The sequence below is a fragment of the Equus quagga genome, chromosome 13, assembly GCF_021613505.1.
Source record: "Equus quagga isolate Etosha38 chromosome 13, UCLA_HA_Equagga_1.0, whole genome shotgun sequence".
NCBI classification, from domain to species: domain Eukaryota; kingdom Metazoa; phylum Chordata; class Mammalia; order Perissodactyla; family Equidae; genus Equus; species Equus quagga.
The window spans coordinates 3,383,631-3,455,537 of NC_060279.1; the positions used below are offsets into that span (position 1 = coordinate 3,383,631).

The following is a 71,907-nucleotide window of genomic DNA, read 5'->3' on the forward strand; positions in this document are numbered from 1 at the left end:
AAAGGACTGTACAAATGAAAACTTCTATAGGCAGAAGGAGGCAGGACCAGGAAGTTATTCTAGCAAAGTGCTAATTGTTTCAGGCAAAGTCACCTTCCTTTGGGGGATGGCAGGGGTCTCTTGGGTGGATTAGCTCACTAGTGCTGATCGGATAATTCTAGATGGACTGGTCAAGATCACATTCCTGAGAGAGGCTGAAACTGCAATTAGGTTAGGTAGCAAGTCTTGGTTTGGTGATGTGGGCTTAGCACAAGTGACTCTGCAGGGGAGGAAGACATTTTCTCTACCCGCTCTGGGTCCTTCTGGCCAGACAATGAATTAAATTCACATGAGACAGAATAACAGGAGAAAATTAAACAAAGCTTTATAATATGTCTACATGGGAGAGGCTCAGGCAAACTGAGCAACTCTGCCAACTGACTGAGGCTACCTGTTTAAGTATCTCCAGCTACAGACAAGGAAGACATTTGGGGTAGTGGTTTGGGTCTTCAAAGTGGAGGAAGGCAACTCACATGGAAATGGAAAAGCAAATGTTTGGTAAATAGAATTTTGATAAGAGTGAGCTTAGCAAGGATCCTCCCAGTCTACCAGAACCCAAAGTTATCTATGGTGATGGCCTGCCCTGGGGACAGGCCTTTATTTTAAATTTCTTTTAGGCAGTTAGTGGGGAACGGTTGAACGTTCTTGCTGAGTCTGAGCCTCTATTATCCTCAGCTAGAAATAGTCTGCATACCAGAGTGGCGCATCTTGGGGCGGCCTGCCCTGAACCCCATCAACTCCATTTTGGGCCTGTCGTCTCTTCTTTCCTGTGGGAAGCAGCAGATCTAGTGGAGCCTAGCCTCAAAAAGGGTAACGCCCTTCACCACGCATCCAGCCTGCTTTCAGAGAACAGCTTGTTTATCCCCTGGGTTTTCCTTATTAGTGACCTGCTTGCCTTATTGTTTACATCCAGTTTTCACTTCCTAGGCTTTCTCCTCTTTCATCAGTTTCCCTTTTAAAATTTATGGATGGGATGGGAAATAGTATCAGAGTACAATTTAGTAAAGTCTATTCAATGTTTTTTCTGAATTTAAATTCCTAGGTCATTTTACTCAATTGCTAGTTGACCCTTATTTTCTGCATTCATCAAGAGTTTCAGATTAGAGTTGGTTTCAGTTGAAGATGTCAGCATACCCGAAACAACTGCACCTTATATATGACAGAAAGTTACTCTCACCTACAATGAAGTGTGGAGATGAGCAGTTTAGGACTGGAATGGAGCTTCCTCAATCATCAAGGACTCAGATCCTTCTGTCATATTAACTCATCATCCTCCAAATATGTTATATTCTACCTCATAATACAATATAGTTGCTCAAGTACAAGAATCATGTCTACATTCCAGTCAGAATGATGGAGCAGAGAGGGGATATCAACTTCTTTTAAGGATATTTTCTAGATCTTGCGCTTATGCTCAGATGCCACTTGCCAAAACTTAGTCCTATGGGCTATATATAGCTGCAAGGCAGTCTGGAAATGTACGGGGTTTTTTTTAAGGAAGATTGGCCCTGAGCTAGTATCTGTACCAATCTTCCTCCATTTTGTATGTGGGATGCCGCCACAGCACAGCTGGATGAATAGTGCATAAGTCTGTGCCTGGAATCCGAACCCGCGAACCCCAGGCCACCAAAACGGAACACATGAACTTAACCACTATGCCACTGGGCTGGCCCCTGGAAATACGTATTTTTAAATTCGAGGTGACCTTGTGCCAGCTATAATTGGGATTTAATTACTAAAGAAGAAGGATAGAATGGCTATTGTGAATGAACAGCAGTCTGCGTCAGTAGGTAATACGGACTTCATGGCAAGGCCGAAGGGCTCTAACAAGGCAAGCAGTAGTCTTCGTAAAGTTATATGGCCATCGCTTAGAGAGAGTGTTCTTCATCACGTCGGATCTTGCCATGGTGCGTGTCTGTGTTGACTCACAATCAAAGCTCATTCTACAAGGTTTCACGACAATTTCACCTTTTAAAAATGTATATTACTTTTATTCTCATGTAATCTGCATGAAGCCTCCTTTTCTGGCCCTGTTTTTTCTTGGTGAGGTAGTCGAGAAACATCAACTCAATATGTAAAAAATAATTGAAGAAACAATTTAAATCTTTTCTGAATTATCTTGACAAAGATCAAAGAAAATCTGCTCCTAACATCTGTAGAACTCTTTGAAATCATCTTTCCCAATTCTCCTAAAATCTTGCAACCACACAACACTGTGTGCGCCCTTTTCAACTCCCCACAGCTCTTCCCCCAGCCTAGGCTGCTGACTTTGGTATTTCCACCCTCCTCCCTCATCTCGTGGTCTCTTCCATTAGTAACTGTCTGCCCATTCTTTCATGAAGCAATCAAACCAGTCTGAGTACAACTTGTGTACCTGACCTACTACCCCAGTTCTCCAAAACGCAATCGGCATTAGAGCAAATCGTCCTTCATGTTCAAAGGTCCAGAAGAACGTGTGATTTTATTATTTTATTATTATTTATTAATTTATCCAAACTTGGACACTCATAATAAAATATATAGTCCTATAATCCTTTATATGTAATTCCAAAATACAAAAAGCTTTGAAAACAAAGTTTTCTTCTAATTTATTTGACGGCAAAATCTGACCTGAGCTTTGTGAGGATTTTTATAGTCTCTATATAACACACTTAGTGTGAATGTTTTTGCATTTAATGGAGAAATATTAGTAAAACAATATTATAATCGATATAGTAACTTTCCAAAGTCCTAACAATTCTGAATCTGAAATAAGCCACTGAGACGAAGAATTATTTACAATTATTTCCTGTAATAATGTTGTATTTTATGCCCATGTTTGTGTAGGAGTAAACAAAATTGTCTTCCACTTTTTAAATTATTTATTGTACAACCATTATACACACTGATCCTGAGGAACATGTGTTATTGCTCAAAACGTGGAACTGGGAGAGATCACTGGGGAAATTTTTCGGTGAATTATTGAGTATTGTCTAGCAAACCCTCTCTGGGGAGTATTGATTCCCTCGGGGTGTGAAATTTCGAATGACTCTCTGTTAATTCTGCTTGTTTACAACTCTGTAAAAGTAGAAGTTAATTTGTAGAAAAGGGTGGGAATGCAAATGATTCTTTTCTGAGAACAATGCAGATGATTCCTGATCATAGCAAAACAAATGAGTTTTGTCCAGCAAAGACTCAATTAATTTCCATCAGTTAGAAAAGCTGATTCCAAATATTAGAGTTTGTTGCCCTGTATGATATTAAGCAGTTTCGCATCATTAGGAACGTCGTTTCAGAATGCCTTTAGCAGACTGACTATATAAATCTCTGTTGCTCAAATCCTTTGAATTAGTTGTGGCATCTTAATGGTTCCCTCATTAATTAGTGAGTTGAGTAAAATCTTTGACACATTCATCTTATATTTACATGAGTGTCACGTTATTAACTTTTTGAAAATTACACTTTAAAAGGTGCTTGCACTATATGGGCTCAATTATTAGTTGAGCAAAGACAAGATATGGAAAAACCATAAACAGAGTGTACCATAAGTGATAAATTGTCAGTATGGCTTTGAGAGGCTGTGGTAGTTTCTGGGTGACTGTGTTCTTCTCATTTACCCTACGTTGCTTTTATTCATTTGGCATACAATTCTGCTTTGCATTATGGAGTGCAGAGGAAGGGAGTACAAACCCGAGTGAGATACAATCGCCGAAATAGAGCTGTTAACAGGCTAGTGTGGGAGAAAGACATGAACAATCCTTACGAAGTAATGATAATGGGTGGGGAAGAGAATAACATTTGAGATCTTACTGTGTCCTTATCCTTTATATATATATATAAATATATATATATAAATATATATATATATATTTTTTAAGGATTGGCACCTGGGCTAACAACTGTTGCCAATCTTTTCTTTTTTTCTGCTTTATCTCCCCAAACCCCCCCTGTATACAGTTGTATATCTTAGTTACAGGTCCTTCTAGTTGTGGGATGTGGGACGCTGCCTCAGCGTGGCCTGATGAGAGGTGCCATGTCCGTGCCCAGGATCCGAACCCTGGGCTGCCACAGTGGAGCGCGCAAACTTAACCACTCAGCCACAGAGCCGGCCCCTGCTTTATATTTTTTATGATGCTGTATATTTGTTATTTTATTAACACCTACAATTTTGTAGGAATTTTGCCCCCATTTTATAACTGGAGCACGGACAACCAGCTAACCGCTGTAATAGTCATGAACAAGAAGCTATGGGAGCCCAGAAGCAATTTCTTATGCTTTAATTTCTGAGATCAAAGCATTTCTCTCATCTCCCTCTTAGCTCATTTGGTTGACTCTGGACTCGGGCCAAATCCTGCTGCGGAAGGCCCACGGAACGGCAAGCCCGTTGCAGGCCTGGCTGGTGAGGACGGTGTCGCCGCAGAACGGTGGAGTTCTTCTGAGGTTTGGAGTCAGTCAGGACCAGCTCCTTGCTGAGAAGCCAGAAATCTGGAAGGTCAGAGACAGGTAAGGTTAGCTTACCTCTTAAGCTTTCAGTCTTGAGAGCCGCTTGCAGCCCTCAGATATCCGATATCTGAGAAGGGGGAGGAGGTGGCACCCAGAGTGGCGTGTTACTTGGGAGAGTGCCAGGGTTTGGCACCGCCTCCTCCACCCACAGTGCTAGAGAGAGTTGCGGAAGGTGGACTGTAAACGCTGGCAAATATTGACAGAAGTGAAGGCCACGCAAGACCATTTGGCGTAAGTCTGTTGCGGAAGGATAAGCCTGCAGTTCAAACGGACTGGTCAGCTGGAGTTGCATGAACAGAACCTGGGCAATTTCTAAAACTGAGTTTTAAAACTGGCAGCTCTTTTACCAGCCCTGTGGGCTTTTGTGAAGTCCCTCCCTGTCCCAACTTCTTACAGCTGTTCTTGTTTCCTGTGGTAGGATTTTTTTCATTCCTTTCAGAGAAGGGAAATCAATATAACCCCTTCTCTAGGAGGAAAGTCGTTAGTCTGATCTTAAGCAGTGTTAGAAGATATATTTTGATCCAAACCAGGTATCTGGGCTGGGTTAATTCCAGCCTGGGACAAGGGATCGCTCACAAGATGTTTTTCCGGTTTGTATGCTATCTCGTGGTTGTGTGGCTGATTCCTGCCTCAGATGGTACGTATGCTTTTTTTCAAGCTCAGCTGACAAGACTCTTGATAGCAGTTTGTGGGTTATGAGGAATTCTATCTAGGATTGTAATGAAATTTAAATTAATGAAATTATTTCCTTTTTTGAAAAATCTCAAACTACTTAGCCTAATGCTCTGTACTCAATAGGGGCTTAGTAAATATTTAATGATGATTCTGCCCTGTGAAGTGAGTGGTCACCTGTTTACTTTCCCCTTCTGTTCTGGGAGCAAAAAAAGTACCCATTTTGGAATCTTGAGAGGTGTTGTCTGTTACAAACGCCAGGACTGCTATTTTGAAATCTTGAGAGGTGTTATCTGTTACAAACGCCAGGACTGCTATTTGGAAAGGGGAATGTTTCTTCAGGAATGGAAACTGATGGCTGAATTTGAGTGAAATTCCTCTTATCGTTTTGAAAACAAAACTTTGGGAATCCTTGGGGAGGGAGGGATACGGAAGCACACAGGCCTGGAAGAGTACAAGGAATCAGAATCAGTAATCCAACAAAATGCACTGGATGGGGAATCCTATAAGGGCTTCCTCACAGCGCATGGTGTGCCGAGTGACTCTGCGTTCTTTTTCCTTCCAGCAGAGAGCTGTCTGTACAGATGGAGAATAACTAGTCCTTGTCTTTTTTGTTGTTGTTGAGGAAGATTATCCCTGAGCTAACATCTACTGCCAGCCCTCCTCTTTTTGCTGAGGAAGATTGGCCCTGAGCTAACATCTGTGCCCATCTTCCTCTATTTTATATGTGGGACACCGCCACAGCATGGCTTGATAAGTGATGTGTATGTCTGCGCCCAGGATCCGAACTGGCGAACCCTGGGCCGCCAAAGCAGAGCATGCAAACTTAACCACTGCGCCACCAGGCTGGCCTCAGTCCATATCTTTATTATTAGTATTTTTAGGAATAGCTGGATTAGTTCTCTTTTATACCCAGAGTACAGAACACTAATATGTTTATTTTTTATTCATATGACCAAATTCACATCTTTTTGCATTCTCTCCTCTTTTTCCACCTGGGAAAAACAAAACAAAACAAAGTAAAAAATGACGAGTAATATGTATATTTGGCAGGATGAAAGGGAAGAAAATATCTGCCTCAAACACAGGCTCAAGAATTTTGAGCAATGCTTAACATAACAGGATGATGAGCATGCTCTTGGTAATTTCCAGTCATGCTTAATTATCTTTAGTAAGTTCAAGTGCCAGTTGTCACTCTTGTGCATGACCAAGACCTTTTCTGCCACACTTAGGCCAAACCAGTGTTTTCTCATCCTGCCCTGATGTGGTTTGGTACCAGGTACCAGTCCCCATTAAAAACTGCATTTGTAGCTCTAATTTCCTGTTTTCTCAATGAAGCCTGACAAAGTGTAACCATTGCTGTGGTGGGCTTCAGCCTAGCCCTTTCAGATCACTGCCTGTTTTCTTCTTCAGCGGGCCACTGTCCTGACCCTGTGCTGGTGAATGGTGAATTCAGTTCCTTGGGGCCTGTGAATGTGAATGACAAAATCACGTTTAAGTGCAATGAGGACTACATCCTCAAGGGCAGCAATTGGAGCCAGTGCCTAGAGGACCACACCTGGATGCCTCCGTTTCCCATCTGCAAAAGCAGTAAGTGTAAGAGAAACAAGCACAAATCCCAAAGATACTGATCAGCAGTGACAGCCTGGGCATTCGCCACATCCTTGTGATGCTTTCCTCTTTTCCACATCCGGGAAGGGTTTAGGATCTAGCACACAACCAGGAAACAAGTGGAGCTCACAGAGCCAAGCCTCAACTCAAATGATGTATTCCAGTGAAATGAATAGCACCTTTTTCTTTTCTCAAGTAGGAGTCCTGTCCTAATTATGTCCTAGGTCCGACATAGGGCAGTTTGGGGCATGTGACTATTTTTTTTTTAATTTCAAGATAGTGACCTAAAGTTTTTATTTGAGAAATACACAAAAAAGGGGGTAACCCAACAACTCATCCATTACAAGATTATATGAAATAAGAGTTGAAATACCTCTTTCTATCACTACAATTCACAGCTCTCACAGGTAGTTATATGTGTTTATTTCATGACTTTTTTTATGTTTATGCAGACGTTTTAAATAAACAAATGCACACACACACACACCTGCACACATATATACCTACTAAAATGAGACTTTGTTATATATATTTTGTGTGTGTGTGGATGTGAGGAAGATTGGCCTTGAGCTAACATCTGTGCCGATCTTCCTCTGTTTTATGTGGAATGCCGCCAGAGCATGGCTTGACAAGTGGTGCTATGTCCGCACCCAGGATCCAAACCTGTGAACCCTGGGTCACCGAAGCAGAGCACATGAACTTAACCACTATGCCACTGGGCCAGCCATCCATACCACATTATCTTGATTACTGTAGCTTTCTAGTAAGTCTTGAAGTTGGGCAGTGTTAGTCCTCCAACTTTGTTCTTCTCCTTCAATGCTCTGTTGGCTCTTCTGGGTCTCTTGCCTCTCCATATAAACTTCTTTGTAGACATCCATAAAATAACTTGCTGGGATTTTGATTGGGATTACATTGGAGATTCAATAGCGATAAAAATGAAAAGAGCTGAATCTTGACAATATTGTCTTCTTATCCATGAACATGGAATACCTCTCTGTTTATTTAGTTTTTGTTTGATTTTGTTCATCAGAGTTTTAGAGTTTTCCTCATGTGGATCTTGTATGTATTTTGTTATATTTATACTTAAGTATTTAATTTTTCTTGGGTGCTAATGTAGATGGTATTATATTTTTAATTTCAAACTCCATTTGTTCATTGTTGGCAAAAGCAATTGACATCTGTATATTAATCTTGTATGCTGCAACCTTGCTATGATCACTTATTACTTTCAGGAGCTATTTTTGTTGATTCTTTTGGATTTTATACATAGACAATCATGTCATCTGTGAAGAAAGACAGTTTTATGTCTTCCTTTCCAATATATATACATTTTATTACCCCTTCTTGCCTTATTTCATTAGCAAGAACATTCAGAACTATGTTGAAAGGAGTAGTGAAAGGGGACACCCTGCAAATATATTTTTTGGAAACTGATGAGTAATGTCTATATTTGGCTGGATCAAAGGGGAAGAAACATTTTGTCAGAAAGTAAAATGTACAGCAAAGTTACTTTAAGTGAGACAGCATTAAAATGGTAAATTATAGTTATTGCAATTAGTATACCATTAAAATAGCTAAGTACTGACACAGAAAAGTAAAACCGTTTATTTTAAACTAGTGGGAAAAGTCTGTATTCAATGGTAAAGGGATTATTATCTAATTAGAAAAAAACAAAGTTAGGACTCTACTCACACCTTACCAAAAATAAATTCTGAATGGATTTAAATATATAAATGTAAAAAGCAAAATTACTACATTATTAAAGAAAATATAAAAGAATATGTTTATTATCTTGGAATGGGGAAAGTCTTCCTAAGCAATAACATAAAGCCCAAAGGAAACCAAGAAAATGGGCAGATTTAACTAGATTTTAAAAATCAAGCTTCTATATATTAAAAGACATCATAAAAACTAAAAGACGTAATAGACTTGAAGAAAATATTTGCAATATATTTGATGGTAAAAGAGTTAATATTTCTAATGTACAAAGACCACCTAAAATCAGTAAGGAATAGACAACCCAATAGAAAAATGGTAAATCTTAAGCGTAGACAACTCCAAAATTAACCCCAAACAGCATTTACAAAAGGATATTGAATGTTACTAATAGTTATGGAAATGTATATTAAAATTAGATACAAATTCTTTGCTGATCAAATTAGCAAAGATTAAAAAATCTATTTCATCTCTTATCTTTCAGGATATGAGGGGCTATGAGAGCCACTTCTGTCAGTGACAGAAAGTGACATAACTCTTTGGAAGTATTTTGGCCGTAGCGTTAAAATAATAAATGGACGTGCAGTTTAAAAGCACCAACCATATATGCTTATTTAGGGACTTTGGGGTTACTTAAAACATATGTATATACTCAGTGCACATATACCAAATGCGCATCTGTATAAACTACAAGCATCTATCATTTGCATCATTAGCTCAACACAGGTTTAAAGTGCTTATTTCTTCCAGGCCTTTTCTGTTTTACTCTCCTTTAATTCCGTAGTTCCTACTCTAGCTCCCAAATGAAGGATCTCTGTCTTTTTGTGTTAGTTCATTGCTCAATTCTAGGGGAAGCTCCCTAGGTTCCTAAATAAAGCAGATTCTTTTCTGTTTAGACCCAAGATCCATGTCATCTCCTTCAGTTCAAAACTACACTCCTAAAAGCCACGAGAAGAACCGGGTCTAACTGGAATTCTTTAATCAACTCGTTAAAGTTCGTTTTTCGTTTCCTCTATACAACTTTTGAACTCAGTTTTTGATCTTTTAAAAATTACTTATTAAATGCTTAAGTAATCATCTCTGTTGTAGAAAAATACAGAAAGTAAAAGAAAAAAACATTTAATTACCTACAAACCTACCACCCGGGGATAACAGACTGCTGTGAAATATAATTTTCAGGCTTTTTTTTCTGTTCATATATAGTTTGTATGCCTATGTTTTACAAAAATAGTGTTATATTATACATACTCTTTTATGCTTTGCTGTTTTTACTAGACTATTTGTTTTCAAGAGCTTTATGTTTCAATAAATCTACATTTACATAATTATTCTTAATTTAGCCTTTAATCTTGATCAACATCTTTGGGCTCAAACAGTCTCAGAGCTGAAAGGGAACTTAGGGATAATATTATCTAAGCTGCTTGTCTTATAGGTTGGGAAGGAAGCCAAGGAGGAGGAAATGGCTACTTTAGCGCCACGTGGTCAGTGGAAGAGGCAGAACCGACACTCACAACATCTAGAATGTCGTCCAAGCCTTTCCTGCAGTTTTACAGACTCCCAGTTCTGTTCTCCTTTTTTCCGCAGCTGTCATATTGCACAACTGTGTCCCACAGGGGATGTCAACATGCATCTGAGCTCACGCTATTGATCTCCTGTCTCAGGGAGTTAGTCCTTCCACCACTACCTATGGTCTAATTTTTCTTTATTTGTACACTGACAATTAGCATCTCTACAACTTAAATTTCCTTTCCTCAAGCTCCAGCCTATCAGAAAGTACTCTTTAATTGCTAGCGACTCAGAGGGTAAGCCGGGGGAGGGGGCCTGTCCTGACCGGACAGAAGGAAATGAGTGGAGAGCACGTCCTCAGGTCCCGCCTGTGCTGCTGTGACGAGGCCGGTGCTGGCATGGACGGCTGCACTTGGACTGCACAACTCTCACACCTACATTCATTCCTGTCTCTCAGGACACTGTGGCCATCCCGGGTATCCAGCTCATGGCTGTTTTAAAGGAGAAGACTTCACCTCAGGATCTACCATAACTTACTACTGTCAAGAGAAGTAGGTGTACGCAGCCTTTCAAATGCAGGATCTCGCCCACTGACGGGGAGCATTGTTTTTGGGAATGACCCAGTTTGTCTCAAATTAGTCCCCTGATTGCCTCCTGCTTCAGGATTCTGAGCTCATTCTGATTTCGAAAACTGCTTTAGCCCACTGCCAGCTCTCCCCAGTCCCTAGAAGACAGACTGGTCCTCCTATTTATCCTAATTACAGTACCGTTTTTTTTCCCTCTTAGTTAAGACAAGATAAAATATTAAAAATGTGTGTTTTTCAAAAAAATCTCAGAACAAAAAATTCAAAGAAATACAGAACATGCGGAAGTGCAGAAATAGAAGAATTTAAAGTAGAGATCATTTTTTTAAAAAAATTTTGTTTTTCCTTTTTCTCCCCAAAGCCCCCTGGTAACAGCTGTATATTTTTTTAGTTGTGGGTCCTTCTAGTTGTGGCATGTGGGACGCCTCCTCAGCATGGCCCAATGAAGAGTGCCATGTCCGCGCCCAGGATCCGAACCTTCGAAACCTCGGGCCGCCAGAGTGGAGCGCGGGAACCCAACCACTCGGCCACGGACAGGGCAGGCACCCTAAAGTAGAGATCTTTAAAACATCCTGTTTAAAGTCCAACCTTCGTTTAGAGTGCCTGGTCACCCACCTTACAGATCTCCTAGTATTTTTTTTCTCTTGCCTCAATCTTATTAACTCAAAGTCATGTGGCCTCACTGGCATTTCAATCTTATTATCTACTTCCAAGGACTTTGCCGTCAACTCTCAGGTTTTTCTGATTAAAATCTGCAGCTCCTTTTTAGCCAGTTCTCTAAGATTTATTTGAGGGCTGTCTCTAGCTTTCTACTCCTTTTTAGAGCATAGATGACAGATGCTGTTTTTAAGTTATTGAATGATGAAGTTCTTCTTCCCTCACCCTCCCCACCCAAAAACTGTTCGCATAAACACACATATTTAGAATTTCTCACTTCTCCATGTTTTACGGGCTGACTCATCATTTGGGTCCTCTCCACCCTGAAGGAGAGCAGTTTTGCTTTATTACTGTATTGCAATCCTGAGACAACTTAGGCATGCCTTCAGGTTCCAGGGCAGGGAGGATCCTGTCGCAGTATGAGATACTGAAACACACTACACAAAACCAGCCTTGGTTGCCCAGTTTAGGAGTGGGAAAGGCAAAGTGTTCCTGCGATTCTAATTTCTGTTCAGGTACCACTTAGTGGGCACACGGGACCAACAGTGCGTTGACGGGGAGTGGAGCAGCCCGCTTCCAGTCTGTGAGTTGATCCAAGAAGCTTCCAAACCAGCTCCACAGACCGAGTGCGAGAAGGCACTTGTAAGTAGAAGGCTCTTGGTGGTGTTCACAGCCGTATCTCCAGGGCCCGGGTCGCTCCTGGCACACTCTCAGTAGACATCTGTTCAGTTTGGGATGTCTTTGAGCACCTTGGCCTGATTGCAGAATGTGGCTCATAAACTGTTAACTCCTACTTTTATATTTGGAAGCTCCCGTTCTCCACCATCAGCACAATTACCTCATGAGGCCCTGTTGGCGGGCGTTGTTGTCTCGTGTACTTTATACCACAAGGTGCATAAACTCATGTCTTAGACTTAAAAATATTCCTGTGAAACGTCTCTAAAATTCTTCTGGACTTCAAAAGGCACTGAACAGATCAATTTTTGTTGAGACTGCTCCTTTAGTTTATATTAATTACTGGGATAATAATAACTACATTTAAGCCAGAAAATTTAAGTGACTTATCATGTTGAAGACCCAGGTGTCTGCTTGAGCCAGCCCGGCTTGAGCCCCGGTCAGGGACCGAAGCACTATCTCCCGCCCTCAGAGTGGATAGCTAGGTCTCAGTTCTTAAGTTGTAACTTAAAAAATTTCTTCTTTCTGCCGCTTGACTTTCAGGAGAGTGAGGAATTTTGTAAAGCCATAAAGAGCTATATGCAAAGATTACAGGAAAACGGCTTAACAATGGAGGATCTAAAATATTCTCTGGAAATGAAGAAAGCTGAGTTGAAGGCAAAAATGTTGCCCTGACATTGTAGCTAAACCGACTGGGTAATTGAAATACACCTTTGAATAAATTTTTCTCTTGGTTCTGAAACTGGTTTCAGATTTGTCTCTCATTGGACTGAAATGCAACTTCTTAGTAACCAACTGCAGTTGCATAATGCACTGTGTGTGTGTCTTTGCACTGTTTGTGTGTCTCTGCACGTGTGTTGTGCTCAGAATGTGGAAATGCCCAGTGTGGTGGTTGTTTGTGTTTAAGACCAGAATTAGCAGCACATTAATGGGGAGTGAAGGGTTTAATTTCTTGTCTATAAGGAGAATAGGAAGCTCAAGTTACAGCTAAGGGTGTGCCTGGTATTTTAATATGAGACATGCATGATGAGGCAAAAATTAACCTCAAATTAACCAAAACTTATGAGGCAAAAATTAACCTCTGGTTTTGTGAAAATAGACTCGTAGCAGTTACATTCTTAAAATGACCTATTGAGACAAAAGTAGAATTAGCACCCAAACTCTTTCCTGGATGTCCCCTACATCCTGTTTATGAAGCCAGGTTTCCAAATATCCTGCAGTAATGTTGCTTACTGTCTTTTGAGTGAAACCCAGCCCTGCGTGGTAAATGTGAGATGGTGCAACTTAAGCGAATCTATTTTCTTCTCCTTTTTAGAGGGCAGAAGAAACAAGAATCCTAAGGTTTTCCTGTCAAGATGTCATAGTGAGCCAATATGACAAGCTGCTCCCATCTCTCACTGTGACCTCTACTGAAAGCACATAGGAAATCTGGGTAAAAAACAAACAAAATACATAGAAGAGCTTGAAATGATGGAAAAATCTCTAGGTGGAGTTATGAAGGAGAATAAGAAATGGACTCTCAAATAGCCCAGTCTCTCAGTAGATGCAGATATGTATGTAGACATCATTAATTCAAGGTGGTTAGAATGAAATAAACACCTTTCACTGAACGTCATGCTATTTGGGAGCTCAGATGTGAAGAGGATGACTTCCATCTGGGAGGAGGAGGAGGCAGGGAAACTGTCAAGGAAGGAGTCCCAGCTATTTGCGCCTTTAAAAGTGAGCAGGATTTAGAGACAAAGATTAGGGAGGAGGACATTCCAAGTGGAAAGATTTGAGAAATGTAGTAAGAGAGTCACAAGCTTTTAAACCATGTAAATCCACTCCTACGATTAATCTAATAGGAGCAAAATGATTTTTGATTTGAAGCTGTTCATTACATACTAGCAAGACCTTGTGAAATATTCAATCTTAGGAAAATTTTTAATAAATTATGGTACAGCATATGCAAAGCAGCCTTTTACAGTGGTAATTATGAACAGAAACGTCTTAAAATATAAACTTAAGTAAAAATAGAATAGGGAATAACAAGTACTTACGATTTCTATATAACCTTTATTCTTGTAGAAAAGGACTGGGTAATATTAGGCAGAGAAGAAAACGGTTATCTTAGAGTGATGAAGTTACAGGTCTTTATTCTCTTAAAATTCTTTAATGTTTTAAATTGCTTTTAATCGTTTTTTTTAGAGGCATTGCACAGAAGCAGGGAAGATTGGGCATATCTAGGGCATAGCACATGGCCTGGATTGGCCTGGATAAAGCACGGGAATGATGAGAAGGAAGGCTGCAAAGATACATTAAAGCCAGCTTGTAGTGGGTTTTAAAGGGCGTGTTAGAGAGCTTAAACTTTATTTGGTAGGCAGTGAGTAGAGATGGGAGAATTTCAAGCAAGGAAGTGATAAGAACAGAACACGGAAAATTTCTCTCACCCCAATATGCAGTACAGGTGGAAGCAGGAAGAGACAGGACCCAGGATGGCCTGAACTGGTTTGGTGGCAGCAGAAATAGAAAAGAAACAGCAGACAGGAGAGACATTGCAAGATCAAATAAAAACAACTTGTCAACTGGTTGAACACTGGAGGATGAGGGAGGGGAAGTGTTTAAAGAAGAGTCCAAAATTCCATTCCTGGGAGCCTAGATTAACATCGGGGTCGGAAGGTGGCCTGGGCAGGAAAGGAGTAGTTCTCCTTGGGATGTGCTGTATGTAAGGCGCTTGTAACCCAAAACGTAAGTCTGAGATGAGGAAGGCAATCAGAGATAAAGATGTCGTTATGAGGCAGTTCTCTCATAGGGGATAATTAAAGCCATGAGGGCAGGCAAGAGAATTAAAGATGCGAAGAGAAAAATTTTAAAAAAGAAGAACCTGAGATGCATCTATACTTAAGGATGAACAGGAGGAAGAGGTGGTGACAAGAACTAAGAAAGAGCATTAGTAAGAGAGGGGAATCGGGGAGGTTTAGGGTAGTGGAAGTCAGAGGAGGGGAGAGTTTCAGAAAGGAAATGATCAGCAGTTTTAGCAGCTGCGGAGAAATCGTAAGAGATGAGTTAAAGAAATTTTGAATTTGGAAATAAGGGCGTGCCTCAAAGGGGAGGTCAATAGGGCAGGAAGGAGCCAGACTGGGCACAACAACAGGAGGGGCAAGGAGCGACTGATGAGAAGGAGTCTTTGGAGAAACTCAGCATCTTGTTACAGAAGAAAAATGGATGTTGAGATTTTAGCAAGATTGAAGGAACATTTCAGAATGAAAGACACATGGAAAATAAGGAAGGACAAGAGCAAATCTCTTCTGAAACAGAAGTGAATAAGGAGAGAAAATTTGAGGTGGATAGAAGATAATGTAGAATGATTTTTTAGCAAAATAGGAAGCAAGATCGTCTGCTGAGAGTGAGTAAGACAATGTGGCGACCTGGAGAGAAAAATTTGGAACAGTCACTGTGGAAAGTAAAGAACAGGGCTCCAGTAGATTGGGAAATGGTATTCTGAAGACCCAATTTTAGTCGTGGTTTTGCTATTTCCTCCAGTTTAGGTCTTGTATGGTATTTCCTCCAACCTAGCTCTCAAGACTCTGCACAGTCTGGAATCCTCCTCTACGCCCATTCTTGTCACATTAACCAATCAATCTCATCTTTGTGACTTGGCCCATCTCTCTTTATCTCTACTATCTTTCTCATTTTCATCTAATAATTTCCACTCTTCAACTCTCATCTGTCAAAACTTCAGCTGTGGTTCAGCTCCTTCTTTTCTGAAAACTTTATGGGACTTTTGGTCTTTATTACAGAAAAAGTGCAGTTGTCAGGAAGAATTGCTCTTTAATAGCAATCTCCTGAGCACATAAACCTTAATCCTGAGGATTAATAGCTTAATTGGGTAATGTCAGGGTTTCAGATCCTTCCTAGATCTATGTGATAACAAACATGGCCAGTCCATCATTGCGTTCTCCTGAGTAGCACTCAATGATAGACCAACTTCTGGAGGTCATTTCGTGCCCAGCCGTCAGTAGTAGGGGTGGTGGTGGTAGTTAACATTATATGTTCCAGGCAACTCAGCAAATGTGTTAAACTCCTCGCCTTTTATACTTGCTTAGGGTGGGATGGAGACCAGCACAGGGTGAGGTCATCAGTCCCTCAGCCCCAGGAAAGCCTGCTTTACCTAACATCACGGAAAGTGGATCATTTTTGTGGACCTAGTTTGAACCCTGCAGTATCCAAGGTTTCCGGGCTAGCTGGATTGCATCTTGTATAACCCTCTTGTGTTTATAAAAAGAAAAAAGAATTCTGGCATCAAATTCATATTACCTTTTCACTTAGGGGAAATGGTTGGCAGAGGAGAAAATCAACTATTGCGACATGTTATAAAGAATGAGGGCTAGTGAAGAGAAAGGAGATTGAGTAAACACTGGTGCTTTATTTCTTCTGTTAATTATTCATTGCACCAGTAGAGTCTCTGCCCATCCACTTCCGTCCAGCCAACCACAGGGGCGGAAGGTAGGACTTTTTGGTGGAGCAATTACTAGTAATCTTCAGGGTATTCCGGTAAGCTCTGATCTGGGGAGGAACTAGGACCATCAGAAATCAAGGCTGTTTTCTTCCTTGGGAAACTAACCAAGGCAGCTTGATAGAGTCTGCTACTTCTTCCTCAGCTGCCTGCAGGTCAGTGGACTACTTGGGGTACACTGGGGAAAAGGCTGGCAGTTTGGCCCTTTGAGGAGTGCAAGATTAGAAGGATAAGACAGAGACAAAAACTTGGGGACGTTTTCAGCAGACATCTTTGCAGAAGTTCTGCAGTGAGAGGTAGTGTGACTTGAAAAGTACTTTTAACCCCTTCTGGGCCTCAATTTTTTGTTATAAATGGGGAAATAATAACGCATACTAATAAAATAAACTGAAGCAGGAAAGAAGTAAGACATTGCTCTCATTATTCTATCTAAAAGGTGAGTGTATTGGTCCATTGGTCCTTTACCACCTCTCCACATAGGGGAGCTGCGGCAGGAGGGAAGCCAGCCTTCCCAAGGGGCTCACAGGGACCTACTGTTCATAGTCTACCTTCTGAAAATTGGTGCAGTTTCCTTTGGAGATTTGATTAACCCCTCCACATCTCCTCCGCCATGGGCAGCAAAGACCTTTAGATTTGATGACAAGAAGGGTGTTGATCAGCCTCTAGTTAGTTTCTGAAGCTGGCAGCCTTTGCTGTCTTCACCTCCTTGCTCTCCCTCACTCTCTGAATCTGGCTACGCTGATTACTCTTCCTTCTTGAAACTCCCTTCTCCCTTGGTTGAGCAGGACATAGTACGATTCTGGTCCTCGCTTCAATTCTTCAACTTCTCTTCTCTTTGCTAACCCCTGGTCTGTCCCTAAATATAGCAGCACAAGGAGAATGAAAAGGAGAGTGTCCAGAAGAGGAGGAAGCATCAACGAAGGTTTGCGTTAAGTGTAGAGATGCATTTCAATATAATATGAGCACAGAAGGAAGGAGCTGATAGAGAGAGAAAGACATTCTAGGAAGGGAGGGGAAAGTGTGGAAGCGAGTTCCTCCCGAAGTCTGAAAGCAATGTGGTTGAGAGTGCAGGTGTAAGCAAGGAGACAAGCCACCTGAGGCTGAAGAGAAATATCCTTTCCAGAGGTATCTGAATTTTCGAAGGAGGAGTTTAGACAAATAAATACACTAACTTAAAAGTAATCTCTAATCGAAGGAGAAATTTGGGGGCTGAGGATTTTCCCAGTGCCTCTCAAAGTGTACTGCATAGCCAATGCCAAGGACTTTTCACAAGAGACCCTCCATGTTGACTATAGTTCTTGACCTGATTTTATTTCTATAGGAATTTAGAAGGTGGTGAGGTTATTGAAATAGGAGGGCATTTGCTAGGGAAGTCTTAGCTTTTCAGTGGCAGTTACTGAATTCCGGACTTTGTAGGAAATAGAAAGATGATCTAAGTTTAATGTCATTGTTTTAGAGATGACAAACTGAGATCCAAGGAGCTGATGTAGCTTCTTCAGGATCACAGAATTGGATTGCAGTATTGCTGGGACTCAAACTCAGGTCTCCTCAAATGACAAGTCCTAGCCTCCATCTCTAGGCTGTGTGGTCTGCCGAGTCCTGTGAAGGTTCTGCTGCAGGACCACGGGAGTAGCGGTGGTGAACTGCAAATGCTACACCTGGCCCACTGAACCACCACACATCCTGAGAACCAGTAAGGGGAGTCGAATCACTGTATCACCTCTTCGAAGTTGACAAGGCACTTCACACACTTTACTTCATTTGGTCCTTAGTAAGACAGGTAGTCATTCTTACTCTGAAGATAAACTGAATTGAATTTCATTTATTCCACATTATTGGATAACTAGTATATGCCAGTTACAATACAAAGTTAGAATTAGAAATTTGAATAAATAACTTCTTTGTCTTCAGGGGACCTATGATGTATTTCAGGAGGCAAAAGTGAACAGATAGTTACAGATGCTGTTACAATTAAGGTATCATCAAAGTCTAGGAGAGCATAGAAGAGACTGATGTTTCGTGGTGGGGTTGAGCAATCCTTCACCAAAGAGGTGACATTTGATCTGGATAGTGCGTCAAGGGGAGGTTGGAACTAAGAGCACTCATACACAAGAGACATTACATGCAAATGCTTGCAGGTGTTTAAAAAAGTTCCAGGATGCATTTTGGGAAAGGTAAGCACCTTCCTAAGGTTGAAGCACAGTGTTTTAAGTAAGCAGAAGCAGTGGGAGAGTGGAGAGAGGTTTGGGCACCACGGTTGTTTTTAAGTAAATTCCTTTTTAGGAATATAACAGCATCAGTGTGGAAGAGGCCTTGCAAAATGTTTGGAGGCTTTTGCAGTGGTCTAGGGTGGGGTGAAGGGAATTATGAGAACCTAAAGCTGGACTACAGAAGTGGGGTGTAGGAGAGTGACAGATTCTAGTACTGCGATGGCCAATGTGACGGGACCTGTTGACTGAATATGGAAAGGCGGCAAGAGAATAGGTTAGGATGACTCGGGTTTCTATTCTAGGAGGCTGGATGGGGATTATTAGCTTAGCTGAGACGAAACAGAGGCCAAGCAGTGTTGGAAGGTGGATAGTACGTTCAGTTTGGGGTGTGTTGGATTCAAAGTGCCTGAGAGATAGAAATGAAGCAGTAGGAAAGACTGATCTGGGATTAAGTTATAACAGGAATTATGACTTCAATTTTTTTAAAAAGGGTTTTTTGCTTACATAAGAACTCTAACAAGTGGTTTCCAGGGGCAGGGGTGGGAGCTGGGGCGGTGGTGAGAGAAGTCAGGAAAGGTTGGCAAAAGGGTACGAACTTTCAGCTATAAGGTGAACAAGGTTTGCGGGTCTAACGTAAGACGTGGTGACTATAGTTAACACCATACTGAATAATTGAAATTTGCTAAGAGAGTAGAACTGAAATAATCCTGCCCAAAAAAGGATAAATATGCGACGTGATGGCTATGTTAATTAACTAGATAGTGAGGGGAAGTCTTTCCACACTGTGTTCTTGGGTCAAATCACCATGATGGACACTTTAAATATCTTACAATTTAGTCATACCCCAATAAGGCTGAAAATTTTTAAAAAAAGAAATCTAACAGAGCCAAAGTTTCAGTTTACTTTCAGGATTGCAAGCGAAGGAGAAAGTGTAATAATTTATTTCAGGATTTGCAAAGAAAACTCGCAAGTGTCTAGAACTTTCAAAAACAGAAATGTTAGTTTAAATGTTATCCCAAACGAAAAACAATTTGCTAAGATAACCAGTCAGAAATATAGACTTTTCCAGGGTTAAAGGTTACATTCAAGCGACAAAGCAACAATCTCTAAAGTGCGGGAACGACTCCTTCGTTAGAAATAACATCTGTACGATCAGTCTCATGATGAAGACGTCTGCTCTGCTGCAGCTGCAGGAGAGAAGAGAGGAGTTCCTCCTGATTTTGCTGAGATTTCTTTCAGCAACTTTTAGACAGGCCCACAGTTTTAAGGTGAGCACTGGAATTCCGCCAGTTAGCAACAAGAGTAAAGGAGACAGGCCTGACTGACTCAAAATTTACATGTGGGAGGGAATAGGGCAGAATAAGATTTTTATTAACGGTTGAGTTTATGGAACACGGAAGTTTCGCTCCTGCAGGGGATAACTGGGCCCAGATGTCTGTGAGTGAGTCATGGATGATGGCCAAAGTCATGGGCGGAGATGAGCTCCTCTCAGGAAGACACTGAAGGTTGAGGGAGGACAAAGCCCCAGGACAGCACCCCTTGGGCACCAGAGTCTGCTCTGAGTGTGAGCTGGGTCTCACTATTACCAGGGGCCACAGTGAACACCCGACCAAGGGCTCCTGGCCCAAGTCCAGGGGGCTTTCCTCTGCACCCGGGCTTCACTAAAGTCCCTTGGCGATGCAATCATTGTCATTTTACATAATTACTATGATGATGTTTTGACTCTAGGAGTTCTAGTCCTGTCAGAGTCACATTCCAACACCAATTCTGTCACTCTCTTCCCTAACATTTCTTTTGAAGACTTCAGATATCAGTCGTAAGCCAAACCAGAATCAGAGTTGTAACACTACACTGTAACGGGGATATGGAAATTGACCTGGAGGATGGGAGAGGGCGTTGGAGAAGGGACTGGCAGAATGAGCAGGATTGAAGAGGGAAGGGCAAGAGGGCAGATGATATGGGCAGGGGTGGGAGCTGGAAAGGGTTTGGAGCTGTCAGGGATGCAGGTCCAGCTGGAGCACAGGGCTCAGACCTAATGCTGAAAACCTCGTCACCAGCAGCCGATTCCTGAAGGATCAGTTCACTGCAATCAATTTGCTGAATTTATCAAATTGTCAATTGACCGAACATTGCTTTAAGAAATATTCATTTTGAATATATTCAAAGGTTATGAATATATTCTTTTTGAACATAGCTCATGAATATGTTCTCTGTTTCAGCATTTAAAGTATTTTTGTTTAATTTCTTAAAAGTAAGGACTTAATCTTATGGCTGTATTTTTATAAATATATTCATGAATATTTTCCTGCGTATATTCAATGTATGTATTCTTTTTGTGACTATCGTAACAACTGAGACAATTCACATGGGAAATGTGCACTTTACACTACTATCCTCTTGATTTTTTATAGTCAAATTCTATTTTGCCAAAATATTGGTATTTTAAACTCTCTTTCTTCAATTTCACTGAAATTCAATAAATATACCAATCTAGAGTCTTAACAAAAATTAAACTCATTCCTATAGTTTTTATATTCATAACAGTTTTTATTAGGTGGGAGAAATTGATCATATTTGGTACATTTCAGTGATGATTTCTTGGACTGGTTTTCTTCATGTGGAACTTGCCTTACCCCCAGCTGTCTCCAGTCTCATCAGATTGTTAGAGTAGAAGGAGAGACTAGAGACTGAAAGGGAGGTCCTAGGGAAAGAGAGAGGGGGAAACAAAAATGAAAGGGGATGTGTAAAGGCCCAAAACACTGGTCCTGGCTCCTCCTAACCTCTTTAGACCACTTCAATTCATTTAGTACAAATTCTCTAAACACATTCTTAGGAAATGAACACATTTGATAAGTTGTTCATTAGCTTGAATTTATTTTTTGGTAGAATTGTCCTAGCAGACATGATAAGATGTGCATGGGATGGAGTTGCTCACAACTGACAGCAGGTGGAGGAATGGCTTCATCAGAGCTGAATTTTGGAGAGATAAGATTACATCAGTTATTTCTCAATGAAGAAGTTACGTCCCTTCACATAGCATGAAAGGCAACTATAAATTTTTTCCCCCTATAACGTGGGACAGAAACATCTTTGACGAAAATATTGAGGAGACTCCCTTTATCTAAATGGATATGTGCTTCGTATGAATTATGGACATGGGGGGAGTGTAGAATCATCTGGAGCTAACAGAGATATCAGAATGAAAGATCAATTCAATGTTTCATTGGGGGTTAACTTCATGTACTCCTTTGAGGACAAGGTCTATTTCTAATGTGAATTTAAGATATATTGCTTTTTCCAAAGGGAACGGGAATGGTGGTGAAGAGAAAAATGTCCCTCATGATTTTGCTTTAAGTAAATCTTTAAATAGTCTGATTAAATAATGAAGGCACATTTGTCATGTGTATTTCTCTCTTTCTTTATATATTTGTATGTATCGACATATATAGATGCTTATATATCTCTATATACAAAACCATTTTTTCAAAACTGCAAATTATGCAATTAGATGGTTGATTGCTTTGGTTGACAGTTGCCATGAGGGACTCCCAAAACTATTTATAGGGATCCAACTCCTTTCCTCTAACTCATCACCTTCCTGCCTTTTGGTTTGTTTTGTTTTACGTTTCTTCCCTCTTCTCTAACTCCTCTGCCATTTCCTTGGCCCGTCATCTCTGCGGCTCACCTGGCCAACTGCAATAGTCTTCTTAATCAGCCTCCCTGTTTCTTCTCTCTGTTCGCTTCATTCTTTCATGTACACATCTGCCAAGGCGTTCTTCCTAAAGCACAATAATGTGTCACTCCTTAGCTTAAAAACAAAAACTGACAAATAAAATCCAAAACAAAAAAATAATGGCTCTTTACTCCCCAAAGAGTAGCATCTGTAAATTCCTAAACTTTACCCTGACATCCCATTTAGACACATAAACTGCCCCCTCCGTAACAACTATCTCTCCATCTCAGATACCTTACTTTCCAGCCAAGTTGAAGTACTATCTACTGTTCCTCCAATTTGCCCTGCATCCATTCTCTAACTTTTACAGCTTGCATAACTCAGCTACAGCCACCTCCCTTCTCTCCACCTGGAATTAAACTCTCCCTGAACAGAGTGCTTCCACAGAGGCTAAAACTCACTGTCTTGTGTTGTAACATCTGTGCTCACATCTTTTCTTCCCCTCTAGGCTGTAATGTCCCTGAAGACATGGATCCCATAGCATTTATCCTAGTGCTTTGTGACAAGTAGGAATTCAATGACTTTATTAAATTGAGTTCTTTCAGCAGAAGAATGTGGGAGAAGCATCAGGCCATGCATCCCCCAAGAGCTCCAAACGGGACCCTTCATAGAAAGTGGAAAACGGCAGCCTGGCCCTTCTCTAGGCTGTGGAGACTCTCTGATCCAACTCTGTTCCAAGTGACCTTGGTCATTGCTCTGTTGGCTACTGTTCTTGGTGAGTAATGGGGAGATAAAGTCAGATGGGCAAGAAACATCAAAGATCATTCACTCATTCACTTTTAAGACTAACAGGGAGATGATTAAGCTTTCAACAGAGATCCAGCTTCCGTGACAAAGAGTTTATTTGAACTTGGGATTTATTAATTTGGAATTTAAGGGGATTTGGAATTATTTGGAATTTAGGGGGATTTGCTTTACCCATAAAAGAGGCAGTTTCTTAGACACTTCCCTCTAGAGTTCCTTCTCCAGGAATTTCCAAAACAATCTGTCTCCCAACCACGACTTGAACAAATCCATGTTATCTGTCAGTCTGACTGAACAATTTTTACTGCCTGTGGGCTTACCCAGAATGGAGAGGGGAAGCGCATACTTCTACTGGGGCTCCTAAAAGGTAAATTGGTCCTGTATTTTGTTCTTACAAGGAAAGTAGAATTAAGATTTTTACATTTCAAGAGCTCCACGCTTCTCCCCTCATATCATTCAAAATCCAAAAGGTGCAAAAAAGTACAAATTAAAAATGTTATTCTTGTCTATCTCCCAGCCACTCAGTTTCCCTTTCATGAGGCAACAAATACATAATATTATTATCAATGAAATAATATGTTTCTGTTGAAGAAAACTGTAGGGACTTCTGGCTTTGCCTGGATGCATCTGACTCAGCAGATATGGAGAATCTAATAGGCCAATGAAATCATGTCTTCTATCCTTTTAAGATAGGTAATCTCATATAACAGAAGAGGAGAACAACTTCCGCCTTTGATCATTATCGTTGTCATTACCACTTATCAACAAACATGGATTACTGATCACTCACTGGATTCTTTGAACAATGAGGTTAATAGGAGTTATTATTTTTCTTGATTAGAGGAGAAAAGAACAGTTCCTGCTCTAAAAATCACGCTACTGAAACATTAAGATGCTGAGTGCCAACCTATAACTTTTGGTGCTCTTTGTCATTTCGGTGTCCAGGTGATTGTGGTCCCCCACCGAATCTATTGTTTGCTTCTCCAATAAATGAGTTGAATGAGACAGACTACAAAGCTGGAACTATTCTAAAATACAACTGCCGCCCTGGCTACAGTAAGATCAGTTCAAAAAATTCGCTTACCTGTCAACACGGAGGTGTTTGGAAATATATTCCCTTCTGTACCAGTAAGTAGGAACATTTATTTTTCTTATTTGAGATTTTTCTTTCTTTGCCACATTGTCTCAGAAACTGAGCTTTCTGAATGCAAATGAGAGTTTTTGGTCATTAAGAAATCATCTAGTTTGTCCGTTAGTGATTTCAATGTACGCCTGTGTGCCACTTTTTGAAAAACAGAAACAAACACACAAATAAATAAAGAGAAAAATTAGGAACTACCTAATTGTATTGAAAAATAAGTCTATCCTTTGCATAATTCAGCAAACATTTCCTTCAGAAATGAACTACAAATTCAGTTTTAATACATTGAAAACCAGATTCACTCTCTACAAAATTATAAAGTTATGTGGCTAGGAAGTGGTAATACAGTTTCCGAAGAAACGTCACCCCAAATAACCACCGTGTTGGAAGAAGATGCTGTGTTTCACTCTCAGTCGAGAATACATTCTATGATGTTTTTCCAGTTGTAAGGTATCAATATATAATCTTTTTTTGTTCCTCTTGTGACCAAGAACATGCATTTTTGAGTGGTCTAAGTTCAAAGTACATGCCACAGACATAGAACGGAGTGTGGCTTCCTGGTCAACGTGTTAAGTCCTGGACTAAAGATTCCGTTACCACAGTGATTTAACTGAGCATTTTTCTCTAATGGTAAAAGGTACTAGAAAAAAATGAGGTCAAATTTTGTATTCATTTTTCCTCCAAAATAAAAGTTCAGCGAGTCAATATCAGAGATAAGTTTGGATCTGAGCCTCTGGGTCTTTCTGGGAGCAGAGGGCGAAGCAAATCCATCAGTCTTCTTTTCTGATGCCGTAGCTCTGAGTCCTCGGAATCACTAATCATCATTTTAATTTTTCTCTCAGAGAAACGATGCAGAAACCCAGGAGAATTACATAATGGGCAAATAAGTAAGACAGATCTCTCTTTTGGATCACGAATAGAATTCAGCTGTTCAGACGGGTGAGTGTGAGGCAATCTAGAAACAACACTTCCTGAAAATTAATTTTAAAAAATAGCTAATGTGTTCATATATTTCTAAAGCAAAAATGAGGTGAAAAGTATACACTGACAATTCTCACCTCCCCTCTATCGCCATCCACCCCATTCCTTCCTGTCCTTAAACAGGGATCCGCTTTTATTGGTTTCTTATGTATCCTTCTAGTGTTTACTTTTACAAATACAAGCTAAGAAATTAGTATATATTTTTATTTTGCACCTTTCCAATAGCAAATGTAGTTTTGAATCTTGCTTTAATTTTTACTTATCAATATATACCGAGTATGTTTACATACTTGTGCATAGAGTTTCCTCATTAATTTCCTTGTATAACTGGGTAGCCTATTATTGTGTGATGTACCATGGATTAATAATCTCTTTGCTGGATCCATGGATATTTCCTATCTTTTGCTATTCTGAACAGTGCTCTGATGTATTACCTTGAACATTAGCATTTTGTCCACGTGTACTTATATCTGTAAGTTCCCAGAGTGAGATTTCTGGATCAAAGAGTACATATATTTGAAAATTTGAATGATATTGCCAAATTGCTTTCCCTAGGGGTTACATGGATTTGCAGAGTACGCAAATGTCTCTTTCTGTAAACTTTCCAACTAAGTATGTTGTCAAACTTTTGAAAACTTGTCAAATTTTTGAAATTTTTCCAATCTAAGAGGTAAAAATGAAATCTCACTATAGTTTCAACATATTTTTCTCTTATTGTGAATGAAGTTGAGCATATTTTTACATATTCAAGAGATATTCATTTGTGAACTGTTTGGCATGTCCTTTGATGATTTTTTTCTATTAACTTATTGAACTTCTTATTCTTAATTTCTAGGATATATGGACATAAAGACACATACACGAGCCTAGGCATATTAGGGTTTAGCCTTTGCTTCTAATATGAGCTGCAAATTTTTCCCCAAGTATATTATTTTTCTTTTGACTTGGCTATTGGTATGTTTTTTCCTCTCAAGGAGAAATTGTTTTTTATGCTGTCAAATTTATCAATCTCCTTTTTAAAAATGGCTTTTACATTTTAGGTCTTAATTTGAAAGGTCTTCCCCAGTATAAGATTTTAAACCATGTATTTGCCTAGATTTCTTCTAATTTTATGTTTTCATATTGTTTAATGGTCAAAGCTTTGATCCATTTGGAGTCAATATGTACAGTGTGCAGTATGAGGTACATGGTGGTGTAGTGGTTAAGATGCTGCGCTCTCACTGCCGGGGCAGGGGGCTCCTTTCCACTCGTCTGTCAGTTGTCATAGTGTGGCAGCTGCATATCGCTGTGATGCTGAAAGTTATGCAACTGGTATTTCAAACACCAGCAGGGTCACCCATACTGGACAGGTTTCAACAGAGCGTCCAGACTAAGACAGACTAGGAAGAAGGACCCGGCCAGTCACCCCCAAAAAGTGGAATAGCAGTGGAGTATTGTCTGATACAGCACCCGGAGGGTGAGAGGATGGCACAGAAAGACCAGGCAGGGTTCCGCTCTGCGGTCCGCAGGGCCTCTAGGAGTCAGGATGGACTCAAGGTACTGAAAACAACAAATGAAGGACATATCCTAGTCTATATTTTCCATATGGCTTTCCTGTTATCCAATATCACTTATTTAAAAATCCATCTTCAATCTACTAAATACACATCGGGGTCTATTTTTGGGTTTTCTATGCAATGCCGTTGTTTTACCCATATATTCACACGCGCATTCATGGTCATCCACTTATTGAGGCTTTATAATATGTTTTAATAGCCAATGTGGGCAGATCTACATTATTGTTCTTCTTTTTTGGAATTTTCCTGACAATATTTATCTGTTTATTTTTCTATATGAACTTTAAAGTTAGGCATATTTTTGAGACAGTTTTGGATTAGTTTTTAACTTAATTTTAGAAGAATCGTTTTGGTTTTTTGTTGTTTTTTAGTCTCCCTAGGCAAGAATCTATTACTGTAGGGGAGGCAAAACTTTTCCTCTACCCTCTTAGGGTCTCCGGTTGGGCCCGAGAATTAAGTTGACATAAGGCAAATTGACAGGAGAAAAGCATAGAAATTTTATTTTTACGTGTACCTGGGAGCCTTAACAGGAAAATGAAGGCCCAAAAAGCAGTTAGGCCTAAGTGCTTATATATTAGATTGAACAAAGAGTAGTAACTGTGAAAAAGTAGTAAGTAAAATATATGGAGAGGCCAAAGGAAGATAAGGACTGTTTTTAACGAGGCCTGTTGGTCCAGATTTCCCTTGGTCTCAACTCCCCCTCTCTGGTGATGAGTGTCTCTCCTTCAGATCTAAGGAAGGGCATCTTTCACATGGGAGTTCGAACTACTGCTTTCAGTAAGGAAAGGAGGGGTCAGAGCGCCCTTCTTGCATCTGCTGTTTTTCAAGTGCATTTACCTTGAAATAATCCTTATACCCAAGTGGCACATTTTGCCATGGCATATTCTGTGCCATTTGTTTTAGTCTTTTTCTCTTGTTTCTTCAGGAGTGTTTCAAAGTTTTCTTCACATAGATTTTGCATTTCTTGAAGTGTTTAAACCTAGGCATTTCATTTTTGCTATTTAAAATGTATCTTTTCTTCCATTATATGTTCTGATATATATATATAATTGATTTCTGCTTGTTAATTTGATATCTCAGCTAACTTCTTGAATTCTTTTATTATTTATAATAGTCTTTCAGTTGAATTCTCTTGGGATTACCCAGTTTGCAATCATATCATCTGTAAATAGTGGTTGTTTTACCTCCTACTTTCTAATTTTTATATTCCTAATTTCTTTTTCTTTCTATGTCAGTTGTATTGGTCAGGATTCACTCTGAGCAACTATATTTATATATATAGTATATGTGTGTATCTATATGTATATAGTATATATATATATATACGTGTGTGTGTGTGTGTGTATATATATATATATACTATATATATGATAAAGGATTTATTATAGGGATCTGACTTGATACAGTTGTGGGAGCTGGTTGAACAGTGTACAGGAGGCTGTTTCTTCTTTGTCTGGTGCTGTGGCCTGAAATCAGCAGGATAGGCAGCCAAAAAGGGAAGATGGGGGCCAGCCCAGTGGTGTAGTGGTTAAGTTCCTGTGCTCTGCTTCAGCAGACTAGGGTTTGCAGGTTTGGATCCCAGGCACAGACCTAGCACTGCTAGTCGAGCCATGCTGTGGTGGCATCCCACATAAAATAGAGGAAGTTAGGCACAGACATTAGCCCAGTGACAATCTTCCTTAAGCAGAAAAAAAAAAAGGAAGGATGGCAACAAGTGCTAGCTCAGGGCCAATCTTCCTCAGGAAAAAAAAAAGGTTTGTTGTTTACCTGAAATTCATGTTTAACTAGGCACCCTGGTCATTTATCCTAGGTATTTTAATTTGCTAAATTTGGCAACTTTAGTTTAATGGAACTCTTTTTGTACCCCATGTGCCACATAATGACATTTCAGCCAGTGGTGGACGGCATTTATGACAGGGATCCCATGAGATTAGTACCATGCAGCCTAGGTGTGTAGTAGACTACACCATCAAGGTGTGTGTAAGCGCATTCTATGATGCTTGCCCTATGATGAAATCACCTCATGTATGTATCCCCATTGTTAAGCAATGCATACATAAGCACATACGTGTATGTGCATATATGTGCTATTTATATATATATTTTATATTTAGAAATATTCAAACTTTGGTTCTAGTGGTTACCTTTATACATTTACATTTATATAATATCATTATTCCCCATTATCGCTAGTCAGTTTAAATTTGTTCCTTGTTATGAGCAACAGGAAACTTATCTTGTACCCTCTCTTCTCCTTCCCACCTCCTCTGTCTTTTCTATGAGTAAATTTATGTCATTTGTGTAATCTCAGTGTTTACTTTGTATTTAACATTAAACGCTCACATGTGTCTATAGCTTGAGTCCACTCCCAACCCTTGCAATGTGGGAGTGGGAGAGTTTGTTTTCCTGTCCACTCTCGATCTCATCTCCTATTTTTTGCTAGTTATTTCATTTCAGCACTGTCAGAGCAGTGCCAAACATCTATATTTTTATTTCATTAACATTTGTATTTCCTTCAGCCACTCTTAGCCCCACCTTTCTTTTTGTCTTAGATCGCCACATTCAATGCCCACCACCACTTTTTTGTTTTTTAGGTTTTTGTTTTTGCTAAAGTTTTCCTGTCATTGCTTGGTTGGCTGTAATTTGTCCTCTGGTAATTTCTTAAAAAAAAAAACCTCCAAGTGAAAATTATTCCTTGAGTTCTTGCAGGTTCAAATAATATCCAAGACCTTGATACTTAAAAAATAATGTGGCTGGATAGAAAGTCCTTGGCTCATCTTTTCTCTTCCAGATCATCTCGTTGACAGTGCTGCACACCTTTGGTTGGTAGGTGTTGCTGTGCAGAACTCTGGCACCAGCCAGGAGTTTTTGTCCCTAGATGGGACTTGGTCTTTGTTTGGCTGTCCAAAGATATTATTCTTTATCTTTGAAATCTAGTAATCCTACTCTTAGCTGTTTTGATGTGGACCATTTTGGTTCAATTTTTTGCTGCTATGTGATGTGCAATTTTAAAGTGTAGATTAAAGTAGTATTTTATTTCTGTAACAGTTACTTAAAATACATTTAAAATAGCTATTTTATTCTGTTTTGTGTTCCTTCTTCAGGTTCTCCAATTATGTGTTGATTCTCCTTTGCTTAGCATTTATATCTGGCATTTTTCTCTAATCTTTCTTCTTCTTGTTTCATTTTGTTTGATTTTTTCATGTTTATCTTGTTTTCCGTATTGTGTGTGGTTTCTGAGAGGGAAAGTGAGAAGATTCAGAACTAAGGTGCTGTTGGAACACCAAGGTGTTCCTATCGGAATAACCAAAAACAATACTTTTCATTTATTTTCTTGGCTAGGTTAAAAAATTAAATTTTTAAGAAATTTCAAAATTAAAAAAACGCTTAATTCTCTCTGTATTTTATCTTATTAAATGATTCATTTTCTTTAAGTTATTAAATAAATTTCTGGGGCTCTTAAATCGCTGAAGGGCGTGTTTGCCTTAGTGCTCAATCACACGGTAGGGTCATTCCTCGGGGACAGTACAATTTGACATCATATTAACAATGCCATTTGTTTTCTCTGTTACCATAATACATAGAGTGCAGTAAGACAAACTAAAGAAAGCTTAGGATTTGTCAAGAGCAATAAAAGTGAGGGTCGTGAACAGGCAGTTAATGGTGTACAGAAGACAAGCATCTGGAAGTCAGAAAGAGGCTGAAAACCAGAGGGCATGAGGTTTGGGGGCCAATAATCTAGCTGGTGCTTATCCAAAAAACCTGCAGCACACACTCAAACGAGTCTTTTCCCCTACATTGTCCTGCTTGAGCTCTGAATGAACGCCACGCCTGATCTAGCAGATGCTCCATAATAGATAATAGAGTAAAAGCATAGATGTGCAAACACACATCTCATTGCAGTGATGACATTTTACTGAATGGAGTCCTCAATGGAAAGCGGTATCCGAGAAAACATTATTGCTTCATTTTTAATATTGACTTGCAATTACATTTGTTCAGATCCTTTTATCCAATTTAATTTAGGATAGGAAGAATTCCATTAAAGTCTTTGATCCTAAAAAGCTTAATATTGTGGTTTAAATGAATAAAGGAAAAAATAAACAAATTAGACTTTCTCCTTGATGTGATGAGGTTTAACTCCAAATTGGCCCAAATGGTAATTAACAATCAAGAGAGCACTTTTTCATTTTTAAATGTTGAACAAAAATTCCATTTGTCCAAACCTCTTTGGCAATTTATGTTTAGAGTAAGATGAATTCCACTAAAATCTCTGACTTATCTTATCCAGATATATCTTAATTGGCTCAACCACTAGTTATTGTGACATCCAAGATAAGGGAGTTGACTGGAGTGATCCTCTCCCAGTATGTGTAAGTAAGTAAAGATTTTTTCTGACTTGACTATAAACCTAAACCATGTTAGGTAATAAAACTCCTGTGAATTTTTGCTGCTTCTTGAGCCCTCCATTAGAATTTGCCTCATGAATGTTAGATTTGCAAGGATGCCTTCCCTGACCATTTCTTTCTCTTCACTCACTCATCCCAGTTGCCAAGTGTGAGGCCCCTCCAACCATCAGCAATGGGAAGCACAGTGGTGGAGATGAAGACAGCTACACGTATGGCTCTTCTGTCACCTACAGCTGTGACCCTCACTTCTCAATGATAGGCAAAGCCTCCATTTCCTGCACAGTGGAGAATAAAACGATAGGTGTCTGGAGCCCAAGCCCTCCGACTTGTAAACGTAAGTCACAGTGATGAATTCTGGTTTGAGTTGTTTGTTTAAAAGAAAAAGGAAGGTGAGTTTACTGGGGGAAATGGAATGATTCAAAGACAAACTAATTATTGCAATGGTATGGTCATTTATTTTGTTAACTGATACTTATAACGCTATACCAGTATATAGTAACAAGCAGCACTAATAGCTCACTGGCTTTCCCAAGTAAAAGTTGACTCTAATACATACTGAGTCTGCTGCATGTCCAGGAGACTCTCTGGGGAAGCTGTAGTCTGGCGTTAGTTTAGCAACCGGCTCAGCAGTTCAGGTTGCTTTGATCCTGTGGCACATCTGTATCAAAATGTGCTTTCACAGTCTCTTCAGTAGAGGAATAGAGGAAAGCAAACCATGCCCTGGCTTTTAAAAGCTTTGGCCTGGAAGTGACCACATATCACTTTATATTGCAGCCTTTTGTCCAAGACCAGTAGTGTGGAGACCCCACCTACTCTAAGGGAAGTGGGGAATATCATCTTTTGTCTGTTCAGGAAGCAGAACTGGAAATATTGGTTAGCACTTATAACAATCAACCACACATTGCCCAGAAGGCAAGCAGAACCAGCTAAACATCAGAAGGTCAACAGGATGAAGCAAATAGTAATTAAGCCAGAAGGTATATTGCGATATTGTTAGTTTGCCAATCTAAAGCATCTTCCTTCACTACTAAGTGCCTACTCAGTATCATTCACTATTCTGATTCATCACAGCACACAATCTAACCAGGAGTTGAGAGAGCATTGATACTGCAAGCAGTTCCAAATGCCTGGAGTCTAGACTGCAAGAGGTAGAAACGGCAGAGACTGAGGCTGGAAAGTTAGCAGAGCCAGCTTATGAAGGGCCTTGTGTGTCAGTCTCAGCAGTTCAGAGCAAATGTGAGGGTGGACATCGAAAGGCTTTAATCAGGGAAGTAAATGTCCTGCATTTTAGAAAGAGAGTTCTGGCTGCAGAGTGGACAAGAATTTGAGGTGGGAAAAAACTTACTCCATAGACACCTGTTGCAACCATCCAGCCAGGCAGTGAAGTGGCTTCCACTGTAGTCATGGCAGTAGGCCTGCAGAGAAGTCGACAGAGTGAAACAGAATTAAAGAGCAGGACTCATCGGGCTTGAGGACTGACTGCCAGGGGAGGGGCAGTTTGTTCTTGTCTGCTCTTTGCTTGTGAGGGCGCAGATCTCTGGTGACTTGGCTGCCTTTTCATCATGACCGCCATATTACCATTGGCCACTGACCCACCACTCAAATCATCTGGGAAAGTAGACCCTTATAAGGGAATGATTTGGAGGCTTTGAGATTCGGGCTTTGGGGGTTAGATATTGTTAGAATTTTTTAAACTGAGACATAATTGACATATAACATTATATTAGTTTCAGGTGCACAACATAATGATTCGATATTTGTATATATTGCAAAATGAGCACCACAATAAGTCTAGTTAACATCAATCACCATACATAGTTACAAATTTGTTTTCTTGTGATAAGAACCTTTAAGATCTACTCTTTTAGCAACTTTCAAATATACAGTACAATGTTGTTAACTATAGTCACCATGCTGTACTTTATATCCCCATGACTTATTTATTTTATAAATGGAATTTTCTACCTTTTTACCACCTTCACCCATTTCCGCCACCCCCACCCCCACCTCTGGCAACCACCAATCTCTGTATCTATGTTGCTAGGGACTTTTTGATAAGAAAGTTGTAGGACTTTATCCACAATGACTAACATGATGAGACCTCACATTGCTGAGGTTCCTAGGAACTGAAAGGATATATATATAAAGCTTTAAAATGTTTTCTTTGTATCTATTTGTATATACTTGTATCAGGTCTTCCTTGGAACCATACCAACAATAGTCACATCCTTATTGTCATTTCTCTTTTATAACTGAGATGTCCTTTCTTATGCTTCTTTAGATGTTGTCTGTCATAAGCCACAGGTTCCAAATGGAGTCTTTGTCTCTGGATTTGGACCCCTCTATACTTACAAAGACGCTATTGTGTTGGACTGCAAGAAGGGTTATGTCCTCACAGGCAGCAGTTTAATCCATTGTGAAGCTGATAACAACTGGGACCCTCCTCCTCCTGTTTGTGAGCTCAGTGAGTATGGACTGAAGGAGTTTCAAGATACCCAGAAATGTTGGTGGGGGCATACTTGTATGCCTAAGCCCACTTGAATCATAGTAAAAACTTAAATTTAAATCAGTAATTTCCCTTATTTTTTTCCTTGGAAAAAAGAATAATTATGGTATGCTGTGCAAAGTCACATAACATCATGAAAGTCTGCTCCATACAGTTGTGCAAATTGTGCGCACTCCAACCCGAAGAGGAGACATTAACATTGTAGACATTTTGGATTAGTATATTTATGTCAACGATGTTCCTATAGTTGATAGAAAATTGTTTTGTTCTAACAGAATCATTATATTATGATAATTATTTTGAAAGATAAATAGTAAAATGTCCTGAGGGAAAAAAAGTCTTTTTCTAACTTGTGCAAAAGCATTGTATGGAGTAACTGTGATTCTAATACTCTGAAATTATAAACCCACACAGATCATTAAAAATAATGCTAATAGTAGCAATGATAGCTTGGTGCTAGTGCAGGTACATAACAAGGATTAACTCAATGAATCCTTCCAGCAATTGTGGGCACTATTATTATCCTCAATTTACAGATGAAGAACCCATCACAGAGGTTAAGTGACTCGCCCAAGGTCACACAACTGGAAATGGGAGGAAGCCGCTAATGACTTTGCTCTCACTTTTACCTTCATGAAATGTCAAGAACCTTACCCGGGGGGACTTCTGGAATAGTGGTGCAAAAAGCTTGGGGAAACTTCTCTCCTAGAGAGGCATCTATTAAACTTGTCAAGATTAGCAAAGAAAACCATGCAAAGTCTCTGGATTGATCAAGGGTCTTACAAGAAATTGATAAGCATTTATTAAAAAAAAAATCTATGGAGACTTGGAACAAACAATGGGAAGCCATTACATTAGAGCTAGGATTTGTACTCGGCTCCCAACAGCCTTATGGGAGAACTGTTTCAGTAGGCTCACAAGTGGCAATTCCCATCTCTCCCAGCTCCCTGGAGTGGAAGAGCTATTTGGAGTGGATTTGGCAGCCAGTCAAAATCTTGCGATGGCATTTTGCATAGCTCCATGCTGCAGGTGACATCAGCCAGATATTAGTGTCTGCTCCTCCACCCCAACTCCCATTATACAAGGAAGATCCGAGTGGGGCATCTGGTGAAGAATTCAGTCCTTTCCTGCACAGCCCTCTGTTGCAGTAGGGCTGCTCCAGTAGGCTCAGCAGCCAAGTGGCATCTCCCATCTTCCCCAGCCTCCTAGAGAGGAAGAACTATTATGCGTAGATTTGACAGCCAGGAAATATTGGCAAATCTCATTTGCCTAAGCTCTGGGCTGTGAAATATCTGTTTTGGTGGTGGGCACAGCCAGGTGGCAGTACCAGTTCCTACCTCCACTCTCTTCTCTCCTTCCCACAGCTCCGATACCATAGGAGGATTCTGGTGGGGCAGCTGGTGAAGAATTAGTTCCCCAATTTCCCCCAGCTCCTGATCCATGGCAAAAGGTTCTGTCAGGGGAGATTTGAAGTAAGCCTCAAAGACTATCGAGGCCCTGCCCTGCCAAGGGACCTGACTTTAATTGGATCAGGTTGTGAAGCAATTTATGCCCCAGGGAGTTGTCAAAAATAACAGAGCAATCAGCTAACAATTAGTGGAGGCTAACAGCTGTATGTAACAACAATAGAGGCAGACCTGCCGAAAGCTTAACGCTTAACGGGAAAGAGACAAAGAGAAAACCATAGTCATCCCTGGTGGTAGAAAGACTGTGTGCATGCCCAAGGCTGTGCTCTCTTGGAAGCACCATTAGAGGCTGCGCAATTTTGGGGAAATAAACTTAACTGCACTAGTTCAGTCAAGTCACTAAACAAACAAACAAGGAAACAACAACAACAACAGACCCTGGAGTGAGGAGGGGGAATCAACATCCTAAGTTACTACAAGATATTATCTAACATGTCCAGCTTTCAACAAAAAGTTATCAGACATGCAGAGAAACAGGAAGGAAAGACCCATACAAAAAGGAAAATCTGACAATAGAAATTGCCTTTTGAGGGGCTGGCCCCGTGGCCCAGTGGTTAAGTCCTCTTTGGCAGCCCAGGCTTTCACTGGTTCAGATCCTGGGTGTGGACACAGCCCAGCTCATCAGGCCACGCTGAGGCGGTGTCTCATATAGCACAACCAGAGGCACTCACAACTAGAATATACAACTATGTACTGGGGGGCTCTGGGGAGAAAAAGAAGAAGATTGGCAACAGTTGTTAGCTCAGGTGCCAATCTTTAAAAAAAGAAAGAAAGAAATTGCCTTTTGAAGGGGCCCAGATGTTGAACTTAGCAGAAAATAAGTTCAAAGCAGCTTATAAATATGTTTAAAGAACTAAAGAAAATGTATTTAAAGAATTAAAGAATGATATTATGACAATGCTTCATCAAATAGAGAATAAATAAAGATAGGAATTACATACAAAAAAGTGGAAATTCTGGAGTTGAAAAGTACAATAACTGAAAGAAAAATTCACAAGAGGAGCTCAACGGTAGATTTGATCTGGCAGAATAAAGAATTGGTGAATTTGAAGATATATTGATTAAATTATGCAATCTGAAGTATAAAGAGAAAAAAGAATGAAGAAAAATGAATAGAGCCTCAGAGAAATGTGGGACACTATTAGACGCCTCAGTATAGACAACAGAAGAAAGTATCAGCAAAAACATTCAAAGAAATAATGGATGAAAACTTCCCAAATTTGACCAAAAAACACATTAATTTACACATCCAAGAAGGTCACTAAACTCTAAGTTGGATAAATACAAAAATATCCACACCAGGAGACATCATAGTCAAAATGTTGAAAGCCAGGGATAGAGAGAAAATGTTGAAAGCAGCAAGAGAAAAGCAACACTATCATGTACAACGAAAACCCAGTAAGATTAACATCTTACTTCTCATCAGAAACAACGGAGGCAAGAAGGCAGTGAGATGACATAATCAAAGTGCAGAAAGAAAAAGCAGTCAGCCAAGAATCCAGCAAAACATTTCACATTTATATGTGTCACAAACCCAACAATAAATTGTTATAACTATTGTTTTATATGATTTTACATTTCACGTCTTTTAAAGTAGCTGAGAGAAGAAAAGAGAGCAAGTATATATGTATAGAGTTTATTATATTAATCTTCTTTTTACTGTTCCTGGTTCTCTTCATTTCTTCCTGTGCATTCCATACCCCAATACCCCAATACAGCTTTGCTCCCACCCACCTCCTTTGTGCTGTTATTGTCAAATATATCACATTTTTATGTGTTATAGGCTTAATAATGCAAATATATACATATTGTTTTATGCAATTGCTGTTTAAATTAATTAAGACAGAAAAGAAGAAATATACAGTTATACTGCCTTTTTAATTACCTAAATAATTACCATTGCTGATGCTCATTGTTTTTCTGTGTGGATTCAAATTACTGTCTGACGTCACTTGCTTTCAGCCTAAAGAGCCTCCTTTAGTATTTCTTGCAAGGTGGTCTTCCAGCAACAATAAGATACCACTTCACACCCATCCATATGGCTATATTAAAAAGATAGACAATAACAAATGTTGGTGAGGATGTGGAAAAATTGGAACCCTCATACATTGCTGGTGAGAATGTAAATGGTGTAGCCATTTTGGAAAAGTGTTTTGGCACTTCCTCAAAAGTTTAAACATAGAGTTACTATAGGACCCAAGAATTACCCTCCTAGGTATCTATCCAAGAGAAATGAACACAGTTGTCCGCACATAAAAAATTTCATGTGAATGTTCACAGAGCATTATTCATAATAGTCAAACAACCCAAATGGCCACCAACTAAAAAGTAGATAAACAAAAAGTGGTCTATCCATGCAACGGAAGATCATTTGGCGATAGAAATGAATGAAGTATTGATACCTGCTGTAACATGGAGGAAACTTGAAAACATCAGACTCAGTGAAAAAAGCCTGGGGCCGGCCCCGTGGCGGAGTGGCTGGATTCATGCGCTCCACTTGGCAGCCCCAGGTTTCGCTCTTTTAGGTCCTGGGTGCGAACCTAGCACCGCTCATCAGGCCATGCTGAGGCGACGTCCCACATAGTAGAACTAGAAGGACCCACAACTGGACTATACAACTGCCTATTGCAGGGCTTTGGGGAGAAGAAGAAGAAAAAAGAAAAAAGAAAAAGCCAGTTACACATGTTGCATAATTCCACTTATTTGAAATGTCCAGAATAGGCAAATTCATATATAGAGAAAGTAGATTAGTGGCTTCCAAGGCCTGGGGGCAGGTGGGAATAGGGAGTGACTGCTAATGAGTACAGAGTTTCTTTTGGGGTTGGTAAAAATATCGTAAAATTGGATAGTGGTGATGGTTGCACAACTCTGTGAATATACTAAACACTACTGAATTGTATATTTTAAGTGGGTGAATTTTATGTTATGTGACTTGTATCTCAATAAAAGTGTTAAAAAAGAATCTTACTCTATATAGCATTTTAAACATTTGAAGATAAAATGGAGTAAACATCCAACTTGGCAGATGTTTGTATTATACTCCCATATCATATGAACCGGTGGAACCAGGAGAGAGTGAAGAGGAGAAGATGCAAGGTCTAGGCTCAAAAGATACTTGGCCCTTGGTTTGTTCTTGTGAAGCCCTTAAATGATAAAGTTCCTGGTGTCATCTGGATAAGAGGAATAGCTTTTGTTTATTTTCCCCAATCAATCAGGAAACAAGAAAGCTACATTTGTTTGTCTGCAGCAGTCCTCCAGCCTACCTACCTAGCAAGGCTAATGCATCAACTCAGAAACTAAACTTTCTGAAGTACAATGAAGAGGAGGGAGAATTGACATTTTGGATAGTTGGTACAACACATAGAAACCGCTTGGTGGTGCCCTTAGTAAGACCCTCTCTGATGCCGCACACATTTGGGCAAACGTTCGTGTGTGTTTTCTGGTGTGGCTGATTCATCAGCCACCACAGGCGGGTTGCTGGCTGGATGAACACGTGACACCCAGTTACAGGACGGGCTCACTGTTGCATTGCTAGTAACAGTGTCCTTTTCTCTTGTTCTTTATTTCTGAGCAGATGGTTGTACCAACTTACCAGACATCCCAAATGCCTTCTGGGAACGATACAGGTATCAGAGGCCAACAAAAGAGGACGTGTATAATGTTGGGACTGTGTTGAAGTACCATTGCCTGACTGGCTATAAACCTGCTTCAGATAAACCCACGGCTGTGATTTGTCAGGAAGATTTCAGGTGGACTCCATACACGGAATGCGAGGGTGAGTTTCTGTTTTTCAAATCTTTTTGTATTTTCAATGTTTGGCATGTACTAGGATTTTTACCTTAAATGAATATAATGTTATCCCTCAAGATGAGTTTAAAATTATATTAATTCAATGGTACAGTGAACTCATTGCCAGAAGGGACCATAAAGGTCTTGGAGTTTCAGGAGCCAAGAAATGGTAGCCTTTCCCTATCCCAGTTCAGAATCAAGTGAGAAGTAGACACAGAAGTCAAACATTATGCAGATTCAGTATGAGCTTCATTACTGGTAAACGTAGAATGGAGAATACAGCTCAACTATAGCCAGAGTCAGACCTCCATCACACCCCTTTCCTCCTCAGTGTAGACTCTGGGGACCTTGGTAGAAAGAAAGTCTGTGAAACAGTCATGAGATCAATTGGCTGCAAGGTGACTTGTCTTATGTCTCTTGAGCCACAGGACTGCAAGCTGAAAGAGCTGGGTCTCCTGAGTTTCCTCTGGCAGACAGATCCTGACCCCTGACTCAGTATTCTCGCCTCAGTAGGATAGAAAGGAGACTTTCTCCAGTCTCACTGGTAGAAGACCCCTTCTCTTTTCAAGAGAATGAGTAAGGGGCTTAGAGACAGGTGGATGCAATTTTTTTTAATAGTTTTTTTAAAAATTGGCACTTGAGCTAACCTCTGTTACCCATCTTCTTTTTTTCTTCTTCTTCTTCTCCCCAAAGCCCCCCAGTACATAGTTGTATATTCTAGTTGTAGGTCCTTCTGGCTCTGCTATGTGCCTTAGCATGGCTTGATGAGCAGTGCTAGGTCCGAACCCAGGATCCTAACTGGCGAAACCCTGGGCCACAAAAGCAGAGCACTCAAACTGAACCACTTGGTCACTGGGCCGGCCTAGGTAGATGTGATTGTATGGGCCTTGGTAGAATTGACAACAGCGGGAGAAAATGCTTCCTTCCACACATCTATCAGAACCTTGCCATTTCTGAGGTAAACACACTGAGGCCCAGAATATAGGGAACTTTATTCTACAGATTGGAATTTGAAAAACATGCAAAAGGCACAAATAATGAAAAACGGTAGTTTAGATCAACCTATTGAAAGATTGTTCATTTCACCTTAGGACTTAAAGTTTAATTGCAGTTATTCAGACTCATTTTGGGGAAATAGAATGAATGGTTTTAACAAAATGACTGAATTAAAATATATTTAACAAAAATTATTGCTACCACTTAAATATACTGATAAATGCAAGCCTTTGAGAATCCTCTTTAGCAAATAAAAAACAATGATATGTAATTAATACACTAATTTTTAAAATATAAATGAATGTTTATACAGACGTAAAAACCTACTTTTAAATTATGTATTTTACCCACTATGGTCTTATTGATTTAATTATTTAGTTGAGGATATTTTTAACCATTTAAAAAGTAGAAGTGAAATGGTATTTATCCAAGTTATCATAAAATCTAATTAAATATGAATTTGGACTCATGACTTAAATATGTTAAAGTGTTTTCTATGTAAAGCATTACACAAATATTATTGATACAATTTAGAAACCATAGGAATGTTGAATATTTTTATTATAATTCATAAACAACTGAGCACTGAGAGTATTTGAGTGTGCCTGAGAGACCCTACTGTAGTGCCGATCAAGCTCCTGATACAGAGAGCAGAGCATTTTATTCTTCTGGTGTTTTCTCTTACATCGAACAGTATCAAGTTCTATCTGAAAGTATTTCTACTAATGAACAAAAATTATATCCCTATATCAGCTTTTACTGCATTAAAAATGAATGAATTTGAATAGCTATTTTTCTTAAATTTGGCATCAAAAAAGAAAAATCCTGGCCATAAGCAATAATTTAAATTTACTTCTATGTATTAGCTATCAGATGGATATAAACTTTTGAGAACATTCTTCCTCTTGTAACTGGGCAAGTGCAAGTTATTAGAGAACTTAATGATGACGTAACCCAAAAGAAGCCATAAGGAGATGGATGTTGTCATTGCTCTTGAATATTGAAAATTTACATTTTCATAGCTGTTTGACCCATCTTCTCATTTTGGAGACTCGAAATGAAAATGTTTAGCTGGTGGGAGATGACTGGTTGGAATCTTTAGCTTGTCAGGGACAAGAGAGCAGACTCCAGGGGCTCGGGTACCCTTTCCTCTTTCCCAGTCTTTTCTTAGTGGGGAGCTCTTCCAAAGGTGAAATGAGAGTGTAGCCATAGGAGCCGCCTCAGGGTGGTTTTACTAACCATTAGCCTCACTTTTTACTTTTTAGAGGTATGTTGCCCAGTACCAGAGCTGAAGAACGGTGAAATCTTTAGTCAGAGAAGAAGAGCTTCCACCAGCAGCTGTGTCTATTCCTCCGGAGAAAAAATTACATATTCATGTTTTAAGAAAAAAGAGTTTTCCGCTACTTGCCAAAAAGATGGCACATGGCATCCCAAAACACCAGTATGTGACGGTGAGAGCTTATGGAATTATCTTATTTTAGAAGTTTCTTCATATCAAAGTGATGGAGATTATTAAGGGAAGGTTTCAAATTAGGTAAAAGAAGTTGTACACCCTGCATGATTCTTGGAGTGGGTAACTTCGTTCACCGTGCACCCTCCCCTCCCCCATGCCCCATCCAGCTTTCTCTTTTTTCCTCCATTGGTTATCCGCATTCTCTAGATCTTCCTGGCTTTCTTCTCTCTTCTGAGTCAGTGAAAATAGGCCACATCTAATAGATCAGCTAGACTTTTGAATTATTGCCTTCTGTTTCCTGGTGTTTATTCTCTATTCTTCCCTTCCTTCTGGTCCATATGCCTTAACCTGCAGTACAAGACGCGGCCAGGTTACTGGGACCTGCCTTTCTGAACTTGCTCCATTTCTTCCGCTGCTTCCAAGCCCTCCTTCACACTCTTCCCAACTGAAATACCTACCTCTCCCTCACCAAGAGCACTTACATGCTAAACACAATCCTCCCTTCTATCATTGTTTTTCCATAGCCTTATCAATTGATGATCTGGAACAATCACCCCTGCCGGGATAGGGATTCCTCTTCTTGCCTTATGGGCAAGAAGGAGCCCAAAGGAATCCCAAAGGGGTCAGGCACTAGTTGCAGCCTAGAAATCAATGGGATTCTTTTCATCTCCTTCTGGTAGAAGTGTTCCCGCTTTGCCAACCAGGACTTTTCAATCTGCAGATCTCAGAGTTTCAGGGATGAGAAGCACAATTTCCCCAAGTAGGTCACTTAGAGTGATGGTAAGTAGGGCCACTCATGCTTGCACCTCTTGATTCCTGGACCCATGCATTTTGTTTTATTATATTAGAGGCTAAATACTGTATAAAGGCCAATCTCTGATTTAAAGTGACTACTGTGTGCTGGAAGAAAATGTACAGTAATATTATAAAATCTCATCATCGTAAAGTATTGCCTCTCAACTGGTGCTTCAACTATGCCTTTAACAGGCCACTGCAGTGTTCTAACAGGTCTGTAGGTACTGGCTGATGCAGTCTGTAAATATGAGTAGTGCATTCCATGGCCGTGGTCCCAGGGCCACATGTTTTTTGCTGAGAGTGGGTCTTCCAGTCCATGCAGTGGGATCCCATGCCAATTGTGTAAACAGTCTATAATCCTTTAAATAACAGTGCTGACTGAAGTCCTGCAGGCAGGAAAGGCCAACCTATACCTGGATAGTTGTTTATTTCTGTCAAAATAGATAGCTGTTCCTTCCAAGTGGAAGAAGGTCCTATATAGTCAATGTGCTACCAAGGGGCTTTTTGGTTGTCTTAAGAGATGGTATCATATCAGGGACTTAGCATTGTTGCTGGCAGAACGGAGACTCAGTGACAGCAGCCTTGGTGAGTGGGAATCCATGCTGTTGGGCCCACGCTTATCCCCCATCCATGCCACTGTTAACCTAAAAATAAAGAGCCAAAATGAGAAGCAGAGAGGCCTTTAATTGGGATCATGCAATTTGGGGTACACAGATTTAGTTGGCAACCCAAATACTATCCCACTAGGGAGGAAGAGGTAGGGGCTTTTAAAGGCAAAAGGGGGAGGTTTGTATTACAAGGAATGTTAATTGGGGTTGGCTGTGGAAAGCTACTCTTGGCTAAATATAATTGATTGCCAAGGCTAGATAGAGGGAGGCCAAAGTTTGTCACTGTGACAAGCTGCAGATTTCTTGCAGTGTTCTCAGACTATCTGTATCTCGACTCAGTTAAGAAGTTCATGTACTGCCCAGTGAAGATGTACATAAGACTCATTTCCTTAATGGCCTCCTGGGTCTATTTTAAAGCTGTTAGACGTAAGTGACGGTTTTGTTTCACATTTCAAAGACCGTTTGATTGAGATCTCCCCCTGAAAGCATCACTGATCAACCACAGATTTGTTTAGCCCCAGGTCGCTGGGACGGACCTGTCCCAGGAAGTCATGTCCCACGTCTAGGGGAAATCTTTCTTCTTTTTTTTCTGATGGTTATTCCAAGGAGTCAGTGGCATAAGGGTTAGGCCACGTTTGAGCAAAAAGGAGGCGGTCAGGAAATGACTCTCAGGCAGCTTCCTCACCTGGGAATTTCATCCGGTTACCTGAAGCCTTATCTATGATTCCAATATGGTAAGAGATCATAACCTTGGTGTCTGTAGAAGCTCTGGAGAAGATCTGGGTGAGTAGCAGCAGCAGCAGTTTAAATACAAGTACAGAAAGCAGAATTCCAATAATAATCATAAAGGAGAGCATTATGTGATATTCTGAAACCATCAGCTAGCTAAGTAGGTCTTTCTTAGCAAGAATATTGAATTATTATCATGAGGCTCAAGAAATTTATCAAGGTGACGGAGTAGTTCTATTATGAAGAGGATAAGTGATATGGTTAGAGCTCTGTGTGCGTACATACTGGCCTGGTCTCGAATCTTGGGAAAGCTGTCAACCTCCGATGTCAGCTGCTCCTCTTCCTAGTCAATTTGATTTCAAGGTCTCCAGGATTTGTACAGGGCTAGAGGTCAGGTGGAGCCTTTTTTGGCTGTAAGATATATATCCAAGTTTCAGTGCCTTCTAGTTCTTTGGCAGTGTCAGTGGTCAGGAACACTTGGTATAGTCCTTTCCAATGGGGCTCGAGGGCTGTCTTCTGATGATGATGCTTCCAGAATACCCAGTCACCAGGCTCTAGACTGTGACCAACGGGATCCTCTAAGCTGGAATCCAGGAAAGCTTCTTCTACCTGTTGATTATAGACTCAAGCACAAGACATTAAAGACTTACAGTTGGTGGTCATTCTGGCATAGGACAACAAGGGATCAGCAGACGCTTGTGTACCAATAGACACTGGTCTGCCAGTGATTGTCTTGTGTAGAGGGAGTTTCTGTTTTCCAAAGTGGGTACTGCAAACAGTCAGTGAGACCAAAGGCAGTACCTTAGGTCGAGGGAGTCTAGTCTACAGGTATATAACAACCCTCAAAGACCGTTATCAAGACTAGAATCTAATGTCTACAAAGGTGCAAACATAATTCTTCTCTCTATAATTACTCATTTTTTTTTTTTTTACCAAAGATAGTCACAGCAAAACTCATTTATTTGTATTAAAACTTCACTTGGTTATTTATATAAATGAGAGTTTCTGAATTTTGAAAGGGCCAGATAGAGAGAAAAAGTAAATATTTCATCTTTGTTCACAAAGGTATCTTACCAAGGAGTAAAGATTTCTTTAAATCTGGAAAAACAAAAGATTTGAAGAAGTTTAAAAAATAGTAATATATCAGACTAAAAGTCCAGGTTCCTATGCTTTCTTCTTTGTGATCGGATGTACAATTTACAATGATTTGACTTTTGTTTGGATGGGATAGCCTAGCAAGCTCTGAGCCTGGAACCTCTAAAAATTTTACTGTTGTGGCAAATGCCTGCATCTTTACCCTCTCTGCTCTGGAGCATAATCCTGTGTGTTGGAAAAACCCAGTCTTTCCCCCCGTGTCCCGTGTTTCTCCTGCGTGTTCCCTTTACGGCTCACACAGAGCACTCACAACATTTCCAGTGACCAAATTCTGTGAGGTTTTTTCCCTCACACCAAGGAATTCTCCACAACACCAACTGGGTGTCCTAAATTTCACTCCATCTGACACTATCTAGCTACAGACAGTATCAGATCCCACAGATTAAGGGCTCAGTCCCAAAAGACTGCCCCCTGCTTCAGATGCCAGCACAAGCAGTAGGTCCCCATGTCATCCAAAACTTCTGTCCAACTTAGCTAAAATCCGAGGTTCCCACGACCCCTTCTCAGGTTCTATTAATTTGCTACAGCGCTCATAGAACTCAGGGAAACACTTGCTTATGTTTACCAGTTTATTAAAGGTTATGATAAAGGACACAGATGAACAGCCAGATGAAAAGATACGTAGAGTGAGGCCTCCAGGAGCGTCCCTAGTGCAGGAGCTTCTGTCCCCGGGCAGTAGGGTGGCATCGCTCTCCTGGCAGGTGGATGTGATCACTAACCTGGAAGCTCTCTAAACTATTGGGATTTATGGAGGCTTCCTCATTAGGCATGATCAATGATTAACTCTGTTTCTAGCCCCTCTCCCCTCTCTGGAGGATGGAGGTGAGGTGGGATTGAAAATTCCAAGCTTCTAATGATGGCTTGTTCTTTCCAGGGACCAACCCCCATCCAGGAGCCCACCCAGAGTTACCTCAAGAGAACAAAAGATACTCCCAGTGCTCTCAACACTTGGGAATTTATAACGGTTTTGAGAGCTTTAGACCAGGAACTAGGGCAGAGACCAATATACACATATATTTTTTTTCTATGCTCTCACATCATGCTAGCTGCTTCTTCCTCATTCAGTAGAATTAATATAATGCCAGTGATATACTGGATCAATATGATATTCTGTGGATGTCCAAGATGGTCCTGGTATCTTTATATTCTATTATGACAGGGACAGGTGAGTTATCATAGCCCAGGGTTAAAACTGCAAATATATGATCTTGACCCTCCCATAAGTATGCAAACTGTTTTTTACGTTCTTTTCCAATAAGGATGGAGAAGAAGGCCTCTGCTAAATCAGTGGCCTCGTTTTCCTGAAGATACATTTATCTGTTCTAGCAAAGATACCACATATGATGCAATAGTTACAATAAGGGCTCAAATCTTGTTGAGTTTTCAACAGTCTACTATAATTCTCCACAATCCTAATTTTTGCAGTAGACAGACTGATGAAGTAAATGAGAATATGATGGGGATGACCACTCCTGCATCTTTTGTTCTTTAAGAGTTGCACTAATTTCCCCCTTTTCCCCTACTCCTTGGTACATGATACAGTCTTTAAATTTACTTTCTTTGCTTCAAGGGGGAGGGATGTGGGCAGTATCCATGGCTCCTACTTGGCCTTCCTGGATATGATAACTCTTAACCTGTAGGCCAAGGACCCAATATGGAGATTAGGCCAATAACCAATTTTGTCTATTCCATTTATGCTTTTGAAGATAATGGAAATGACCACCAAGTGGTCTACTAGGGAGGCCATGATGGTTCCTCAGCCCAAGGCTTACAGGAGGGCAGCACAGGTCTTACATTTGGCTAAGTGATCCTAAGGGCAGAGAAGAGGACAGGACAGAATGAAGCCTCCTACAAACCACACAGATTCTGGGATGTGTTATTATGTACACTCCACAAGCTCATGCTCTCTCACTTTTATGTCTCACCATCAAGATTGCATTTTTCCTGCAACCATTGACCACGGACATTATAAAGAAGTTAATGGTTTGTGGACAAATGAGGTTCTGTACGAATGTGATGAAGGATACTCTCTGGTTGGACAGGCCAGGCTCTCCTGCAATTCTTCAGGCTGGTCATCTCCAGCTCCTCAATGTAAAGGTAACTTCAGCTCCATTTTCAGCTCATGGCTAAGTAGGTGGAACTGTCATGAAAGAATTCCGAGTAAGGTTTCTTCTCTGCCAGAGGCAGCAGGAAAACATTTGATTTGATTTGATTTATTTTAAATAATCACTATATTCAGATGGTACCCAATGCAAAAAGTATAAAGAGCATACGGACGCAATAATCTCTCCCCTTCTTCTTTTTCCCAGTCACAAAATTCAGCCTCCTTGAGGCACCCCCCTTCCCAGTTTCTTGTATATCTCCAGAAATATTCTATAGGTAGTACATCTTATCTGAGTGTAACTGTGGCCTGAGCAAACTTTTCATGGAAGCTTACTCTAGCATGAATGTAGGCTCTCATGGGCTAATTCCAAACATGATAAAATGAGGTTTATCCATCAGAGCCTTAGGCGGGCACCACTTACCCTGAGGTAGGTGTGTAGTGGGGGACTTCTAGTTTGCCAGGCTGTTGCAGGACCAGGAGAAGGCAAGATCGGATTTGATTTCTATATGCACGCAGCTTTAATATCACCTTGCCATCAGCAACTCCGGGGGTGATTTGCCACCATCGTCTCCATTGCATGCAGGAGAATAATAGGCAAGAGGGAAAATTTCATGCCTAGTGTCTTGCAGGGATCAAGCTATGAGGGATAGTTGCTTTGATAGCTCAGAAACTGAGGTCACATGCCCTTCTTATATCCTGTCATTTTTATTTATAAATATTATGACCTTGACCTTGGACAAATTTCTTAACCTGTCTGTATCTCTACTTTCTCCTAGATAAAATGGAAATAATAACAGTACTCACTTTCTAGAGCTGAATGAGACTTGAATGAGATGGTCACATAAAATGCTTAATCTAAATCTGATGCATAGCCAATGCACAATAAAAATGTTAACTAATATTATTGTTATCAAAATAAAAAAAAAGATAAAACAATTAGCAGCACCCAGTACAGTTCATTCTTATAATCCTAGCCTGTCATCGTGTCTTTTTTCGTAGATTTGCAGATTACTTAAAACTGTGTTTCCATTGTAGCTCTGTGTCCGAAACCACACATAGAGCATGGACGGCTGTCTGTGGTTAAGGATCAGTATATTACACCTGAAAATGTCACCATCCAGTGTGACCCTCACTATCGTTTGGTTGGTCTCCAAAGTATCACTTGCTCAGAGAACAGCACCTGGTACCCCGAGGTGCCCATGTGTGAGTGGGTAAGTGGCACAATTCGAGCAAGTTCCTGTGCTATCAGACCCTAAAACTGGTGCTCCCAAAGCACTATGGCCACCAGCAGTGGTGAGATCTGACTTGTCAGGGTTCATTTCTGAGTCACTCAGAGGAACTCTCTTTTTTTGCCGTGAAGTGTTCCGATGAGTTAGGAGTGGTAAGTTTTCCAGCTCTCACTTGAGAACAGGAAAAACTGAGCCCCTTAGGGAGAGGAGAGTCTCAGAGACTTGGGACTACTGACTCCTAACTTCACTTTTTCTAAACTATATGATATACTGTGTTCTGTTTCTGGGTGGTCAGCAGAAATAGCCTCTGTCCCCATAGAGGCCTTCTGGGAAGCTGTCTCAGAACAGATCTGTATCCCTCTGGGGAAGACTATGGTGGGCCCCAAAGTGTTTTCTGATTTTCCTGCTCACCCTCCAGTCCTGGGGTTGGTCTTGACCCTGATCCCCTAGTCCTGCCATTGTCAGAATGCAACCGCCTCCCCCCCCACCACTTCGTGATTTAGAGAGAACTCTCTCAACTGCGCTCACCACTGTGTCTCTTTCAGGAGATCGCTGAAGGCTGTGAGCAAGTGCTCGCAGGCAGAAAAATCATGCAGTGTCTCCCAAAGCCGGAGGATGTGAGAACGGCCCTGGAGCTGTATAAGCTGTCTCTGGAGATCAAACAACTAGAACAAAAATTAGAGAAGGAAGGGAAATGTACTCCGGAGGTGCAAGAGTAATTTTTCCCAGAAGAGGGAGAAAAATGTACCTTGCTGCCTTCAACACAATATAGATCACTTCAGTTTATCCACTTTACCATCTCTTTTGTGCCATCACTCCTGGTAATAAATATCTAGAAAGGATAATTGGTTAATGTTTAATGCTTTGAGATTAGAATTATCGATTAGTGCTTCGTAGAATTATTGATCATCTCGTGACATGTTTTTGCTTTCCTGGACACAAAGTGCTCATTTTTTTCTATTAAAAATTTACATATCAAAAAGTTTTGTCTTTGTGGTCCTTACGACTCCGTGAAATGAGGTCCCTAAACAAACCCATTACATAAAGTTAATACATTTATTTTACTCGAGGGGCCTTGGAAATATGGGCTTGGGTTCACACCAATACATTCCCCTGGACAGCCTTTATTCCATGTGTGCAAATCACTCTGGTCCTCCCTATTTGGATTAAATGTCAACGCACCCTGAAAGCCTTATCCACATTCCCCCATTTGGAGGGAGTCATGCCACCTTCTAAACCCCCCTGCACTTGGCCTTGGCCTCACTAATGCTACTTCTTGACTTTTGCCTCACACGAAGGAGATTTATGTTTGTTTCTGACCCACTTATTCCATCCTGACAGAATGAACTCTGAAGGACTGATGAATGTGAAGCCCACATGACAGCCATCTGTGTATTCCAAGTCCTCCATCTGATTGGTCCCCATTTTCCTTAATGACAAAGTAAAATGGCTTGAGCAACTATCCCACACATGAGGAGAAACCCCATATCGTTCACATTTACATCTCAGGTCATTCTGGAGGCTTTTATTCCTCCTACTCACCACTTCCTCCAACTCTTGCACCCTCTGAAATCTCTCTCTCATTCATGTCTCAGCTCCTTTGGTCGTCTCGTCTCTCTTTTGTATGTGGAATTCTATGGGGAGCATTGGCCTCTTTTGTTTGATTTCCCCAAACATCTTCCAATGAAGCAATGGTGTACAGTAAGCTTTCACTGAACTGTAGCGATAACAGAGGGGCTCAAACTATTAGAAAAACCCACTTAACGTGGAAGGTATCTGCCCATGGGCTTAAAAGCCATTTTGCCTGCTCCTGCTACCCGGAATTCCTTTTCGTTGATGTTTATTTTGGGTTTCCCCTGAAAGAAAGATTTATGGGTAACTAGTTTCTTTGGGAGGTGGTCCCAGAAAGCACTGTGATTGAGTGGGGTAGTAAGATGGGGAAGGAAGGAGAGCCTAAACAGGGAGATTTATTGAGGAGGTCATTGCTGTTGATAACAGATAATCATGCTGATCGCCCTCTGAGAGCGTGTAGAACACAATTCTGAGTTGCCCTTCCAAGGATGAGGACCCGGGTTATTTATCCACCAATCCCTCCTCTCGGTGGTGAAGACTCGCTCCAGGAGCATTGACTCCCAACCACGTCTGACTCACACTGCGGGCCAGCTGAGCAGGCTCCCGAAGACCATCAGGCAGAGACACTGGTAGCCCACGGCACTATGGGGCTGCTTGCAGGAACCTCCAGGGCAGAGCACACACGGCCTCTTCTGCAGTTGCCTTTTCTCTGTGGCCCTCTGTTGACGTGCTGTTCTAGTCTCTCTCTCTTTCCCTACTCAAACCTCTCATTTCCCTTTATCGGACCCTGGGAACAGGTTGCTTTTTGCTGACCCTAACACAATTACCTTAATATTTTTACAGTGAGCTGTTTAGTTTTCCACCTCCCATTGGGTTCTGTTCCTGTTCTGGTATCTCTTACTATCTGAATTCTCACAAATAAAATATTTGCTACCACTGTGTACAAAACAACTGAAATTCAACAGGAAGTCAACAACCCACTGTAACAAATATTGATTCTCCCCTTTTTGGTTCGGAGTATGAGGGTGTAGCACAAACCCCACTGGTGCCTCGGACACTCTGTGAATGAGATCGCATCACCATCTGCTCTCACTGTCTACATGCCTTGTGTGTTATAACTACCATCTCCAAATTATTCACCTGAAGTATTCTCTAAGAAAGTGGAAGATATTGTTTGGAATGTGGGTGAGCCAAGGAGGCTTAGGAAAGCCACGTTAGAAGAATTTACAAGAGAGGAATTTGTTCAACCTGCTGCTCGTTGAGGGTTTGAGTGAGAAGAAGGGAAGGAACCTGGATATTTTATAACAAAAATTTAAAATAAATTTTGGAACATATGGAAAAATAATTGCCACTGCCTTATGAGGAAGGGAAGAAGGTGTATCATTTCAAAAAAATTGAATTGCCAGCCATGTCTCATGTTAGCAGACGCTGTATAATTGTAAGCAAAGGAAACCCAGCCAGCTGCCCATTCTGTCTGTGTGTGTCTCCTGGAGCCGTTGTCTGTCTACTTCCAGCGCCAACAGTGGATGGAGGAGAGGACGTTGCCCAGTTCCGCGGGGGGACGTGTGGGAAATATCTGGCAATTGCTGTTTCACTCTTTGGCTCTCACCAGTTCTCACTCACCTTCTCCCACCAGCAAGAGTGACTCCGCACCCCCATTTCCCTCTCTTGCCACCAAATCTGACTCAGAAAAGTCTTTGTCTATTAATAATTTTAAAAATATGACTTTGCTTGTTTATTTTATTTTGTTATGTGACAGTTGAATTAATTTTCTATTTTATTATTATCTATATCATATTATTATTATTTTTTTTTTACTATAGTGCATGTTTTCTCTGGAACAGAGTAAAAACCTAATTTGTATTTGATACTGTATAGTATCATTGTATACTGCAAGCAGTTACACTCACTGATGAGTTCACTGATCATTAGATAATTAAATAGCTGATGTTTTAAATGCATTACATACATAGACATCCTTGGTAGATATTCGTAGCTGTATAGCTGAACGTTTTATGGATACCGAGAATTGATTTGGATGCTGGGATGGGCCGGGAAAGAATAATTTTTCCCATTTTCATAAATGAAATTAAGATTCCCACTATCTGAAAAGTCACCTTCCACACCATTTTACTAGTGGATTCGAATTGAACAGCTTATATTTTCATATTATGAATGTGCTCAGATAAAGCCTTACCTACCTCAGGCTGCATTCGTTAGCTACACAGAGGCAACAGTCGAGGCTTCGGAACGTCAGTCCTTCGAGCTTCCTTCCTCCCCTTCTCCATGAATGGAAAAGAGCAGTGCAGACACCAACCTTCACAGCGATATGAATTATTCCTCCATTCTTTAATTTATCCTTTTATTTAAAGGCCTTTCAAAAATTATCTAAAATAAATGCATGTATATGCAAACAGATATTGAAACAATAATGTTGGGTATAAATAGTTCAGCTCGGTTACATTTTCCCTTTCTCTCTTTCCATTTTAAATTTCATATTTAAAATTTTAATTTTTGTACATAATTATATAAGCTATAAACTATATTACAAGCGTAACTACTTCATGACCTATCAACTTTGTCTTTAAAATTAATTTAAAACAGGGGCCGGCCCCGTGGCCGAGTGGTTAAGTTTGTGGGCTCCGCTTCGGCAGCCCAGGCTTTCGCTAGTTCGAATCCTGGACGGCTACATGGCACCGCTCGTCAGGCCACGCTGAGGCGACGTCCCACATAGCACAATCAGAAGGACCTACAGCAAGGGTATACAACTACGTACTAGGGGATTTGGGGGAGAAGAAAAAACAATTAATTTAAAACATATGTACGTATAACAAATTCGTGTACTATCTGGACCCACAACGTTCTGTTTCTTTGGTCCCAGAGAACCACTGTCACCTCTTGTTGCAGTTTTTTCCTGGTACTTATCATCATATTTTTAGATAATATATTTTTTCTGCTTTTTTTCATGAATTATCCATTTATCTATTGATTACAGACAAAGATCCTATCATCTTCTGACTTAATCATCTGCTTTTCCTCCCTCTTTCTTCCAATGTAGTTAGTGCACAATTTTAGTTAAAACAATAATAACTTTCACATGGTACGACTGCAGTGAACCCAGTAGTGTTCTGTGAGCATGTTTCCTTTCCTTACAGCTTTCTTCTGTTTTATTTTGCTGTTGATAGTACCCTTTTTAGTGCTATTGTCTGCTTGCTTGCTTAGTTTTCTATTTCCGATTCCTCTTAAATACTCCAAGAGATTTTTCAGTCTACTCAAATTGTTCCAATATTCAGAGACATCAAATGCTTATTAGCTGCCTTCTTGTCCCCTTGGGCCTTTCTCCCAGAGCCCTCCTCCCTCCCACTTGGTCTTAGTTGGAGTTCCACCAGAAGCAGACCCTGAAACAAGAATTAAAATGTCAGTAGTTTGTGTGGGAAGCACAGCAGACACCAGGAGGTGAACAGGGCAGTGAGACAGGGAAAGGAAGGCGGCCAATAAGGGACATGTTATCAAGCCTGTCAGGATGACGGGAGCCTAATCCCAGGGGAAACCAGTGAAGATGTTGAACTCACACCTCAGAATGACCACCATAAGTGGAGGGAGCTGGGGTATTAATACAACAACTTCCACCAGTTGTCAACTGAGATCTGCTTCTGGAGTTGTTAATTATCTCCTTTTTGCGATGCTAAGTGAAAATCAGAGTAGCTTTAAATGGTTCTGGAGAAAGCCTGGGCAAAAGGAAGCAGAACGGCACTTAGAAGTTGTCCAGACTGTGCTGAAATGGTAGGGCCGTAGCGACACAACGAGACACTGGACCGTGTCTGCCACACTTTAAATGCACCCACTGGACGCTGTCATGTCTGCAGACTCGCTTTGTGACTTTGTCTGGTTCTTGAATCCACACTTTCCTCTTTCTTGGTTTTTCATTTTACTAAAGCCTCTCCTTTAGGAACTGCCTAAGAAATGATGTATAGGAAGTAAAATTTTGAGGCCTGGCATATGTGAAACTGTCTTCATTTTCACATTTGTTTGATAGCTTGGGTAGATGTAGAAGGCAGGGTTAAAAATAATTTTCTCTTTCATTTTGAAGGAATTTCTCATTGTCTTGTTACTTCCAGTGCAGCTATTGAGAAGTCAGAGGACATCCTGACTTCTGAACCAATTTTTTCCTCCACTCCAGAAGCTTTTAGGATACACTCGTCATCCATGATGTTCTAAAATATCATGTTGGTGCACATTGCTATATTTTATCTTTTCATTTGTTTTGCCAGTTCTTGACGAGCCCTTTCAATCTATAGACTCATGTTCTTCCATTCTAGAAATTTTCTTATATAATTTCTTCAGTAACGTTTCTTCACTGCTTTCTCTTCATGGAAATCTGGTTAGTCTGATATCGGATCTCTTTGTTGGTTATCTACTTTTGCTATGTTTTCGTTATTTGTGCTTACCCCCAACTCTCCATATGCTTTTTGGGAGATTTCCTTGGCTTTATATTCCAACCCTTTTGTTGAATTTTTCAATTTCTTTTAAGAACATTTTACAACATTTTCCAAAAGGTATTCATTCTTTTCTTTGTCTTTCATTTTTTTTTTAAATAGTACCCTGTTCTTTCTACCTAGATTTGTACCTGTCTCCATGGAGCTGTTTGTGATAGAGAAGTGTTATTTTGCTCCCTGCAAACCTTTGTTAATAATCATTTGTCAGTTGTTCTTTTTTAAGAGAGAGGCCTTAATAATCTCCTGTAAAGTTATGTGCACACGAACGAGTTTTGCTGACAGTAGGCTTACTTGCAGCATGATGGGACAGGGAGGCATTTTTGGTTCAATTCTGGTGTGACAGAGACTGCTAATGGTTTTCCTATGTTAACCCCTCTTTGTTTTAGGGAATGGTGCCACTGCCACTATTTTCAACATCAGCAGGACACATGGCTCTTCAGCTAGAGCCTCCCTTGGAGCAGCCTCCCCATGGGTGCAACTTCCCGGTCATTTTCTTAAACAAGAAGCTGCTTGCTTTCCACTTCCTCTTTCCCCATGCTAAGGGCTGAAATGCTGACAGGGTGCTGGCAGGCCAACTTCTGCCATTCCGAGGAAGACAGCACCCCACAGGATGCTGAGGCAACAAGGAGGAAGGGACCTGGTCCCTGGTTGACCATGTTGGGCAGAACTGTTGACCACCCTAAATGCCCCTGTACATGCTTTTCATGAAAAAAAGATAAAGTTCAGCCTGATTTGAGTCTCTGAGTTTTGGGGTGTCCTGTCTCCTGACACATATGGGGTGGAGAATCTCCAAACATTAATGTTTATTGTTGTCTTCTCTGTCACTACACAGTTTCTCTAGCGAAGGATCCTCTGGTCTTCTGCCTGCCTGTTTACAACTTGAGTTTCTACCCTGTATGGTGACGAGACGTCTGCTTCTATATTCTCTTTGAACTCTTTCTCCCTCCACTCCTTAGCCTATTTCCACCACCACACTGCTTTTGCCCTGTTGACATTGAGAGAACTTTTATTCTTTCCTGAAACAGTTGCTCCCGTGCCTGGAAGGCAGAGCATTTGCATTCATCTCCTTGTTTGAAGTGACATGTTTTACCTCCGGCTGTGACTAATTTCCCTCAGAGTTTTGCCCACAGCAGTGCTGAATAATTATACCATGAGTAAGAAACGTATAAAGTTCTATGAAATGTTAATTTGGTTCTAAAGTTTAGTTCTGCCTAAGAGAAGTCAACCACAAAACCTCTGCTGTCAAATATTCTCTGACCATAGGAAAATAAATTAAAACTAAGTGAACTATTTCTATTCTAGGTTTAGTAGCCTTGGGGAGAAAGAAATTGGTAAACTAGAGGCTCTGCCATGAAAAATGTTCACTGAAGATACTGTATTGACCTCATTGCCACTTTGTAGTTATGAGCTAAAAGGGGACGTGTTATTTTCTAAAATTTCTCTGAATCCAGGAATTACTGTTTGTAGTCCTATGTTTTCACCACTTGAAGACAAATAATCAACTTTCTGAGACTGATAATAAGCCTATTTGCAGATTTAAATGTATGATGAATTCTTCTTTATTCAAAATATATTTAAATAGTCTGAATGAATTCATCTAATTTAAAAAATTTTATTTCTAAAAATAAATTTTTCTTAGACACTTTAGATGTCATCTAGCTCAATACCAAGTAGAAGCTTGGGTGTTACAAGTTTTGGATTATCTCTATTTTTTTTTTTTTAAAGATTTTATTATTTCCTTTTTCTCCCCAAAGCCCCCCGGTACATAGTTGTATATTCTTCGTTGTGGATTCTTCTAGTTGTGGTATGTGGGACGCTGCCTCAGCGTGGTTTGATGAGCAGTGCCATGTCCGTGCCCAGGATTCGAACCAACGAAACACTGGGCCGCCTGCAGCGGAGCGCACGAACTTAACCACTCGGCCACGGGGCCAGCCCCTGGATTATCTCTATTTTTAAGGTACACCAAAATGTACACATGTCAATCTGAATCCGATTAGGAAGTAGAAACTACACAACGATTTAACAGGGGAAGTCTAACATAAAGAATTATTAAACTGTGATAAAAGAGTAACTATAAGATATAAGAAAACTCTATCTGGTACCCCAGGGCTGAGGGAAGTTACTCAAGGAAGGACAAACTTTAAAGGGGTCCCTTCCCAAGGCGGGGATTTAGACCTCATTGGAAAAGGTGTAATTGCAACCCCTTAGATGCCAGAGAGCCAGCCCTGGTGGCTTAGTGGTTAAGATCTGGTGCTCACACCACAGGGGCCCGGGTTCGTTCCCATTTAGGGAACCACACCACCCATCTGTTGGTTGTCATACTGTGGTGGCTGTGTGTTACTGCCATGATGAAAGCTATGTCACTGGTAGTTCATACCAGCAGGGTCACCCGTGGTGGATGGCTTTCAGTGGAGCTTCCAGACTAGTAAGAAGGCTCAAAAAATTGGCCATGAGAACAGCAGTGAAGCATAGTCTTATATAGGGCCAGAGAAGGTGAGAAGATGGTGCAAAAAGACGAGGCAGGTTCTCCTCTGCTGTCCACAGGGTTGCTGGGAGCTGGAATTGACTCAACAGCACTAACAACAAAGATGCCAGAGATGTTCACTAGTTGCCTGGACCAGATCTGGTCTGCAAAAACCCACCCTCCAGAATGTAGGCAGAGCATAAGTGAGCTGCAGCTGGCCACTACACAGGTAGGCCTGCAGCTGGCATAGGGGCACTGGAGCATTCGGTGTCTGTGAGGTGAATTGCAGATAGCGGCCAGGAGCGAAGGTGTGCAGAGTGATGGGGAATCCATTGGCGAGCCTACAAGGCAGAGATAGCATGCAGGCAAGCTGGTGGCCAGGCGTAAGGGCATGCAGGCAGAGTGCTGCTGTGGCAAAAGGCCCGGAATAGTTCCCCTGTCAGGAGAACCACAGGAAGCTGATGGCCAGGCCAGTTCAGAGCTGCAAGGTTGCTGTGGGACTCTGTGTTCGGGGCACACGGCTGAGGCAGAGTGCCGTTGGATATCCTCACTGTCACACAGCTAAGCCTCTGTGAAGCAGCGGGAAACAGCAGGAGAGTTCCTCCTTCCTGCAATGAGCCTCCAGCGCCCTCTATTGGGAAAGCTTACCACCATGCTCACTGCAAAGGAGAAATGCTGACAGGAACTCTGTCCGTTATTCCTGGGCTGTAGGAAATGTTGAATTTGGAGCCAAAGGGCAACACACTGATAACTGGCATAGTATGTATAACTTAAAGTTGCTAAAATAAAAATCGATGTCAAAACCACTCAAGGATTGCTTACAGTTAGATCTATGGCAGAGGAAATGCTGGTAGAGTAGCAGAAAATTTATTAAAATTGTAGGTTTATATAGTAATTTTGTTTTAGTTTATTTTCAGTCAAGGAAAAAAATGGGAAATGCAATGATTATACATTTCCTATTAGTTGAAAAAACAAGACATAGCTCTGAAAGAAGACCTTATTTACTCTTATTAAAAGATATAATATTAAAGTAGAAAATTAAAATTTTTCCATGGGTTATTTTTTAAGAAAGAGAGAATAATGCTGTCTCCAATTGCAAAGCTATTCTTCTAATAGATAAATTTATCAGCCTTTTACAAGGACTGAGTTGATCTATTAAAACATAATGTTTTAATAAATTTTGCATGTTTTTGCAAGGAGTTAAGCTACTGGCATCCAAACACATAGCTACAAAGGCTCTATTTTGAAGCAAAGATAGACCGTGGAGTACCTAGAGCAAAAAAAGAATAGCATCTCTGTTAGACAAGTGGTTCCCCAATTTGTTGCATATAAGAGTCACCTGGGACATTTAAAAAATAAGCCAGATCCTTGAAGCCTTACCAGATGTATTTCATTAGGGGACAGGGCCTGGGGATCTGCGTTTTTAACAAACACAAGGCATTTTTTGGGAACTGCCTCACCCAACGTTGCAATCTCTCCCTAGGGGCAGCCTATTCTGTTGATAGGTACATACAGTAGCTCCAAGGCCCACCTCCCTGGACTCAGTCGGGGAGATCTCTGTAGGGTGATCCCAGCTTTAGCATGCCCTGTGGATATGCTGAAGCTTCTGATGCAACTGCTTCCCAGTTCAGCTTTTCCCTCTGCCCAGTCCTGCTCCCCTCGTTCCCTTATGGGTGTTTTTCCTGAAAGGATTCCTCAGTGAACCACCTGAATGCAAACCTCCATCGCAGAGTCTCTTTCCCAGGGAACCTAACCTATGAAATGCTCACTGAGCATTTGTATTTCTTGTTTTTTGATTTACTTGTTCTCTGCTCATTTTTATTTGATGGTTATATTTATTGAATTTGTAAAGAAGTCTTTTATATTTTGGACATTAAATCTTAGTTGTCATATATGTTTTAACTATTTTTAATAGCTTTTTGTTATGATACTGGCTCAACACAAGGTTGACATAAGGGAAGCAATATTGTAGAAAAGAAACCATATTGTAACTTTGAATAACCTCTGATTAACTAACCCAGACATGCTCTGTAGATTTTCTTGCCCCTCCCAGCTGCTATAAGTTGATAACTTTGTTCTTTTGAGTTCCTTAGGAATGTGTTGGCCCCAGGCAGAGAGTCTATGCTGATGGCCAGCATCAATGACAACCGAAAAATAGAGTATAGGGCATTGCTCTGTTCTCTGATGCGTATCCAGTAAAACAAAAGACTATCAGGATCTAAGACCAGACATCTACCCCTACTTGGAGATCAGATGGAGGCCCCCCTGGGATTAGATCTATTTTTCAGGGACTGTTAAAATTTGGGTTGTCGATACTTCTTATCCTTCTGGTCAGACACTTGGTTATAAAATGTGCCTTTTGATGTTGTCCCAAAACTGTTGAGCAAGGTACAAAATTCTAATAATGCAAAATGTCAACCTGAAGCTGGAAAGAAGAGAATATTTCCAAATGGATGCTAAACAGCTTCATTCCTCTAACCCAGATCTATGCCCCAATTCAGCAGGAAGTAGCCAGATCACTCATCACCCTGAATCCCTCAAGAATGAAGAATGACCAAAGAATAGGAGGGATTGAAACCAGTCAATAGTTAGCCATTGATGATTAAGTAGCTAGGAACTAAAGTTTTTTTCCTTTTTGCAATTACTGATTATAGCTTTTGGCTGTTTAACCCACCCATTGTTAACTGTGCTGCTTAGGCAATGTGCTGTCTGACTCTCACTAGGTTCCTATTGATAACATCTACCTGGAGCCTGGGTCACCATGGTAATGGGCGTGTGAGCTGTTTTTCAGGAATTAGAACTCCATTGTCCACTTCAGGCTGGTTGAGACCACCAGCCCATCAACTGGGCCCACACAGATGTCTGATAGGCGACCTTTTGATGTCAAGAGGCTAAAACCTCCACCATCAGATCATACTAATGCTGCCATTTTGTGAACATGGGTCCTAAGAAGAGGCATGGAGTCTGACTACACTTGTGCAGGTCATCAATTACCTCAGCTCTCCTCACCTCCCATCACCTCTCTCCACATTTCAGACCACCTTGCCCCCCACCCCATAAATATCCCTGAGTCCCCATTTTTGAGGAAGTGGATTTGAGACTCATGCTCTTGCTTCCTTGCATGGCTGCCTTGTGATTAAACCCTCTCTCTGCTGCAATCTCGTCATCTCTGTATTTGGCTTTCTGGGTGGCGGGCAAAACAAACCTGGTGCTGTAACAATTATCCCTTCTATTTACTTAACAGTGTTTGATATATGAGTGATGTAAAAAGTTATATTCAAATTAAACCTTTTTCCCTTTAATTGTTTCCAGCTTTGATGTAATGCTTAAAAGCATTATACCCCCAAAGTATATGACTCTCCATGGACATTAAGAGTCTCCCAAGGGACTTACTGAAAAACAGAAAATCAGTAGGTAAAAGCAAATCCTCAAGGATTGCCTAGTATGAGATCCACGGAGGAGGAAGTGCCAGAAGGGTAGACAGTGAAGGAAAGGACAAAAGGGACGCAGTGAGAATCAGTGGAGCAGACAGGGGCTGCCCCTCCCTGCTTCTGAAGTTTTGTTATAAAGAAGATATTGGAAATCTCATCAGCAAATGCATAACTACCCTCACTTTTGAATTGCAAAGCCCTGAGAGGATCTGACTCCAGCAAGAGGGCACTTACAGTCAGAACACCTTTGCTACGGTTAATATTTGAGGAAACATATTTAATGATAAAATATGCATCATGCTTTAATTGCCAGCAATGGCTTTGATTTTAGAGCACAATTGATACGCCTATGTGCTTGGTGGTAATCAAGTCTCACTTCTGAATCCAAGTCTTTCAAGTGTGTCTGGAAACTGAAAACAGTTTAGATAGACGTGTTATGACTCAGCATGTGGGAAACTATGGCTCAGTACTGTAGTATATCTTATCTAATCCAGCTGCTCAGTTTCTATCCACCTGCAAAATATATCTCTAGTTTACCCCAGAAAGACTCCAGTCCCCAGTCTGTCCCAATTTCCTCTTACAGGACATATTTCCTCATGCCTTATGCCATCACTGCCCTATTACCTTTTTTCAAATATCACTACTCTCCTGATGTGTGGTGACCTTTTCCTTTCTGTTATTTATAGTGCTGGGGTTCGGGGCAAGCCACCCAAGATGCATCACTCTGGCATGCGGATTTTTTCGAGCTGAAGACAATAAAGACTCAGAAGACTCAGGAAGAACATTTGACCTTCCCCCAGATTGCCCAAAAGAATTTAACATAGAAGGCTTGATCCAAGAAGGAGTTAACATCATATGCTAGCTATAGTATAATGTAAAATAGGTGTGGTAGAAAGGCACCAACAAGGCCATTTTTGGCCCAGCAAAACTTGCTTAACAAACATTTGCATTTCCATCTCCATGTAAAATTGTCTTCCTCCCCGCTGAAATCCCAAACCACCACCCCCAACATCTCCTTTGCCTTTTGCTGAAGATAATATTTGAGCTGGCAGCTCAGCCATTTTGTGGAGTTGCTCAGTTTTCCTGAGTTTCTCCCTTGTATACATGGTATAAAGCTTTGTTTGCTTTTCTCCTGTTATTCTCTCTCATGTGAATTCTCAGTTCTGAATTTTTAGTGAATCAATTCTTAGGCCAGCCAGAAGGACCTAGAGAGGGTAGAGGAATTCCCTTCCTCTCCTAGAATAGTTTTACAAAATAAGAATGCATCCCTAATTACAACCTTAGTGTTGACTTTTTTCTTTTTATAAATATATATTATATTGTGTCTGATTTCTTTTGCTCATCTTCCTGAGATTTATTCATGTTATACGTAGCTCGAGTTCATTCATTTTCATTGCTATACGTTATTCCATTGTGTGAGCATACTACAATTTATTTATTCATTTAATTAGGGGTAGAATTTTTAAGTTGTTCTAGTTCTTTGGCTATTATACAGCTGTGCATATTCCTGTACACGCTGTCGATGAAAATAATCCATAACCAATCTATAAAGGAAAATTGGGGTGAGTTTATTATGAGCCAGATCTGAGGACTAGCTTAGCCTGGGGCCTTCCTTTTCCAAGCACCACCAAAGAAGTGGGGTATACAGAATGGTTATATACTGTCAAAGATCACGTGTCACATATGATTGAAATGTCCCTTTTACACTAGTCATGAGATTGCTCTGTCAGCACAGCAATTGATGGACACAGCAGGTAGTGGATCTGCTGTCTTAGTGGACACAGTAGGTAGCCGCCCATCTGTTGTCTCAAGCTGGGTGGTCAGAGAGTGGGTGTAGCAATCAATTCCTAGCCTAGGGAAAGATGCTTATCCTTAAGGAAATGCCACTGTGGGGAGTTGCATCTTTATCTTAAGGCCATTTGTTCTTGTCTTTGGGACATGGCAAATGCTTAAAGCACATATACAATGCGTGCTCAACAGCCACATCAGGCCCTTTTGGAAAAAGAAGGTCAGGCCGAAATTAGGTTTACACCAAACGGCTTCCTCATATATTCCAATACATCCTATTGCTTACATTTGTTTATCAATACCTTTTGGTGCATATGCTGGTTGTAGAGTGTACATATTCAACTTTCATAGATAAATTTCCAAAATCTAGCTTTCTATCCTGATTGCCGCTTAAGAGCTATATGACAATTAGCAGTTACTTAAACTCTCTGCCCTCAGTTTTATTTCTGAGATAACGGAAAGAATGGTAGCACCTACCTCAGAGAGTTGGCAAATCAATGTTGTGCATATAGGTTAACACATAGGCATGCTCAGTAACTGTTATTATAATTATTAATATTATTGTTATAAAAAGAAGGGATGGAGAGAACAATCTGCAGTACCGACGTATAACTTGTATTTAGTATTTCTCTCCCCTAGATATCCTACACACTTTGGATATCTTTTCCTGCATGTCATAAGATGCTCAAAAATAGATTTCCAACATATCTCTGTGCCTGAAACCAGAGCGTTGGCCTGGAAACTGCCATCATTCACTGCAACTGAGTGCTTGCATCACAGTGCATTACTCACTAAACAAAACCTGCACCCAGAGATACCCAAATATGAGTGAATAAGTGGCATACATTTAAGAAACTTCTTTATTATGACTCTGTAAAATTGTGGCCCACCTAAAATTCACTGTTCACTGCTGGTGAGGTTGGATTAAATGTGAGTGTTGTTTATGTGTTGTTTAAACTCAATCATAAGAGCTAGCTCTTTCAACTTTGGCATATTCTGATGGGTAGCAAGTTTCAATGCTCTCATTTTTCAGCAAAAAAGGTCAAGACTCCAGGACACAAAGATCTCATAGACCAGCTTTCCCAGCCTCCAGCTCTACCCTTTCGTGCAATGAACACTGTACCTCTTTTTGGATAGGTCAGTAGAACCATCCTTCCAATTGCTCCTCATGGGTAGGGGTAGGCAAAGGACAAGAAAATATTATGATATCCTATCAAATTTGAGGACCAGCCAAGGGGAAAGAGGAAATTAAACACATACTGCAGCTTTTCTGAAGTTAATCATTTGCAGGGACGGTTAACTGCTACTTCTTATCCATTCCTGCTCATCCTCACCTGACCACCCAACCACCAACCAGCTGCTGGAACTCAGAGGATTTTCAGTTGAGACTTTGCTTGAAAGGCAAGGATGTTGTGGTAAATTCTGTTGTAGAGAAGGGCTAAGGATATCTGAGATCAAAGGCACTTCGTTCTAAGAGAAACAACTCAAGCCAACACTGCAGAGTCTTCTACTGTTTGCTCAGATAACTGCAGGTCAGTGATTTACTAAACGCTCCGACTACCTTGGGGAAAAGGCTGATATTTCGTTGCTTTAGGGAGTGCAGCCTTCAGAGGATAAGGCAGAGAGATATACTCAAGTGTCTGTTCATCAGAAATCCTTTCAGGATTACTATATTTTGTGGTAGAAAGAAAAGAGGTTGCGTGGCTTGGAATGTATTTATAAATTTGTGAAGACTCAATCAGAAGACTTACAGATGAGGGGATAATAATGCCTACCAGTGAAATAACATGCAAAGTAGATTAGAAATGTAAGGTGGTGTTATTTTTACTGATTCTGAAATATAAGTGTGTTGGTTGGTTTTTCTGCCCACCTCTCACATGTGGGAGTAGAAGGAAGTAAGCCAGGTTTCCCAGAAGAAGGGAGTGGTTCAGTGAGAAAGTGGGACACAGGAGACCTGGTTTTCAGAGTCTACAATCAGCAAAACTAAGTTTCTCTTTGGAGACTTCATCCACCTGCCATCAATCTTTACCAATTAATAAGGGGATACTGGACACCCTCAATTCGGTCTTTTAAGCAAGAAGCTGCAGTCCTCACCTCTTTTCTCTCCCACTTTCCAAACTTGACATTGTTCTCTTCTTCCTTGAAATTCTCTTCTTCCTTGGTTGAGTGTGACATAATACTATTTTTGTTGTCAATTCATTTATTCAACCGCTTCTCTCGTGGGCTGACCCTCATTCTGACTTAAACTGGCAGTGGAAGGAGAGTGAAAAGTAAAGTAACTGGAATAAGCAGAAGCATAAAAACGTAATTCAAAAAAAATCTTATACCGAAATGTAAGAGATAAAACTATAAAACACTTAGAAGAAAACATGGGAGTAAATCTTCATGACCTTGGGTTAGGCAACGGTTTCTTAGATATATAAGCAACAAAATAAAAAATAGACAAATTGGATTTCATTAAAATTAAAAACTTTTGTGCTTCAAAGGACACCATCAAGAATGAATAGACAGCCCACAGAATGACAAATGACTTGTATCCAGAATATATAAAGAATGCTTACAAGTCAACAATAAAAAGACAATTAACCCAATTAAAAATGAGCCAATGATTTGAATAGACATTTCTCTAAAGAAGATATACAGATAGCTAATAAGCACATAAGAAGATGTTCAACTTCATTAGTTATTAGAGAAATGTAAATCAAACCCACAATGAAGTACTGCATACTCACTACGAAGACTAAATTTCAAAAGACAGACGATTACAAGTGTTGAGAGAGAATGTATAGAAATTGGAAGAGTCATACGTTGCTGGTAGGAGTGTAAAATGATGCAGTCACTTTGGAAAACAATTTGGCAGTTCTTCAAAATGTTAAACATAGAGTTACCATATGATCCAGCAATTCCACTCCTAGGTATATACCCAAGAAAAAATAAAAATACATATCCACACACAAAAGATATACACGAATATTCAGAGCAGCATGATTCATAATAGCTCAAAAGTGGAAACAACCTGTTTGGGTCCATCAGCTGAAGAATGGATAAACAAAATATGGACTATCCATACAATAAAATATTATTCAGTCATAAAAAGGAATAAAGTACTATGATATTGATGAACCTTGAAAACGTTATGCTAAGTGAAAGAAGCTAGTCACAAAAGACCACATACTATATGATTCTATTTATATGAAATGTGTACAGTAGGCAATTCCACAGAGACAGAAAGTAAATTAATGGTTGCCAGGGCCTAGGGGGAGGTGAAAATGGGAAGTAACTCCTAATGAGTGCAGCGGTTTTTTGGGGGGTGGTAAAAATATTCGAAAATTAGACAGTGGTGATGGTTACACAACTCCGTGAATATGCTAAAAACCCCTGAATTGTACACTTTAAGCGGATAAAATCTATGGTATGTGAATTATATCCCAAGAAAGCTTTTATAAAATACTTAAACATTGGAGGGAATAGGGCAGAATAAGATTTTTATTAATGGTTGAGTTTATAGAACACGTAAGTTTTGCACCTGCGGGGGATAATTGGGCCCAGACATCTGTGAGTGAGTCATGGATGATGGTCAAAGTCATGGGCGGAGATGAGCTCCTCCCAGGAAGACACTGAAGGGTGAGGGAGGAAGAAGCCCCAGGACAGTTCCCCTTGGGTGCCACAGTCTCTGCTCTGGGTGTGCACTGGGTCTCACTATTACCAGGGGCCACAGTGAACACCCAACCAAGGGCTCCTAGCCCAAACCCAGCGGGCTTTCCTCTGCACCCGGGCTTCCTTAAAGTCCCTTGGCGATGCAGTCATTGTAATTTTGCTTCATTATTATGACGATGTTTTGACTCTAGGAGTTCAGCTTCTAGCAGAATCCCATGCTAATTTCAATTCTATTTCTCTCTTCCCTGGAGTTAACAGTTGCTAACATTTTTTTTTAATGTTTACTGTGTTTTAGGCACCATGTCACACCTCTTACAGAGACAATTATTTAATTTCTCTCAACAATTCTGGGAGACCTGTGCACTTACCATTGTCATCTTATAAAAGAGGAAATCGGGGCTTAGAGGGTCTGAGTATCTTGCCCAGGGGTTCACAGTTCCCATGTAGTGGAACCAGGATTCAAATCCACATGGCCTGGGTCTGACTCCAGAGCCCAGGCCCGGGTCCTGGCCACATACTGTCCTCCTGTGTAGATGGCACTCTGGCTGCGGCCTGTGAGGTTGAGGTAAAAGGAGCGAAATAATTCCTCCCCACAGAGTAGGTGTGGCTGACTCCCATCCGCCCTCACTACCCAGCTGCAGCGGTGGAGAGAAGAAAACATTTTTCACTCCCCTCTCCCACCCTCCTTTTACTAGTCTTGTTCCACTGCCCTCTGCTGACTGGTTGATGATGTAATGACTCAGGTTAAAGAGGAGGAAGGGGGATCTTGGTGCCTACAGTAAAATCACAAGTGTCAGTTTCTTATTAAAATCAAGATGCCCCTTTATAACAAGTAAAATTTGACCTTCACACACACACATATGCAACAGTATAAAGAGACAGATGTGTATGAAAGTTTTTTTTCTGTAAAACGTATATTGTCACTGGATACTTTTGAATTTAAATTCAGAAAACCTTTACTGAGCACCTCTCTGTGCAGGGCAGAGGTGAATAAAAATCCACCCTCTCGCTTCAAGGAGTTTGTGGTTTAGGGAAGACACAGAGTTTAGACTTTAGCTGTCGTTCAAGTCGGAATTAGACCAGACTTACAAACACTAAGTTGTCCCTGGAATATGGAGGCTGGGCTGGAGGACAGGTGCAGAGTTAGGGGTGAGTCTGGAAAAGGAGTGGGATTTGGTGGAGGAAAGTTTGAGAGGGTAGACGATGTGGGCAGGGTAAGAAGGTAAGAAAATATTTGGAAATTTCAGAATATATTCAAAAACATAAATATATTTTTCTTGAAGATAGTCATGAGTAAGTACCTTTTAGTACCATTGTAAGAGTGTCCAACGTATTGAACACGTGGGGGTTAGTGTTACTTCTAATGACTATGTTGTTTTTAATAAATGTATTTATAAAGGCTTTCTTCCCAATAAATTCAAGGCATGTATGTTTCTTGTGAATTTAAGTACAAATACAGAGATTTTTAGGGGAAATTTTCACTTTAAAGTGTCATCTTTTTAACTTTTTAAAGCCATTTACTCTTTTTGCCAACATTTTAGCATTTTAAGATTCTTGCCAATATCACCAAATAACCAATTCGCTACAGTTACCAAATCACTGACTTACCGGCAACTTACAATTTTTTTCTGGGGAATATCTTAATACTTTTGAAAATTTCTATGAGCCTTGAGTTGTCTGGTTTTTATAACGTGAAACTTTTCTTTGCCGTAGCTCCCTCTGGCTGAGGGTAGGTGGTAGAGAGAGGGGGTTCTAGGCAGCACAGAAAAGGGAACCTGCTGTCAGGGGCCAACCATCCCAGTTTTCCAGGGACAGCCCTGGTTTTAGTACTAAAAGTCCTGCAGCCTGGGAAACCCGTCAACCCCAAGCAAACTGGTGCATGTGGTCACCCTGGGAAGGAGAAGTGGGGCAGGGTAAATGCCTCAGAGCCTTAGATTTCTGTTTCTTCACACTTTGAGACCAGGCCGACTCATTCAATATAAATTCAACATAAATTGTTATAAATAAATCGGCTATTACGTCAATTGGGTTTTTTGGCAGAACTGAAGTGATGAATTGGGTGTGTGGGACCAGGGGTATGTGTGTCTGCAGGGAGCAGGAGATGGGGTTGGAGGAGTGGCATGAGCTGAAGTTTTAGAAAGTTAAGAATCTTGTTAAAAGACTTAAGCTGCTGCATAAGCTTCTCCCTCCAAGGCGGGCAGTGACAACTTTGAAAGGAATAGTGAGAAGACTACCTTGATCTAAGTGGGTAATTAGGATAATTAAGGATGAATGGTAATATAAGACTGTCTCAATCTATGTCGGGTTTTAGAGTAAAAGAATGAAATCCTATATTTCATTGAAAGACATAAGAACTAATTCTTAACTAAAATTAGGATATGTGAGGGGTTTTCCCAGTTAAGGGGTAAAAACGGCCTTCTGTGGATCTTGCTTTAAAGAAGTCTCTGATTAATGAATGACCAGAACCAAGAAACCAAGAAACACAACAGTAATGTTTCCTTTTCCTTTTTGTTTTTTTTTTTTTGGTGACAAGAGTAATGCTTTGAAAATTTTGAATTGACCCAATGGATCATTGCTCTTGTTGACAGAGGAACCTGGTGACATAGGAACAGTTGCTATAAAGAACTCGATAGACAGATAGACAGATGGATAACTGATAGATACATACATACATACATACATATATACATGCATACGTACATAGAACTCCTTTCGTCTGTCTCACCATTTTCTTGCTTTGTTTTCATTTGCTCCGCCTTCCCTAACTCTTCTGCCATTTCCTTGTTCAGATCATCTCTGTGGCTCACCTCGCCAACTGCAATAATCTTCTTAATCAATCTCGCTGTCTCTTCTCTCTGCCTCTTTCAGTCTGTCTTGTCCACATTTGCCATAGTGATCTTCCAAAAGTACATAACCATGTTGCTCAAAAACACAAAAACATCAGTGGCTTTCCGTTTCCTAGGTCCAAACTCCTAAGCTTAGCCCTGAAAACTCGTCAGACTCAGTTCTAATCTGCCCCTCTATCTCTCACTTTCTTCTCCCTATCGCACACTCCTTACCTTCCAAACAAATTGAAGTACTAAGTACTGTTGCCCAGAATAACCTTTACCTTCTTGCTGCTGTGTCTTCCCCAGTTTTCACTTTTGGCACAAAATGTCCTGCATTCCACACTCCAAATTTCACAGCAACATCTGCTGCCTCAGATGCAGCCAGCTCCAGAAAGCCCACTCCCATCTCTCTCCCTAGAATTGACTGGCCTCCTGATATGCTCCTGAAGCAGAGAACATAAGCTGCCTTTTATTGTAAATACTTGGGCTTAATGTCTTTTCTTCTACAGTCCATTATAATCTCCTTGAAGGCATGGTTCCCATCTGATTTTCCCCAGTACTTTATGACAAGTAGGAATTCAATAACTGTTTATTAAATTGAGTTCTTTCAGCACAGAAATGTTAAAGAAACATCGGCTCATGCATCCTCAAAGAGTTCGACATGATGCCCTTGATAGAAAGGGAGAAACGGCAGCCCAGCCCTTCTCTGGGCTGTGGAGAGTCTCTGAGCCAACTCTCTTCAAAGTGACCTTGGTTGCTGCTCTGTTCACTACTGTTCTGGGTGAGTAATGGGGAGACAAGGTCAGATTGTCACCATACGACTGAGTTCATCAACACGCCCTATTTCAAAAGATGTCCAAAGGATATCCATCTTTAACATTGTGGGCTATTTGACCACCTGAAATTTAGGGAAATTTGCTATAAACCCTCACCCAAAAAAGGCTGATTTATAGAGACACTCTTGATACTCCCTTTTAGCATTTCCTCTCCGGGAACTCTCCAATCTAACCTCAAAGCAAATTATGACTGGGAATAAATGCATATTATCTGCCAGCCTGACCATGAAGAGTTTTCACCGCCTGTGCGCTTGTGCTTGTTGAGCAGGTGGAGGGGACGGGTGTCATTCTGCCAGGGCTCCTGGAATCTAGCCTAGCCTTCATTTAATTCTCTCCAGAGAAGCAGAATTAAGATTTTATTTTTCAAGGGGTTAATGCATCTCCACCCTGTGATGCTTTTTGAAAAACATGTTTATTTTCAAATAGGCAGTCTATTCACAATCCAAACGGTCCAAAAGGACACAAAGGAGATGCCTCCTTTTCATCCCTGACTCCTGAGGCACTCATCTTCCACAATGCCATTATTAATAAAATATACGCTTCTACTCAGGCAAGAAGGTAAGGTCAGATGGCGTGGTATAGTTGCCAGGATTTTGAGTAGGCAGGCGTGGGGAATCTGATAGAATGATGAAATTAAGGTCTGTTCATCCATTTTCTGGCAAATTATCACATATATAAGAAAAATTTCATAATGGATAAAATTTTTCTGCCTTTTTTCATTATGATTGTCATTGTCATCAATCAACAAACATGTATTACTGATTACTCACTGTGTTCATTGAATAGTGGAGTTATGATGAAAGAGAAAAGCATGATCTCTGTTACGAAAATCTTACTACCGAAGCATTGAGCTGCTGGGTCCCAACCTATAACTTGATGTTCCTTGTCATTTTGGCGTCCAGGCGATTGTGGCCCTCCACCTGATTTACCATTTGCTTCTCCAGTAAACAAGTTGATTAAGACAGACTTCAAAACTGGAACTGCTCTGAAATACACCTGCCATCCTGGCTTCAGTAGAATCGGTTCAAGTAAGATTACCTGTAATGCCAGAGGCTCGTGGGACTATAGTGTCTTTTGTACCAGTAAGTATCAACACTTATTTTTCTCACCTGTACTTTTGTTTTATTTGGGAAAATTCTCTTAGGAAGTTAATGAATTCTTTAATTCAAATGAAAATCTTTGACCGAAGTAGTCTTCCAAATTGACATCATCTATATCATTGGAAGAAGTCAGTTGGGAATACACACTGAGATATTTTTATAACAGTAAGGATATAGAATCTGTTTCTTTTTTTCCTTCTGTTTCCCAGTGATGAAGGGCATACATTTTTGAGAACATACATTTGTGTGGATAACTGGTCCATACATCCCATCGTTTATTATCACCGTGATCTAATTGAGCAAATGAATCTAAGAATATTTTTTTCTTCTTCTTAAAACGTATCAGAAAAATGGAATAAATGTTTACATTTATTTTTCCTCAAAATAAAAATTCAATAAATCAGGATCAGAAAAAAGCATTGAAAAAAATGTCTGGGTTTATCTGGAAGCAGGAGTCAGAGCCAATCAATCGGACTCTTTCTCTAACACTATGTTATGTAAGTAATACGAGTCACTAGTCACCATTTTAATTTTCCTCTCAGAGAAACGATGCAGAAACCCAGGAGACTTAATCAATGGGAGAGTGGAAGTTAAGACAGATTTTCTCTTAGGTTCAACTATAGAATTCAGCTGCTCAGAGGGGTAAGTATAAGGCGACCTTTTCTTTTCAATTAATTTTTATAAGTAGATAATGCACTCACATGTTTCAAAAAGAAAAATGAGGGGCCGGCCCAGTGGAATAGAGGTTAAGCTCATGCACTCCACTTCCGTAGCTCAGGGTTCACAGGTTCAGATCCTGGGCACGGACCTACACACCGCTCATCCAGCCATGCTGGGGTCGCATCCCACATACAAAACAGAGGAAGACTGGCACAGGTGTTAGCTCAGGGACCATCTTCCTCACCAAAAAATAAAATAAAATAAAAATGATGTAAAAAGGTGTACACTGAGAATTCTCACTTCCATTCCATCTCATTCCACTCTGCCCTTCGACAGGAAGTGACTTTATTAGTTTCTGATTTATCCTTCTAGTGTTCACTTATGTAAATACAAGTGAGTACCCATATTTTTATTAATATTTTGTCTCCTTTATTACACAGAAGATAGCTGATGGCACACGTGGGTTTGAACCTTGCTTTTATCTTTTTCACTTAACAACATTGCTATGGACCGAATGTTTGTATCCTCAAATTCATATGTTGAACCTTAATCCCCAGTGGGGTCATATTTGGAGATAGGGCCTTTCGGAAGTAATTAGGTCTTAAGGGTGGAGCCCTCATGATGGGGTTAGTGCCATTATAAGAAGAGACACAAGAGGGCTAGCTTCCTTTCTCTCTTCCCGTGCCATGTGAGGACACAGCAAGAATACTGCCATCTGTGAGCCAGGAAGAGGGTTCTCACCAGAACGTGAGTATGCTGGCACCCCAGTCTCCAACTTCCCAGCCTCCAGAAGTGTGAGAAACAAATGTCTGTGGTTTAACCCACAGTCTATGGTGTTCCTGTTACAGCAGCCCGAACTAAGAGAAACAAACATGTTCTGGCGATCTCTGCAATTCATGCGCTGTTTCCTTATTCTGTGTCTGTGTGGTTACAGCTGTACGGTTTCCTAGGGCATGTATCATAGCTTATCACAGTTCATTTAATGATCCCGACTGAGAGACCTTTGTGAGTTTCCAATCTTATGCTGTTACACA

The 71,907-nt window shown here is 40.5% G+C and overlaps 3 protein-coding genes across 5 annotated transcripts in view; all 3 read left to right on the forward strand.

The window, feature by feature from the left end:
- Positions 1-4,770: 4,770 nt before the first annotated feature.
- On the forward strand, positions 4,771-12,684 carry C4BPB (complement component 4 binding protein beta). The gene is made up of 5 exons (XM_046680430.1): positions 4,771-5,158; positions 6,607-6,783; positions 10,484-10,577; positions 11,783-11,909; positions 12,486-12,684. Exons 1-5 carry the CDS (start codon positions 5,101-5,103, stop codon positions 12,615-12,617), a joined length of 588 nt encoding a protein of 195 aa, XP_046536386.1. The 5' UTR covers positions 4,771-5,100; the 3' UTR covers positions 12,618-12,684.
- Positions 12,685-16,434: 3,750 nt separating this feature from the next.
- Positions 16,435-49,023, forward strand: C4BPA (complement component 4 binding protein alpha). 3 transcript variants are annotated; one of them, XM_046682958.1, is made up of 12 exons: positions 16,435-16,592; positions 22,926-23,095; positions 24,070-24,252; positions 25,108-25,204; positions 31,094-31,179; positions 31,351-31,545; positions 33,493-33,675; positions 38,758-38,958; positions 41,234-41,419; positions 46,641-46,805; positions 47,848-48,023; positions 48,587-49,023. In XM_046682958.1, exons 2-12 carry the CDS (start codon positions 22,933-22,935, stop codon positions 48,758-48,760), a joined length of 1,809 nt encoding a protein of 602 aa, XP_046538914.1. In that variant the 5' UTR covers positions 16,435-16,592; positions 22,926-22,932; the 3' UTR covers positions 48,761-49,023. The 3 variants fall into 3 exon arrangements, with proteins under 3 accessions (XP_046538914.1, XP_046538915.1, XP_046538916.1); XM_046682959.1 differs by having other exon boundaries at positions 22,929-23,095; XM_046682960.1 differs by having other exon boundaries at positions 16,439-16,592; positions 22,829-23,095.
- A 19,893-nt stretch (positions 49,024-68,916) lies between these two features.
- The window catches only part of LOC124249541 (zona pellucida sperm-binding protein 3 receptor-like), an 80,817-nt gene continuing 77,826 nt past the window's right edge, over positions 68,917-71,907 (forward strand). Inside the window, 3 exon segments of the mRNA XM_046680548.1 lie at positions 68,917-69,058; positions 70,016-70,195; positions 70,756-70,855. Of these exon segments, the coding sequence (XP_046536504.1) occupies positions 68,917-69,058; positions 70,016-70,195; positions 70,756-70,855 (422 nt within the window).

Excerpts from the sequence above, each read along its gene's own strand:
- C4BPB (XM_046680430.1), top strand. The coding sequence starts at position 5,101 with ATGTTTTTCCGGTTTGTATGCTATCTCGTGGTTGTGTGGCTGATTCCT. Across the intron at positions 10,578-11,782 it reads ACTTACTACTGTCAAGAGAA|GTACCACTTAGTGGGCACAC; the intron begins GTAGGTGTACGC and ends ATTTCTGTTCAG. Across the intron at positions 11,910-12,485 it reads CCGAGTGCGAGAAGGCACTT|GAGAGTGAGGAATTTTGTAA; the intron begins GTAAGTAGAAGG and ends CTTGACTTTCAG.
- C4BPA (XM_046682958.1), top strand. The coding sequence starts at position 22,933 with ATGTGGGAGAAGCATCAGGCCATGCATCCCCCAAGAGCTCCAAACGGG. Across the intron at positions 31,180-31,350 it reads TCCTCTCCCAGTATGTGTAA|TTGCCAAGTGTGAGGCCCCT; the intron begins GTAAGTAAAGAT and ends CACTCATCCCAG. Across the intron at positions 41,420-46,640 it reads CAAAACACCAGTATGTGACG|ATTGCATTTTTCCTGCAACC; the intron begins GTGAGAGCTTAT and ends CTCACCATCAAG.